Source organism: Haliotis rubra, unplaced genomic scaffold (assembly GCF_003918875.1).
Source record: "Haliotis rubra isolate DU_JTF1 unplaced genomic scaffold, ASM391887v1 Scf69, whole genome shotgun sequence".
In the NCBI taxonomy this organism is placed as follows: Eukaryota; Metazoa; Mollusca; class Gastropoda; order Lepetellida; family Haliotidae; genus Haliotis; species Haliotis rubra.
Window position 1 is genome coordinate 876044 of NW_025767401.1, and position 72089 is coordinate 948132.

Here is a 72089-nt window from a genome sequence, read left to right on the forward strand (position 1 = left end):
TGATGATTTGGGGTGGAATATCAGCACGCCAAAGAACACCTTTGGTGATTGTTCAGGTCAACTTAACTGGTGTGGGCTACAGGGATCAGATTCTTCGACCTGTGGCAATTCCTTTTCTGCATCGTCATGGCCCTGGGTTAACATTCCAACAGGACAATGCCCGCCCTCATACCGCAAGGGTTGCTATGGATTTCTTGCAACACCACAACGTTGACTTAGTGCCTTGGCCTGCAAATTCACCGGATCTCTCCCCGATAGAGCATGTTTGGGACGAGATGGATCGACTTCTACTCCGTCTTCCTCATCCGCCAGATAACGTCCTTGACCTTGCAACAGAAGTTGAGAGAATCTGGCGTGACATCCCACAAGCCTTCCTTGCACGTTTGATAGGCTCTATGCGTCGTCGATGCACTGCTGTTCTCAATGCCGATGGTGGACATACCCGTTATTGAGCTTGTGACATGGTCGTTTGACCCCTGTCCCGCTTGTGGACTCGTGACGTCATTGTGATTGACTTTTCAATTGAAATTCTCCCGACTTGTTATGGTCTCATGATCCCTCCATTAAAGTTTATATGTTCCTTTGACATTGTTATCGTACTTATCAACTGGGTTAATATTTTGACAATGCACAGTTTCTTTATGTAGCTAGTATACATTAATAGTGAACGTAGAGATCATGTACAGTATAGAATCGACTGTGTGACAAGTGTAGGACCAGCATGTAACGTTAATAAGATCACTATACTGAACCATACCTTATAGAAACGATGTACAGATCACAAGTATCTAAAGCCAGGCCACCACGCCAGGTACCATAGGGACTTACTTCTGTTGGGTGCGTTTTACCCTAACAGTATGTACACCGTCTATATAGCCGCTAGGGATGGCGAGGAAGTGGAGTAAAAATGTAAAATTGGAAATATGCATGTACGTTCTTCGATTAAAACAGCGGTAGCTGCAGGTCTTACACGCGGTGAAAAGTGCATTGCGGCATCATTGTATTGAAGCAACAGTGCATGACTACGTTCAATGAACAAAGTGAACTTCACACAAATAAAGTATTGGAACAGAAAACGTCAGTCAGAGTGACCTACTAAGGAGGCCGTTATTGCAACACAACGTCTCCTCATGGTCAGTAGAACGTGTTGAAACACGCTAACCGGAAGTCGTCGCCATTGGTCAACGAGTGGTTGCCCAAGCCGTTGCAAGGTCTGGGGTTGATTCATCTCCTGCCGCAATCATCTTCCCATCCCATCCCAAATGTGTTTGAATGACCGCTGGTACAAAATGCTCCCCCCAACCATGACCTTGTCTCCTCCAAAACGGAATGTGAAGCGTGACACATCCACTGCGTTTGGTCTAAGTTAGCGTGTCTCCTCACTCATCCTAAACGTTAAGCACAATGAAATGGAATCAGGATAGGTCCTGCTTATGGTTGTCTATCTCGGATATCTGCAATGCGCAGACGATTCCTGATGGTCTGTGCCAGCACTATAACTCTACTAGTGGAGATTACAGGCACAGATCTGTTGCTGAGATGACTTAATCTGATTCGTACGTCATCTTGGTGTGACATCACACGCGACGCCCCAGACCTTTGGCGATCTGCAACGGTGCCCTTCTGTTAAACGCGAATCCCCAGACTGTGTATTGTGGCACGAATTTAGTCCAGGGCGTTTGTAACTGTTGCAACTGAGCGTTCAGCATTTAGTCGACCCATGACATGCTCACGCTGCTGATTTGTGCAATACTCAATTCTTCATTAAACGTTAAATCGTTTTCTTGTTTATCAGTGTATGTGTGTTTGCATTCCAATGCACGCGCGATCGCTAAGGATCTCTGCACGTGATTGTTGTCAATACATGACACGCTTTATAAGGATAACAACTTCTTTTTATTCTTTATACGAGGCTTAAGAGCTAATTCTTGCTCCTTTATCGGGTGAATGCTGAGAATATATATGGATAAAACATGTTTACACAAGTAACACAACGAAAGGTGGGAGAATGTATGTAAATTCAAAAAATAAGAGAATAAATTCAACAAAAACACAACGGAAGGTGGGAGAATGTACAAAGTTAAGAATGTAATCAACAAAAACACAACGGAAGGTGGGAGAATGTACAAAGATAAGAATATAATCAACAAAAACACAACGGAAGGTGGGAGAATGTACAAAGTTAAAAATGTAATCAACAACAAAACACAACGGAAGGTGGGAGAATGTAAAAAATCACAAAAACACAACGGAAGGTGGGAGAAAGTACAAAGATAAGAATATAATCAACAAAAACACAACGGAAGGTGGGAGAATGTACAAAGATAAGAATGTAATCAACAAAAACATAACTGAAGGTGGGAGAATGTACAAAGATAAGAATGTAATCAACAAAAACACAACGGAAGGTGGGAGAATGTGTTTCAACAAAGACGTCGGTCAGAAAGAAAACGTTCAAAAGAAAACGTTCAAATAGACTACATGTCATTGCAGTTCCTATAACACCTGAACGTAACACACACCTTAAGAATTAGTTATTTGACTCCGTTGTTGCAACAATCACCAGATGTGAATGTGGTCAAGTTCCGATAAAAAGAGAACCATTTCACAGGACTAATGGTAGCAGATGTGACTCGAGTACTGCACGACATAGAAATACGATAGAGTCAATACAGTCGTTATACAAACGAAATGACAAGCACACGTACAGTGTTCCAGAAGACAAGGGGAGAGTTTCACAATAGTGATGTAATATGTCTCGCTTCACCTTTCGGGGTAAAACGTTTTTCATTCAAATTCCGCCAGACGAAAATATTTCTTCTGAAACATAGATGTACTCATCTTCCGTCCACCAAAGAGAGGGGGAAACGGAATTCTACGTGCTCTGCAAATCGATTGAAAATGTGACAAAGGATTCGAGAAGATGTCAGGAACTTGAACCCAAGACGACTGACAGTAATAAAGCTCGCAATATTATCCAAACAGGCAATTTTATCCAAGCAAGCAAACTTGACTCACCAATAATCCTGCCGTCGACTCCCTCTGCTCCCCACCATCCCGAGGGGTTTGCATCAAAGGCATTTTGGAGATATTCGAGGGACAGGTTCCATCCTTGTTTGTTGACCAGCTCAGCCACACGTTTCATTTCAAAGCGACCTATCAAACGTCTGATGAGATAGCCAGCCATCGCCTATGACCAAATAGGAGCGACCGAGTCTCTCGCCAGCAGGCAACTGCTTCACATCTGTGGATGTAATTGAGAATATTATGACCCACGTGATGAAGATACAGGTGATGACAGATCCGTACGCCACACTTGTGTTTGTTCACGTTTTAGTCGTTTTGATTGGATAACCGCAACCTTGATCACATCAAAACCACTTATATTATTATGTTTAAACAAAACAAAATTCACTTTTACCATTTGTTTACCACTACAAGGTCGAAAGGAGGAATCTTATGAACACGAGAGACATTTATATTTAATTAAAAAAAGAACTTCGTTTTAAGAAAAAATCACTTTGTATTATATACTAATGGGAAATGTAACATTTCTTCAATATAACATTCAGCAATGATCTGTAGTCACCGTGTAAAATGCTATGTGTAGATCATAGTTGTCTTTTCCTATTCTGATTGTGACCTTCCCCAAAGTACCCAGGGGCGGTTGGGTAGCCTAGTGGTTTAAGCGTTCGCTCGTCTCACCGAAGGTCCGGGTTCGATTCCCGACATGGGTACAATGCGTGAAGCCAATTTCTGGTGTCCCCTGCCTTGATATTGCTCGAATATTGCTTAAAAGCGGCGTAAAAGCCATACTCACTCACTCACAAAGTACCCTGATCTCTCTCCTCCAGAATATGGTAGCACCGTATGCAAATTCAACTAACAGATCAATGAAACCATTTTGACTGCACAGCGATGATGCTGGCGGTTGTATTGTCGGCCCGAGATTCAATTCATTGCCCTGCTTGCCCATAACCCTGTCTTTGAATTATCATTGGTTAAACATATTATGCAGAAAGATCTTCAGCGTTACTGCTGTCAGCTTTGCATACACATTAGAAGAAACAAGCAGCACCAACAATAAAAAACCTAATTCGCTTTTCGACCTTATTTTCCAATAATAGAGTGAGTGAGTGAGTTAATATTTATAGTCACATCGGCAATAGTTCAACCATATCGTGACGAGAACAGTTAATAATTATGTTAAAGATCAATAAGTTAGAAATTAAAAACCTGTTGACGAAGAACAATAAAACTACTAGGGTATCACAGATATCCATTGAAAACTAGTAATTAAATATAAAATATTGGAGTGAGTGAGTGACAATGCAATATAAAAACAGGCTATAGATTGCCAACGACTGATCCAATAATAGAACCCTTTATAAAAAAACAAAAACAAATTCAGCCTCGATTTAACTAAAACATGATACATGGGGTGCCTATGGAATGTTCAAATATACTCTGAAAAAAGTATGGGATCACGGAATATAAATAATATTCGGGACTGAACATAACTAGGCGCTGCAGAGGAGTGAAATAGACTCCCATATATCGACACTGCGAACTCCTAGGCAGGGTGCCTCGTTGAGTGGACGAATGTTCTTACTGTTACTTCATCCTCACCATGAGAAGGGTTGGGACTAACATGCAGTTCATGAAATCTTTTCTAACACACTGTTTTTGCTTTCATCTAAAATTAAAGAAATCCTGATGAGCTGGCTAGACTGACCTTCGTAAAAATCTAGATTTCGTGTTTGTTTTCATATTAAGCATATATTCCACAGTCTGGTGCAGGACAAGTATTATCTGAACACAACTCTAGCATTGCGTCGGCTAGAAACTAAAATGTATGAGATCTTTCCATTTATAGATTCTGTTTTCTAGTCTAAAAACCGCATTCATCAACTCTGAGTGTTTATTCGACCAATATCCACCTTTAATTTCACAAAAAGGTTCGTGTTTCAATAAGTATATGGACTTTTGGTTTGGCTGTTTTTTAACGTCGCACTCAGCAGTTTATAAATACTCCAGTCTGGACCAGGCAAATATATTGCCAATAACATAACCAGTATACACAAATAGATTTGTATTCACAATTATCTCCGTTATATTTCATTTAATGTTTGTAAATTTTACAACATGTAATAATCTATATTTGTCTCAAAATTCATTACGTTTGATAGTTTAGAAGCGCATGTAATATGCTGTTAATTATTAACATATTTACTTTCAGATATTAAACTGATGGTATAAACAGTCTACACGAATTAAACATTCAATGCGAGCAGTGACTCCTGGAGAAAACTGGTTCCGAACAACCTCTGCAATCTGCAACAACAGGGGTATGTGTAGACTAAGGCTTAGTCTCTGAATATATATAATTTTGATAGTAACAAACAAGCCCATTTAAATTGAAAACGAGCCCTAGGGAGACCAGAGATTCAGAACCTGAACGGTTATCTCCCAATTGACAGACACCCATTTGACAGACAGCCAGTTGACAGACACTGAACTAGAAGGTTAATTAGGGTTACACCTACGGGTATAATGGAACAGTCCACTGTCCAAGGAGTAGAGTAGGGTGAGCCTGAAAGAGGTTCGTTACTGAAAAGTATGATTGTGTGTAAATAGGACTTTGTTGTGATTAAATGATAATCTCTCTTCTATTCTCAAAATTATTTTTACTATCAATTATTATCGAATATAAAAACAGGTTTGTCACTGAGAGGTTTGATTGTGTTTATTGATTAAAACATTTTATGCATTCAAGAAAAAAGATTTGGGCACAACTTATCCAACTGAGAAAAACCCTCTCACAAAAATAGGATATGTTAAGTTAACTGAGGCACTTTTTGTTTGAGAGATATAGATAAATGGCAGAGAGATATGTACATATTTGAGAACATTCTGCTTTTCAGTTAATGGCACTACCATGAAAGATAAGATTAAGACCAGTCAATGTTCTAATTTTAACAATACTTTCTAAAGATTTTAATAGTTTACTTTGATTAGTAAACAATGGACATTCAAGGAAGTAATGAAAAACATTCTCGCAACCATGGCCACATTGTCATGATGCGTCACTTTTTATATTTATTCTAAATAAATCATAATTAACTGTACTCGTCATATATACCTTAATCCTGTGTGCAAAACATTTAACTTCTTTATTCCATATGAATAGTATTTAGGTGCACACTTTTCTTTCACGTGGATATTAGATTCAAATGATGCAACAGAGTTGCAATTCCTAATAGCTATGGGATTATTATTCCATATTTTAACTGCTGATGGAATAAAAGATGATAGTACCTCAGTCTTGTACATGGTTGGCTAAAATTATTGGAGTTTCTTAATTCATAACTTATCTGGTTGCCTACTACAGGTGGGAGTAAATCCTGAAGAAAAACTGGTGTTGTTCTGTTCAGTCGGAAATTTAATTTCTGAAATGCTCCAATCATTTTAGATGTCATTTTGACAATGTTTTTGTTTAAAAATCAAGTGGGGGTTTTTTTTGCAAACATTCAAAATTCAGACTCTTTCAAAGTAAATAATACTTCAGTTTAGGGCTTTATTATAAAGCACTACAGGGAAGGCTAGCCTGCTGTAGGGAGGAAACCTAATGTGGTTCAGGGACTGTGAGACAGACTAGGGACTGTGAGACAGACTAGGGTATGTGGCGCGAAAGGCGTTGGGCTCAGACAGTTTATCATGAATCAGTGCCGTAAGTCTGAGCTGCAAATGTCGGACAATGTCAGACAAATGCATGTAAACATTACAAGGCCAGGTTGAGGTGCAGCAGCAGGTGTCAGTCAGTACAGTCTTGCGGCAACACTAACTGAAATCTGTTGTTCTAGTCATCCACCATGACAGGTTTTCTTTTCGTTTCCAAAACTCTGAACATATAACCATTACCTGTGTCCGTGGAATCAAATGTATCCTTCTTAACTCACCTTGTGTGGCCCTCTCAACGAGTATTTATGTTATGTAAGAGTTCACGAAGAGACATATTTCATGAAAGCATTCCTCTCCTCTCTCATATATATATATTCATATATAGTGAGTGAGTGAGTATGGTTTTACGCCGCTTTAAGCAATATTCCAGCAATCTCACTGCGGGGGACACCAGTAATTGGCTTCACACATTGTACCCAAGTTGGTAATCGAACCCGGGTCTTCAGCGTGACGAGAAGGCGCTTTAACCACCGGTCAATTTCATATATAGGTAACAAGGGAAACAATTCGATGCGGAAAGAGAACTGAGATGTGCGTGACTGTTTCGTTCGTATGTCCTGATGCGTGGTTTTGGGAGATATCTTCTTGTGGCATTGCCTGATATGTAATGCTTAAAAATATAGAGACCTGGTTAATAAGCAATGGCTTTTGAAAACATGTCCGAGCGGGTGTTGCTTTTTTTCCAAGAGTCTCAGTTGATAAATATTCCATGACACGTACAATCCTTTATCCATTCATCCAATTTCAAGCATCTTGTGGTGGTCACCATGGTAACTCTTCAGGCAGGAGAACCAGGCTTTCGTGAAGTTGTAATCCACAGAACTCAACTTGATGTTATCTAGTGCATATGTACAATATATACTACCAAGAGCTGTGTGTGCTTAAATAGTAGATGCACGGATTTTCTATGGTCACCTTGGCCAGTTTGTTTAATATCCAGATTAGTATTAATCTGCTTTAGACAATTGTACAATTAATATCATGTAAAAACCCTGAAAATACCACAATACATATATAGTACTTACAAAAGTAAACGTATTACACGTTTATCGGGTATTCTGAAATACAGACTTAGCCTACCATTTGACTACCTGTGTGAGCATAATACACGCGTACATCCAGCTTCGATTTTGTTTCTCAACGCAAAGACGTTTTCCCGAGCACAGTTTTAAACAGGAAAGTGCATGTCAACAAATCCGTACTTGAGTACTGCTACAGCGGCATGCCATATATTTATGAACAAACATGGCTGACGTCACTGGGAGGACGCAGGTCAGCGGCAAATTCAAACTCGTGTAACAACCAAATTATTAAAGAACTGACCTTAATACAGTTAGCTCTCGTTAATCCGACACTCATTAATTCGACAATCACGTGGACTTGGTGATGTATCCCTTGGCAGCTATTATTTTCCTCAGACGACGTGGGATAGACAAATACAGGTTTCTGATATAGTTCACAGGTATGTTTTCCCCACGTGTCGGATCTCTCGCTCCAATCCTCACGGGTATTGATGTAAACAATACGTTGTCGCAGTCGGTTTTTCAGCAGAAGCCAGCAGTTCTCTATAATATTGGCATCTGGAGACTGTGCTGGCCACAAAATGCCATTTATGTCATTTCTTTGTTTATATTCTGCTACCATACGGGCTCTGTGCCCATGCGCCTTGTCGTCTTGAAAAATATCATTTTCATTTGGGAAATGCCGGACAATAACAGGCCACAACTCGGAATCAAGAATATCAATGTATTTCTGAGCATTTATGTTACCTTCTACAACAGTTTGCGTTCCAACACCATGACAAGTTATGCAGCCCCAGACCATCAAAGAAAGACGAGCATGACACCCGGGGCTCAAACATTGTGGGGTGTACTCTTCGCCCGGCCTTATCCACACATACACACAGTTGTTTTCTCCAATACCTATTTTACATTCATCACTGAAGATGACTCTGCTCCATTCTTCATTAATTCTCCATCGAAGTTTTCTTCTGGCCCAAGCGAGGCGATTTCTCACATTCACATCTCTGAACCGGATTTTCTTTCGAACGACACGTCTATGATAATTATTGTTTTTGACTTGTACGCTCGGAGACAGTTCTGATCCTATTCTGATTAAACCTTGAGGTGATTTCCGGCAAAGGAGAAATCCGGCTGTTTTTTTACTAACTTTAAAAGTTGACGAGTTTCCCGTGCAGTCAGCGTCCAGTTCTTGGGCGATTTTCTGTGCTTTCACGTTCCAGAAATCCCTTTACAACACTTTAAACTGTGTTCCGAGGTAAACCAAGATCCCCGGCAATTTCACTGTATTTTTGGTGCTGTTGAAACTTCGCAGTAATCAAATCTTTAACAGACTGTGACAATTCTCTTCTTTTCCCCACGCTACCGGAAGTCGCCTGCTTAACCAAGCAGACGACACAAAACGTCACGTGACTGTCACGTGCTGAAAGAGCAGGGTTAAATTTAGTATCCTGTTGAATTTCTGTTTTTGTGTTGGTCAGCGCTTGCAAAAAACAACATACCGTACACATGGTGCTTCACAACAAACCCATAACCCCTGCACCAAGATAGACCATGCCTATCATGCCTTACACTTTGGCGAGAACTCATGTCTTCAACTCAAAGCAACACTACGAGCATGGCCGGTGTCGTGATCAGGCGTTTGGCTGGCCGGTCTGACATGAAGCGTGTGGCTAAACTTGTCCAGCAAGAAGACTGGGATTTGTCTCTCTCGACTCTGATAAAGTTTAACGACATCGGCCTCTCGGATTGGTGGGTGGCAGAAAGCAGTGACGGCAGGGTCATTGGTGAGTAAAAACGTACTCTAGCGAAGTGGCTGCTTTGCATATCACTTGACTTGTTAAACCCGTGAAGATCCGGGTTAGAATTGGTCTTCGGCGATCAGGGGTGGGTCAGACTCGCTATCCCAATTGCGTAGATCGATCCTCGTGCTTTTGATCACTGGATTGTCTGGTCCAGATTCGATTACTTACAGACCGCCGCCATATAGATGGGATATTGCTGACTGCAGCGTTAAACAACAAAGAAAGAAACAAGTCGTGTTTGTAAACAAACGTGCAGGCGAAACCGGCCTTATGCGAGCCTTTTGGTTCGCTTTAGGAATTGTTTTGATTTGGTCGTACGTTCAGGTTCTAATGGTTTTTGATTGCCTTTGTAAAATATTTTGACGGGATTGGGTGATCAGGCTCGCTGATTTTTGGTTGACACATGTCATATGTTCTCAACTGCATACATCGATGTTCATGCTGTTGATTACTGGATTGTCTAGTCCAGACTCGATTTTTTTATTCACTATGGAAATCTCACCTGTTACAAATATTTATTCATTTGCAAACGAAAAACAGGCGATGTTTTTGACGGAATCAAACGTACAGCTTGTCATTGTCGTTCGGATTTCTCTCGTGTTTATCTTTTCGATTTTGAATGATTAGAACAAACATTCAGATTTCTGTCGTAAGTTCTGGGAAGGAGAGTTATTTCTGACGTGGCCTGTTATGAAATATCCTCTTATCTTTTTGTAACCATTAAAGATTTGATACCTTATTTCATGTCTGCAACTATTAATGTTTAAACTGTTATTTTATCACCGTTACCAACTGAGGACAAACATGTTCCCCAGTGAGGACTGAACCATATATTTCCGCAATGAACCGCAATCATCCTTTGTTAATTTCTGCGGCATTCTTGGAATTTCTTAAGCACGCATCCTCCGACAGACAAGGAAAGTTCATACTTCTCACCATGTCCAATCAACAAACAGGTGCTTTATCGGAAATATGTTTGATTATATTAAAAGATAATATTCGTCTATCAGTCTATCAGTAATGAATCTCGTCTCAGGAAGAAAAAGAATCATTTGTATCACACAGCCGACAAGAGAGTAAACAGGACGATTATGAAGAGACTGCTATTACAAATAAGACATTCACTACCATTCATAATCGGTCTCCTGAAGGAAGAGGCTGAAGCCTAGATTTTCGATGTATTTCATTCTCTCTACGGTTCTGCTGTACCATATTTTCGACAAATCATTTTGTTTCATGCATGAATGCGCGTGGAAATGACATCCAAAAATCTCGAAACGCTGAGATTCAGGATCAAATACATCTACTAGGAATGGACCTATCTTTTTCGTGTCCTGTATTCATTTTATGAATGTTTCAAATTCCCCTTCATAGACTCTCCCAGTCTAACCAGTCGAAGGACAAGGTATACCTCTCCGACTCCTTGCAAACAAGTTCCCCGAATTCTTTGCGGGTAACCAACGTACAAAATACCCTGTAGGCATTTCTTGACCCAAGCAATAGAAATATAAAGCATTGCAGTCCAAACCAATGCGTTTTTCACATATTTTATCAGTGTTTCCCCAAATGGAGGTTTCCCTGGCACAATGATAACGACAAACGACAATGGACGGCCTTCCACATATACCTTGTTTCACAGTTTTGCACAGGTTGCGGTCACCTATCGCGAATAGGAAAAACTTTGCTCTGATTTTCAGGGCTCTTTGGAAAATCAGAGCGCCCGCCAAGCCTGGTATGGAAACACATTGTTTGAATAAGTCAATTTGTTTATTTTAAACACTCAAACAAATTAAAAACGTTAATTGGTACGTGAATAAGCATCAGTGTACTGCACAAATAAAAGAACTGTTTGTTTTAAGTACAATTTTTGAATATATTATGTAACATTGAGATTTCAAAGTTATGTGCGTATCTATAACGCATTGGTGACATGAAACCAGTTCTAGATGGCACATGAAGTCTAACAGACACCTGCTAATATGCATACGTTCTGAAGTCAACACAAGTAAACAACAACAACAATTTTTTATTTTTAACACGGTTAAAGGAAAGATGTGAAGCTGTTTTTTTGGTTCTAGGTCATGTTTTTATGAAGTAACAGCTAAAAGGTATTAGATGGTGCGTGACTTAATGTTCTGAAACATGGTAAACATATATTTGTTACTATGATTTGATAAAATGATTAAGATAAATGACTGCTGTGATATAGAGTTGAAATGTAGTATAGTAATGTATGATTATCATACGCAGGGTAGATAAACATAATCTGTTAGGTAAGGGGGTGAATAGATACTCCGTGATTAATGGTTAGTGCTAACAGAATTTTACATTTATTAAAAATGATATTTATAAAAGTTTCTGAAGTGGGAAAGATTCATTATGCGAGAGAGACGTTATTGTCCAAGTTTTGGTGTTGAAATAATAAGTATATGTGCGCGTGATTTAATATAATTTTTGTCATACTGTGCGTACTTACTGAGGACTGTAAATGAAAATTTGATTCACCTTAATTGCGCTCTTGGGGGGTAGGGACATTTTTCTCTTTGACATTATAGATTAATGATGATTAGTGGGGTATTATAAAAACGGGACCTATGGTTACAAAAGCTACAGATGACATTTGGGTCATTGAGTTATGTACTCGCTTGTGTTCATTTCAGTCGGGTATCCTAATTTTCCTTTGAGTAACCAAGTAAATTGTACCCACCTCACTAGAACTCAATTGGGTATTTTGACATTTTCCATTCATTGCAAAAAATATAATAAAGTTTAAATGTTGGCTTACGTGTTTGTTATTTGTATCTTGATCTGTAATATAAGAATCGATAAGAAAGACTGCAAGTTCATGTGTTGAAATTGAACCTCTCAATTTCATCTATCCACCGGTGCGCAAGCTAAGATTTGACAGTTTTGTGTGTACGTTTGTAAGATCTATATTGAGTATTTACAAAAAATCAAGGGTACTTGTACGCAATAGACTTAATAGGAATTGTAAGTTTTCACATAAATATTTGCATAATTTACGCAGATACGCAGCTTATCTGTAACTCTGCGTTACAGTTGACATAATCATTGAAGAGGTACCAATAAGTAACACTTTTCCTGGAAATTTAGTTTCCACTTTCGAGGTTAAACTAAGCGATGTATCTGGTATCCATAGAGTGAGTGAGTGAGTTTAGTTTTACGCCGCACTCAGCATTATTCCAGCTATATGGAGGCGATCTTTAAATAATAAAGTCTGGACCAGACAATCCAGTAATCAACAGCATAAACATCGATCTGCGCAATTGGGAACAGATGACATATGTCAACCCAGTCAACGAGTCTGACCACCCGATCCCGTTAGTCGCCTCTTACGACAGGCATGGGTTACTGAAGGTACATTCTAACCCGGACCTTCACGGGTTGGTATCCATAGAAGGCATAATTGGCGCTGGAAGAGTGGTCGCTTGGAACGGTTAAGACAGCATTACCAGAAAGACGCACTACTAGAAATTAAGGCATAGTGTAAAGAAGTATGTTATGTTATATATATTGCAGATTTCTTCATGCGCCTTTTCCACGTCAGCAGATATGCTCAAGGCGCAACAATGACAGATTAAAAGAGTCTCCACCATTTATACAGCAATATGTACACGTCCAAATAGACGTCCTAATAATACATTGAAAACAGGTATGTTTTGAGTCCTGACTTGAATGTGGCAATACTATCAGAAACTTTCAGATTGTATGGGAGTGAGTTCCACAAAGTTGGGGCTGCATATGAAACAGTCCGGTTTCCAAAAGTTTTAAGCCTGAACTTTGGCATAAACAGAAGCTCTTGGTTGGATGATCGAAGACAGCGTTTGTTTGAGTAAGGAGTAAGCAGGTCAGAGAGATATGGGGAAGTAAGTCCGTGACGGGCCATGTAGGTCAAGCAGGGGATTTTGTAGTCGCTTCTTGCCTTGATGGGGAGCCAGTGTAACTTAAGAACAGGTGTGATATGGCCATGTTATGAAGGCTCCCGGTAAAATGTATGGATGCAGACGGCCTACGAAACTTACATTTTGAAAATATATTTCTCTTTTTTAAATTCAGATTTGAATTTCCCACTGTATCAGTCAGTGGCCACAGGAGGTGCGTTTCCATAGAAACAAACCTGTGAGTGGGTTAAATTGTTTCATTCAGGGTTTCATTCAGGTAGTGAAAGGGTTGTCGGACATTTACTATAAGGCAAATGTTTATTCTACAGTACTGTCGGAAATAGAAAAAAATGTTTTAAATTTGTTACTCTGTATCCCTAAAAATTATATAATTGCAAATAACATATCTCGAAATAACCCACATCGGCCTAACTGGGCGTTCAGTGGGATGCGTAATAGGATATCCAGAAAAGTATGTTTACTCGTAAAATCGGGCAAAACGTAGAAAAAATACGAATAGCTGCTAAAAACAATAGATCAGACTATAGATGGCAATTAGGTCGCTCAGCCAGGTATGATGACGGACCGTCGACTCACCTGGCATGAAATGAATGCGCTGCGTATAGACACAAGGGGTCATCTCAAAGATATTTTATGCTTTTTCATGTGTGTTGAATATGTCTCATCTATTGATTAACATCTTACGTGTCTTTCTTTCATAAGTTTCAGTTTAAGTTGAGCTATGTAAAAGTTTAGATATATATTTTAATAATTACTATTTTTTTAACTGTTGGTAAATTGGATATTACACCGAATGTCGTTTTGAGGAGGCGGATCTAGATATAGCTCAAATGAAGGGATGTCGTTTTCTGAATGTAAACAAACCCACGTGTACATTTGAATCTACCGGTGAAGATCTGGTTCAGAATTGATCTTCAGCAAACCATGTTTATCCAAAGAGGCGACTAGCGGGATCCGGTAGTCAGGCTCGCTGACTTGGGTGACATGTGTCATGTTTTTGTCGATGCTCAAGATGTTGATCACTTGAATGTCTGGTCCAGACTCGATTATTTACAGACCGCCATAGTATAGCTTGAATATTGCTGAGTGTGGCATTAAAACAGTGGAATATAACATAGCTCTTCATGTAATAACATCAATATATATAACATGAAGTTATCCCTTTACACTGCGGTAGGGAACTGACGATCTATACTTCATCCTACATTTTAAAATCAAATTTAGGTACCAAATTAACAAAATTATTAATTTATACCAGTAGATTTCTTTATGAATTGATCGATATATCCATTCGTGCATTCTCATAAACTTGCGCCCTTTCGACGCATGGCGGCCTTCGATTTGGGACGAACCTTCTTTTAAGTTACGGAAAAATGCGAGGGGTGACAAATCAACCAAAGGCACACGTGATCTTCCCAACTGATAACCACAGGGGTTCGAATCACTGTTTGGACAATAATTTTTAAAAATAAAATCTAGATTTTTGCAACCGTATATTGTTTTTATATGTTATGAGTAACTTATATTTCAAATTTGAACGAAATCGGTGAAGAAATGGATTTTTTAGAAAATTCTTCCGCTATCACATTACATACGTGTATTTGAAATAAAAATATATAAAAACAATATACGTTTGCAAAAATCTAGATTTTGATTTTTAAAAATTATTGTCCAAACAGTGATAAGAACCCCTGTGCTGATAACGCGGTCGGGACGAAACAATTTCACAGTGCTTACACATTTATCTCCCTTAGGGACATCCGATTTGAAAAGAACTGTTGTCTTGACTTGAGACTGATAAAACAGTGAGGTACTTCGATCAGTTGTCTGCATACTCTTGATTCTGAGGTAAGTTGGGTAGAGTAGACTTAAGTATCCAGCAACATTGAAGCCAGAGTCTACAGACACATACTGACTTTGTATTTCGTCCATTATTCCAGATACCACGTCCACACGACTCGACAGGAGCTCTGTCGTTTAGCCCAGCGACTGTATTCTGTAACAGCATTTGTCAACTGCTTATATCGTTACTGTGTGATTAATGTATTTGGTATGTTTATCAATTGGTTTTGATATAACGGAAAGGCACAGACTAACAGAAAGGCACATAGACTTACGCACACACGCGCACACCCTGGTCTGTCTGATAATTGGGACATCTGACAAATGGCACGTCTGACAAATGGTGTCCTCTCACTCAGTCAGATTCTGTCAAAACAGGTCTCTCACATAGCCAGAGTCGGATTTGGCTGACTAGGGTTAGTGTTTTGATAACACTTCGTCCAGATGAGCCATAGTTTGTTTCAACAAAATGCTCAATTAGTGAGGTTAGGGAAATTTGTTTTAAAAAGAGATACAAGTACATTGATATGGTATTATTTGAATTTTTTGGGATAAATTGAGGAAATGTTCAATTGGTGACATAAGTGAAAGTTGTATTTAATTGAGATATATTGGTATTGTACTATTTGAATTCTCTTGTGGGTTTCAGGAAATGCTCAATTAGTGATATTAGTGAAATGATTTTAACTAGTCCAAGATTATTTATGCAAAATACCAGTAGATTTCTTTATGAATTGATCGATATATCCATTCGTGCATTCTCATAAACTTGCGCCCTTTCGACGCATGGCGGCCTTCGATTTGGGACGAACCTTCTTTTAAGTTACGGAAAAAAATGCGAGGGGTGACAAATCAACCAAAGGCACACGTGATCTTCCCAACTGATAACCACAGGGTTCGAATCACTGTTTGGACAATAATTTTTAAAAATAAAATCTAGATTTTGCAACCGTATATTGTTTTATATGTTATGAGTAACTTATATTTCAAATTTGAACGAAATCGGTGAAGAAATGGATTTTTAGAAAATTCTTCCGCTTTACACTCATTACATACGTGTATTTGAAATAAAAATATAAAAAACAATATACGTCCAAAAATCTAGATTTTGATTTTTAAAAATTATTGTCCAAACAGTGATAAGAACCCCTGTGCTGATAACGCGGTCGGGACGAAACAATTTCACAGTGCTTACACATTTATCTCCCTTAGGGACATCCGCTTTGAAAAGAACTGTTGTCTTGACTTGAGACTGATAAAACAGTGAGGTACTTCGATCAGTTGTCTGCATACTCTTGATTCTGAGGTAAGTTGGGTAGAGTAGACTTAAGTATCCAGCAACATGGAAGCCAGAGTGTACAAACACATACTGACTTTGTATTTAGTCCATTATTCCAGATACCACGTCCACACGACTCGGCAGGAGCTCTGTGAGTCTGTCGTTTAGCCCAGCGACTGTATTCTGTAACAGCATTTGTCAACTGCTTATATCGTTACTGTGTGATTAATGTATTTGGTATGTTTATCAATTGGTTTTGATATAACGGAAAGGCACAGACTAACAGAAAGGCACATAGACTTACGCACACACGCGCACACCCTGGTCTGTCTGATAATTGGGACATCTGGCAAATGGCACGTCTGACAAATGGTGTCCTCTCACTCAGTCAGATTCTGTCAAAACAGGTCTCTCACATAGCCAGAGTCGGATTTGGCTGACTAGGGTTAGTGTTTTGATAACACTTCGTCCAGATGAGCCATAGTTTGTTTCAACAAAATGCTCAATTAGTGAGGTTAGGGAAATTTGTTTTAAAACGAGATACAAGTACATTGATATGGTATTATTTGAATTTTTTGGGATAAATTGAGGAAATGTTCAATTGGTGACATAAGTGAAAGTTGTATTTAATTGAGATATATTGGTATTGTACTATTTGAATTCTCTTGTGGGTTTCAGGAAATGCTCAATTAGTGATATTAGTGAAATGATTTTAACTAGTCCAAGATTATTTATGCAAAAATATATATTCGTTATGTATAAATCCATTATTCTGCCATTATTTGATTATTATCCCGAAATATAGTATTAGGCTCCGTCCGTCCGTACGTACGAATTGGAATATCGTAAGAACCGATCACTAGATTCTTTTCATATTTGGTACCTAGGTTCATCACATTATAACAAAGGTCCAAGTCAGGTTTGGTGATCTTGACCTTCATTTCAAGGTCACAAGGGGACTTTCACGTTTTACCTGCATGTTAAGCTATCTCAAGAACCGTTTCCTGGATTTTCTTCATATTCAACCCTAAGCTTTATCCAGGGAAGGCGCAGGGCCCAGTCAATTTTGGTGACCTTCACTTAATTTTCAAGGTCACAGAGACACTTTGAAGATTTCAGCATGTTAAATTGCTTGTTAAGATAGTCAGCAAGATATCGCAAAGGATATTCAATGGATTTTCTTCATATTTGACACCAAGCTTCATCTAGGGAAGGCCCAGGGCCCAGTCAGTTTTGGTGAGCTTCACATAATTTGTAGGGTCACGACGACACTATGAAGATTTTAGAATGTTAACCTGAATTGTCAGCAAGATATTTTAAGAACGGTTCACTGGATTTTCTTCATAGACTTTCAAGACCTCCCATGAATGTTTTTCAATAAGCAATTTCTTTAGTACTAGTTTTGCATATTTCATACACTATGACATTCATGTCAAGGTCAAAGTCAGTCTTGAAAATATGTGTGTGTTTGAACAACTAAAGAGCAAGATAATGTTTTTGTTGACATTTAACTTCATCTTAAACTTTCATTACTTTATAAGTTTGATTTGACAATTTGCGGCGGGGGATTATGTCACCTTAGTGACAATGCTTGTTGTAGTTGTATATGGGATAATTATACAGTTAGCCAGGTATCAATGCTTGAAAAATTACAGTTTGGTGCACTTAGAACAATATGTTGGGCTACAAGGGGAACAAGTCATAATATATCAGAAATAAATATGTTTAAACCGAATTTTCATATTACAAACAAACGCACACACACTTGCATACTTCTTAAATCGTGTCGCATTGTAGATATAGACTATAGCCCTTAAACAAAGGCTCACGCTTCAGTGGCTAATGCTAATTACCTGGCAGGCATCTCTCACCTAGCCATAGTGCAATGTTGTCTAAACAAGACCCTTTTGGTTAGATTCTGGTTAAGTGAGAGTGAACCTGACAAATGGGAGTGAACCTGTGCAACAGTTGCTTGACGGGCATTTAGAAGTTGGATGGTGACTACTGTCGGGGTTTCCTTATGTGTCAAATCGTGTTTCGCAAAAGAAACTTAACAACAAGTATTTATCCGAAATAGATTTCCATTTGCACGATAAGAACGGAAATTAAATGTTAGACGTACGAAGGTATTTATGTGCGTACACGATACGCTTGAAATCTTACATTATGTCGTACTTAATTGATTTTGAGGCGTACATTACGCCAGTACGCCCCTTATCTGTAGCCCTGAGTCCCGATACTTTACAATTTCTAAAAACAGAACAGATATGATAGATAAAATGACTGAAAGTTTATCTGTTATACAGCAGAACTTGTGTTACATTCACACACACTTAAAAGCTGTTGATCTAATAAAATTTCATCATTTAATGCTTAAGAAAGTACAGTCAAACATTCAGTATATCTTGATCTAATTTAAATAAATTTGAAACTGAACTTTCTCTTGGGAAGTTGTGTTTCTACACCAATGCTTTCACAAACAATTCAATGTAATCTATATCAGAATTCAGAATAACTGAAAAAAACTCTTAACTCTGCTTTCTAAATTTTATGTTATCTTTGTTCACTTTCTTAACAAACCTGAGACATCGTTCATAGTTGTTAATAAATGGTGTTATTTGTCAAACAACTAAAACATATTTCAATTACTTGACGTATTCTACAGTTCACAGAGTTTGAAAAATTTTCACACTCTTTCGCACCAACTCCTTTGTTCATATCACAAAGATAACAGATTCAAATTCCTATACGGTTCAATTTGTTTTTAAAATTCAGAAGAATTTCAATGAGACTCCAATCCTATTCCTAATGCAATACTCCTTACAACTTTAAGTAGTACTTAATCGGGATATATCGTCTCTTGTGGCGATACATCGATGTATCATGGACCCTCGCGATATAAATCTGACGATATGTAAGTACAAATTTAGAAGTATCAATATTTAATGTTTTAATGTACTTACCGAGAGATTTCATCTCATGCTGATAATCATAATGGGTCACCGATTCTTACGAGATGCCGCATCTGTTTCAGGCTTACAATGGACTCCAGAATTTCTGTGGAAGACCTCATCTGTCCGATTTGCAGCAGTGTATTTGATGAACCCAAGCTGCTCCCCTGCGCGCACAGATTCTGCAGGAAGTGCCTCCTCGACTATGTGGGGTCCCGCTCTTCAAATCACTGCCCCTGCCCACTTTGCAAGGCATCGTTTAGAGGAGATCGGTCTTACCCAACTGATAGCATCCTTCAGAACTTAATACAGGACAGAAAGGATGAATGCAGAGTTCATGGTTTACGTAGAACACGCTATTGTATCAGCTGTTGCCTTCTTGCCTGTGCAGAGTGCGTAATGGTAAAACACAAGACCTGCAAATCGGTGGTGTCTGTGGCACGAGCTGGCAATGCTATGAGGCAACAATTGTTTAAGACAAGGGAAGACATAGATGATCTTTTAAGTGGTTTGGAATCCGCTGAAGAAAATGCTGATTTGAAGAGGAAACAAACAGTAAATGCTTATTGTGACATGTCTCATCAGCTGGATCAAATGCAGGAAGCTCTCATGTCACCGATTTCGGATATGCACAACGCCCTAAACGAGGACTTGAAGTCAAATGTGGCCATGCTAAAGACATATACTGAGGAAAATGCAAGAATGACATCACGATTACGGGAGGTTTTCACTTCTTTGGAGGACTACGCGGACATCGATTCATTAGATGATGAAAGTCTGTTCCAGGCGACTAGTGATTTGGAAAAGAAACGTGGTTTGCTACGCGGAACACGGGATCACTTGAAACAGAGCCTGGACATTAAGGTGCCGTCTCTCAAGCTGGCATACAAAGTACCGACTGCAAACTTGGTTGTCAAAATTGAGAAGTTCTCCATCTTGACACCCGAGTGTGTCCCTCAAGGTGCCTTTCAGAATTCAGTTGTAAGGCGACTTAAGAATTTTTTGACATGTGCATTGGACACTTTTTTTTTCACAGTTTGCTTTTTCGGGCTGTTGACGGCACTAATGCAGGCACTTTTTGCAGTGATTTTTCTTGAAAAGTAAAACAGGTCTTGTTGACCTAACTGCCTAAGTTCTTTGTTGTTATTGTATAATAATGACAGTAGTGCAGGTCATTGTTTATAAGGTTTAAAGGTTTAAAGGTTTATCATTTTCCCACTGCAGTTAACAGTTTCGTAGACTAACAACTAGTCTCTGAAATGAACATATTTTACTGAAAAAAACGTTCATAGTAAAAAAATATATATATATAATGAAAGGAGCCCTGAGACTTTCTTCATTTTCTGAAGCTGAGGAAATCTAGCTTGCATGGTTTCAGGGTCACGAGAGACTAACAGTTTCGCACAGTGACCTACTGCGGTTATTATGGGCCTTGCCGGTTACATTAAGCGACCAGTGGTGACGAACTTGTTGAGTGGCTGAGACGACCGCCATTTTGACGATTTTTATCCATCACTTCTATGTAGCCTAGCGGTGAAAGCGTTGGCTTGTCACGTCAAAGATCGGGTTCAGTTGTCCACATTGTTATAATGAAGTCCGACTTTTCCAAGCCAGCTCTTCTGAGAAGAATGGATACTGGTGACGATTTAGTCGAAAGGACATGCAATCTACCGTTATTTACCCATGTAATTTGAATTCATTTAATGTGTACGTCAATACACCACGGTCGTTTGGTCCTGGATACGTCTTTGTTTTTACTTCAGTCACTAACTATTATATTATAAACTTTGGGTTGGCTTAAATAGATTCATAAACAGAATTGGTATAGTTCACTTAAAAATGGCAGCAAATCTAGGTCGTATTCTTACTTCAAAATATCATTTTCCAGGAAATTGTATTTACATGTAATTAACAGGTCTTTAACTCAATTTCACCCAGTTCATATACCCAGTTTATATCATTTTAGCCTCGTATCAAGGACGTTAGCTATTATTATGATGCTTACGTATTTCCACTAGGCCTACATAGAAAGAATGAGTACGATGGGCAAAGCTAATCGCGTCCTAATATTGTCGTAACTGGACATTATGCGTCAGTAGACCCTACAACAGTTACCTATTAATGTGACCGTTCCACATTGTCAGGGGGAGATGTCAGCTCAAGCTTGACTCTCGCTTGGTCCGTCAAGTCCGAGAGTGAGGGGTCGGACGGCAGGGAGTCCTAGCCAAGATTGAATTCATGTACTGGCGCACATTCATACAACGTTCTGCTGACTTTGAACCTAGCACCACTTTGCTAGTGCTGACGATGTCTTTCTGGTGGTGTTTGAGCCTGCTCTGCTCCGCCCTTATCATATGTACCGATACAATATTTCTGATTCGTTCAAAGTTACATCATTCCATGGTTCTATGTCGTACCTCGTGACTACCCATTGGTGATTCCCCAGTAACTAATCCTTTAAGAGTCTTTTGGATTCTGTTACTCCCAGTTGACTTATTACCAAGCAATGATAGCATCCATTCTGTCAAGAAATGCCTGCAATTCTCAGTTATGGGTTTGTTATACCTTTCTTGTTTAGAAGATGCATTTTTACCCTTTTAACAATATTACAGCTAGCGGTATAATAATAATTGACAACGTTGTGCCGAACCTTTACAATAACTCTAAGTAAAAGCCTGGCCTCTGTGTATTTTTCAGGTATCATTTTGCTGTTGTGCCGAACCTGTGATAACTCGATGTATTTACGTAGGTGCCTTCAGCTTCGGCATATAGCAGTGATTGAAGCTGACATCGTTGAGTCGAACGTACGGTTATCTCGAAGCAAAGCCTGGTCCCTGCATATTCCTTAAGTATCATTTTGCTGTTGTGTATATTTAGGTAGGTGCCTTCAACTTCGACACAAGAGATTTCGACTGTAGTAGACAACGCTGATACACCTTGACCTTGACCCGAGTTTATTAGAAATGTAGTGAGTGAGTGAGTTTAGTATTACGCCGCTTTTAGCAATATTCCAGCTAAATCAAGGCGGGGGACGCTAGAAATGGGCTTCACACATTGTACCCATGTAGAGAATCGAACCCGGGTCTTCGGCGTGACGGGCGAACGCTTTAACCACTAGGCTACCCCACCGACCCTATTAGAAATGGAAGGTAGCAAGGATACAAACGTTTGCAAAATAGCTCAGCCAATTTTTCGTCCTATATTCATGCACAGGTGTATCATTTGAAAATAAATTATAAGCATTATTTATTTAGTTTTTTCTTCACGAGGGCGCCTTCACGAGGGTCTTGTCCATACTCTAATTGAAACCAGTTACAGTCTTGTCCATGTCGTCACTTAATGTATCTCATACGTCGGCAATGATAATCTTTCCGATAAGACTTACACAAGGCATATATTGTTCTGTTTGTAAACATTTTGGTGAAGGCAGATCTCTTTACAATGAACTTATCCCGTAGCTATTCCAGATCACGGTAACTGCATTGCAAGCAACCCATCATACTGTAATAGAATAGAGGTTCTCAACATAACACCTTGGCAAGTCTAGATAAGTTTATGTGGGCTCTTTTCTATTACATATGAAAAGGCATTTAAACCCAAAACATTTCATTTCAGAGTTTAATGTTACACTATACCTTGTAGACACGAAGTATGATCTCCCAGACCTGATGCAATTAAAATCATGTCATGACGATATCACCTTTTATCAATGAATATCAACGATATAAATCATTTTGCGTGACCCAATAGAGACGGTCATATGACGTGTGTGTGCGTGCGTGTGCGTGTGCGTGTGCGTGATGTTACAACCAGACACGTATTACATCCGTACCCGAACTCATATGGCCTTTCAATGCATGTTGAATAATTGATCGATATCAGCCCGGGTCATAAGAAACTGGAATAACCTCCCTTTGTCTACTCCGTTAGCTTTCACATGATCTAGTGTTTTCCAAACAATTTCATTCCCTATATTAACTCTCGACTCCACTATTAGCCCTCTTTCCACCGTTCCTCGGTGTGATACACCTTATAAAATGAACACTGCCGTTGGCGGGCGAGAGTGAAGCAGGCGACTTTTTGGCAACTTTTAATCGCTTTAATTAACCACAAGTTTTTAAAGAATGAATTTGGTGTTCCGCATAAGACTAACCACAAATCTTTCATATGTAATGGTTAAAAGAGTACAAATAACAACAAAGTTCATTTGTTCATTAAATAAGGTCCATACATCACGCTAAGAAAGGAAATGAGGGGAACGTTGCGTTGCTGTAAATATCGCGGGACAGTCAAAATGTTAATTTTCCTCCTCATGTTAAGCTGACTCTGTTGGTCTTATTCAGTGTTGGCCGAGTTGCGCATGTTGGTATTCTTGGCGCAACTGTTGCATAAAAATGTCTCTCCCCCATTTAAAAAAGGTACAAAATGTCTAAATTCGATCCTCACTTAAAAGAAAACGTCCACGAGACAAAGATATATTTATACTGCTTTCGTTTTGAACATGTCCATTCTTATCGCCTACTTGATCACTAAAGTTAAAGTATTGATCTGTCGATTGAGATTATGTATTTTTTGACAAATTAAGACGGGTTATGGTGCACAATTCACCATAACAAGTTCCCTTCCATCCATGCAGCCCTTCCTGTTACGCCAAAGCTCTGAATAGAGCAAGTCTAGAGATTTCCCCGGGTTCCCACACCTCACTGGGGCTCCTTTGAGTTTAAATAGAGTTTATGTTTGTATCAAACTTATATAATTTCTAAAACAAAGCGTTAGCCTATGGCGCACTGTGCACTAACCCAAGACATTAAACCTTAGATTTCTTCTTTTGTCTCAGTGAAACATTATAAACACAACATAAATATGCTTCCATTTTAGAACAGAATCTCACCAACATTTAATTCTATCCACTAGGTTTCCCGTGATCTGATTTTTAAAATCACCAACACACGGCCCAGTTATTACCAGTGAATGGAATAAGTTTGAAAAATAGCCAGCCCGAATGTGATAATTTGTCTATTTAAATGGCAAAATTAAACAAAACTTCCAAAATTTGCCAACCCAGACAAAAGTTACTAGGTTAGGGGCTGTCGGACAGGTCGTATTTCATACACTGTTATTACATTTACAGATATATTTCAATGATGATTCGAAAAATTTCAGATATAATCGAATATATTTTATGTCATAATTTCAGGAACTATCTTAAGATCAAATGCGATTGTAAACATTTATGTTTACAAATGTTGTGTGTGAGTGAGTGGTAGTTAATGGGAGACTGCAAGTTGTGGACGAAAAAGCACCTAAAACAACTCTTTTGCCCCAGCATTTACATGGATCCAAATGCCACATATTCCGATTGTCCCATTCACTCCCATATTCCGAAAGCCCCATGCACTCCCTTATTCCGATTCTGGTGTCCCCCGCCGTGATATTGCTGGTATATTGCTAAAAGCGGCGTAAAACCATTCTTACTCATTCACTCACCTATATTCCGAAAGCACCATTCGACAGAATAGTCTACTGCGCAAATACCTTGTGTGGCGTCATGTACTATATTTAGAAAACGTGGCACGAGAGCTTCTCTTCGATAACGCTGCATGGAGCTTGAAACTCAGTCTCATCAACATGGATGTGAACGACGCTGAAACCTGGAATCTATTGCATATTTTCATTTCAAGTTAAAGATCTGCAGAGTGTGTCAGCAGACGAAAGGTATTGTGACAAGCGGTTGATAATGGAGGCACGAGTAGGACCAATGCTACTTCCCTGTCTGCTATTCGTAATCATTAACATGGGGTGTGTTCAGTTGAATGTTCGCTCTCCATTTCCGCACTTCAACGCCTGGTCCCACGGGGTAAAAGACAAGCTACAGGATCTGTAGAGCCACCCAGAATAACGGATTTCTATGTCCGCTCTTTTGTGCAGTCCAGATTTGCTACTGTCAAAATATCCAGTGCCATTATGAATCCAAAGACTAGCAGCAGAGAAGCAACTTTCTCTGTGCAGATACCCGAATCGGCCTTTATATCAAATTTCACCATGCTTATTGATAACAAACTTTATGAATCGAAGGTATATGACAAGGAAGAGGCCCAGACAAAGTATGACGAGGCTAAAGCGAAGGGGGTGTCAGCTGGACGCATAAGGCACGATTATACAGATTTAGCTCGTGGGATGGACATATTTTCCACTTCCGTCAACGTCGCTGGCGAGACAAAGGTCCACGTAGAGCTGACGTACCAGCAGTTACTAGAGCGGCGCCTGGGTCTATATGAGCAGAGGATAATGGTCCAACCCAGGCAGGTTGTCGAAAACTTGACTGTAAATCTGATATACGAAGAGGATCCTCAGTATTTTGACAGGTTTACATACCGGCTCCCACACAGTAAAGACGCCATGGATGCATCATCACAATATGCTACTCTTAAAGCGACGATGTCCAGTCGACATGTCATGTACAAGCCTCCTGTGTCCAAACAGAAACGAGTGAATGCTGACAGAGGTATTGACGGCGAGTTGGTTGTATCCTATGATCTGATGCATGGATTTGACGGAGGTAACATCATCTCAGCTATTAATAATGATTTTTTTGTTCACTATTTCGCTGTTGACAAATCTGACGATTTGCCACCTGTCCCTAAAAATATTATATTTGTTATTGATGTGAGTGGATCTATGAGTGGCCGAAAAATTCAGCAAACACGTGATGCAATGAAACAGATTCTCCCTCAGTTGAATGGTCTAGATTATTTCAACATATTGCTGTTTAGTAGTGGAACAGTCGTATGGCAGTCGGAGCCTCTTCAAGCAACCCCAAACAATGTTCAACATGCCAGTAGCTATGTTGATGCTAAAGTTATAGCCTTGGGAAGCACAAATATAAATTCTGCTTTGGTTGATTCCATGGAAATCCTTTCAAGGAACACAAGAAATATGAACCAAGCTTCCATGGTGGTATTTCTGACGGATGGCCAGCCAACCTCGGGGGAGACGGTAGAATCCGCAATTCGTGTTAATGTGCAACGTAATAACGTTGACAACAGAGTAGCCTTATTCTCACTAGGATTTGGTTCAGGTGTGAATTACAATTTCCTGCAGGAGATATCTTGGGAGAATGGAGGCTTCGCCAGGCGCATTTATGAAGAGGATGACGCAGCGGAACAACTGACGGATTTCTTTAAAGAAGTGAACATCCCTTTGCTCCTCAATGTAAAGTTTCAGTATAACTCCAACCAAGTAGACTTCTCACAACTGACCCAAACGACATACAATCAGTTCTTTTCTGGAACAGAAGTGGTGGTTGTTGGAAAGAGACTCGGTGACGAGGTAGATGGCACTGTGCAAGGTTCTACGGCCACTGCTAAAACTGTTCATCTTGTAGTTCCTGAGGCTTCAAAGAAACGTCTGCATGGACCATCTGGAATGTACACCGAGAAGCTGTGGGCGTATCTGACCATCAAGGACTTGTTGAAGAAGAAGGCAATATCCACCTCTAAGGAGGAGGCTGGGGTTTTGGAAGCTCGTGCACTGAACATGTCATTGACTTATGGGTTTGTCACTCCTCTCACCTCGTTCGTAGTTGCGAAGGAGCAGCCATCTGCAAAACAGGCTGACTACTTGGACAGCATGTATGATTCTTACCCAACGAATGGTCACAATCTATTTCATAACGTAAGATATTACGGACCAATAAAACGCAGGCCTGCATCTACTCAGACACATACACCACTCCCAGAAGCGTCGTTGGCGGAATCCATGACTATTCACGTAATAATGATGATTTTTAGTTGTCTTTCCTCTCTACAATTTATCAATGCGTGAAACGGAATTCTTGCGCCAACGTATTGGCGCGACGTGTAAGCCAATCTTTAAACTGTGTTGCAACGGTCAATAATTATACTTTTATTGTGTAGAATTCTGACAATGAATGCAGTAGCACTTCCTGTTATGCCAGAGATTGTCAAAGGACACTGGAGAAAGTCCGAAATAATGCAGACTGCAACCGCTCAAGGTAAACTGTCTTGCTATCAAACCAAGGATCCTAACCTATATAATCTTGATTGTTTACATCTTGTTTGATGTGGGCCATTTTCGGTGACCTTGTCGACAAATCCAAGTGCACATCTGTCACGAAGGTTTTGTGAGTTGTCTGTGAACATCACCTCTATTTGTGTACTTGGCCAGGCATGTTTTCACCGATGATGTTAGGACATTTGACACGGTTCTCATAGCCGATAGCTTTTCCTGACCAGTACTATTATAGTGGTTGGGGGATTAGAGACTTACTTCGCCGCAGCCCCATCTGCGGGTAGGATTGGACGGTGTCTCACTGACCAGTGTTTCTGCCGAATGAGTACGCCATCTGGTCGGCTTCCTACCCGGATATTCCTACACAAAATCCATTTAATTTTACCATGGGAGCCTTAGTAGTTTACAACAGTACGTGTTCCAGACTGTCAGCTGTTCGAATTTCATTTTTCGGAAAACTTCGTCGGCTGATTGTGTTTGATCCCTGACTTGGTGTGCTGGATTACGTGCCTATCTTTCAAACTGTGGCTTCGAATCCCTAACTGGAAAACAAACCCAAAGAACAGTCAAATTTGCACGCAGAGATTGTAATCCGAAATATGTGATGTATCCTACAAGATGCATTGAGCATGTTCTCTCTGTATCCACTGTGAAATTCATACAAATGTCCACAGTCATATTGAAAATCCGGTATCACTGGACAGTTCCATTCTTTGGCAACCATGCCTTCATGGACTATTTGTAATAGTTATTTGGAACGCCCGTGAGACTTACGGGTAACGAAGTGGGAAGTACTGCCATTTGTAACCGTGAAGATCTGGGTTAATTTATCGTAAACTTGTCGTCAAAGCCTTTTCCCAGATCATATTACTCCCGAAAGATATACTTAGATACAGGCTATTGTGGTGTTAACTTTGTATTTGAATTTTAGACTTTGAGATAAATTTGCATTACGCTGGGAAAAGTGTCAAAAGGTAAATGTTTTAACTCTTGAACAAGAGAGTACGGTTCATTTTTACATCTTTCTTGTTTCATTGCTCAACAATCTATAAAAAGGCGTTTGTAAGTTTTTTAAAGTTGTGTCAATGGGTCTACTATTTACTGTATCCTGTAAAGATCTAAATGCTAACAATACTTGTGTAATGAGAAATGTGACATCTGAAAAATATATGTCAGCTTTGTAATTACCTTTTTGTATGTTAAATCGGTGGAAACTAGTTTTATAATTGTTTGATCGACATTTTAGAAGTTGGTGAGTCAATAATCCCTCCTGTTTATTGGCTTCATCACACCGAGCTGTTTGTTGTGGCCCCACCTGGCCCTATCCAAGTACTAGTATGTGCTACTTGTAAGTTGTTACCAACTACATGCAGTTAAACTTAATCTGCTGTATGTCATAACATTCCATGCACATATACTTCTCATCACGTGGTTTATAGTCACTTTTAAATCGATAACGGTGTAAGAACCTTCACCGAAACGTCGCTCTGTGCAATAAATGTTGTATGCGTCATTATGGAGTTTTATAGTCAGTTAACTTCCTGACATCGATACACGTGAAGATCAAGGTTAGAATTCAGAAACCCATGGTTGTCGCAAAAGGCGATTAACTGGATCCATTTGCTCGCTGACTTGATCGACACATGCTCATGCGTAGATGATCTCATGCTGATCCCTCTGGTCTGCGGACTCGATTATTTACTGACCGCCGCCATATAGCTGGAATATTGCTGAGTGCGGCGTAAAACTAAATTCACTCACTCACCCCTGACATCGGGAGGATGTGATGATCACTAAGCGTTGAAAGTACCAGGGAAACGTGAGGCAGGGGTGGACACAGCTTTTTGAGAAAGGGGGATAGGGGGTGGTCACAGTTCATTTTCACACCTTTTCACTAGAGTTTCAATGGTCATTTTATAAACTTTCATGACAAGAGGCGGGGATGTCGCACCCCTCTGGATCCTCCTGTGTGAGGGCGTTCATTCTTCACTGTTGATGTTTTGCCGTCAGGATTGACTTTCTCACTGAGTACTTCGCACAGATGACGCAGGTGTATAAACGTACAGACGTAGAGAGCTGATAGGCTGGACAAAATGATGAGCAACGATATCGGAGATAATGCCAGACAATCACTAGATCCACCTCGCCTTACACGAGCAGCATTGGATTCTACTACTTCTACTTTGGGATTTGCTGGACTAAATGAAGAATGCATTCAACGCTATACATCGAATGGCTCATTACAAGCCTAGGTAACCCTCATTGGGGTTTGTTCCAAACCAAACCCATGACCTGCTTACGAGCCGAACCTCATTATAACCTATGTACGTGTCACGTGTGAGTCTCTCTATGACCTATGTACGATCGTCATACGAACCTTTCTATGACCTATGTACGTGCTACGTGTGAACCTCTCTATAACCTATGTACGCGCCACGTGTGAACCTCACTGTGACCTATGCGTGCTACGTGTGAACCTCGCTATGACCTATATACGCGTCACATGTGAAACTCACTTTGACCTATGTACGTGCCACGTGTGAACCTCACTATGAGCTATGTACGTGCTACGTGTGAACCTCGCTATGACCTATGTACGTGTCATGTGTGAGGTGAGGTGGGGTGAAATTGGGTTTTAACGTCGTGCTTGAGAATATTTCGCTCATATGACGACGTGCATGCGTGTGTATGTGTATGTGCGGCTGCTTGTACTAGCCCAGACTTAAGCTGGTTTTATAGTGCTAGCCCACTGAGATACCATGCCGCAGTGAAACATGATTACCCCACTCAGACACATTAAACTGACTCCGAGCCGACCAGTCCTTGTTCTACCCATTAATGCCGAGCGCCAGGCAGGGACCAACAAGTACCATATTTTAACGTGTTTTGGTATGACGCGGTCGGGGATCGAACCCGCGACCTTCCGCTCTCCGGGCGGACGCTCTAACCACTACACCACGGAGGCGGTTGTCATGTGTGAACCTCACTCTGACCTATGTACGTGCCAGGTGTGAACCTCACTATGACCTATGTACAATCGCCATGTTAACGTGCTACGTCTAAACTTCTTTATGACCTATCTACCTCACTATGAGCTATGTACGCGCTACGTGTGAACCTCGCTATGACCTATGTACGTGCCACGTGTGAACCTCACTATGACCTATGTAATTGCTACGTGTGAACCTCACTATGACCTATATACATGCCACGTGTTAACCTTATTATGACCTATGTACGCGCCATGTGTGAACCTCACTATGAAATATATACGTGTTACGTGTGAACCTCACTATGACCACGTGTGAACCCCACTATGACCTATGTACATGCCACGTTTGAACCTCACTATGAAATATATACGTGCCACGTGTGAACCTCACTATGACCTATGTACGCGCCATGTGTGAACCTCACTATGAAATATATACGTGCCACGTGTGAACCTCACTATGATCTATATACGCGCCACGTGTGAACCTCACTATGACCTATGTACAATCGCCATGTTAACGTGCTACGTGTAAACTTCTTTATGACCTATGTACCTCACTATGACCTATGTACAATCGCCATGTTAACGTGCTACGTGTAAACGTCTTTATGACCTATGTACCTCACTATGACCTATGTACGCGCTACGTGTGAACCTCGCTATGACCTATTTAAGCGCTACGTGTGAACCTCGCTATGACCTATGTACGTGCCACGTGTGAACCTCACTATAACCTATATACATGCCACGTGTGAACCTTATTATGACCTATGTACGCGCCATGTATGAACCTCACTATGACCTATATACGTGCCACGTGTGAACCTCATTACGACCTATATTCGTGCTACGTGTGAACCTCATTGTGACCTATTTAAGCGCCTCGTGTGAACCTCATTATGACCTATGTACGTGCCACGTGTGAACCTCACTATGAAATATATACGTGCTACGTGTGAACCTCACTATGACCTATATACGTGCTACGTGTGAACCTCACTATGACCTATGTACGTGCGTGTGCACGTGTGAACCTCAACCTCACTATGCCATGAAATATATACGCGACCATGCACGTGTGAACCTCACTATGACCTATGTACGCGCCATGTGTGAACCTCACTATGACCTATGTACGTGCTACGTGTGAACCTCACTATGACCCTATGTATGTACGCCATATGTGAACCTCACTATGACCTATGTACGTGCCACGTGTGAACCTCACTATGACCTATATGTATACGTGCTACGTGTGAACCTCACTATGACCTATGTACGTGCTACGTGTGAACCTCACTATGACCTATATACGTGCCGTACGTGTGAACCTCACTATGACCTATATGCGTGTGCGTGCGTGTGTGAACCTCATATGACTATGCCATAGTGTGAACCTCACTATGACCTATGTACGTGCCACGTGTGAACCTCACTATGACCTATGTACGTGCCATGTGTGAACCTCACTGTACGTGCCATGTACGTGCCACGTGTGAACCTCACTATGACCTATGTACGTGCTACGTGTGAACCTCACTATGACCTATGTACGTGCTACGTGTGAACCTCACTATGACCTATGTACGTGCCATGTGTGAACCTCACTATGACCTATGTACGTGCCACGTGTGAACCTCACTATGACCTATGTACGCGCTATGTGTGAACCTCACTATGACCTATATACGTGCCACGTGTGAACCTCACTATGACCTATGTACGTGCTACGTGTGAACCTCATTATGACCTATATGTACGTGCTACGTGTGAACCTCACTATGACCTATGTACGTGCTACGTGTGTGAACCTCACTATGACCTATGTACGTGCTACGTGTGAACCTCACTATGACCTATATACGTGCGTTACACGTGTGAACCTCACTATGACCTATGTACGCGCCATGTGTGAACCTCACTATGACCTATGTACGTGCTAAACCTCACTATGACCTATGTACGTGCCACGTGTGAACCTCACTATGACCTATATACGCGCCACGTGTGAACCTCACTATGACCTATGTACAATCGCTGCGTGCTACGTGTGAACCTCACTATGACCTACTGACCTATATGACGTGCTATGTGAACCTCACTATGACCTATGTACGCGCTACGTGTGAACCTCTCACTATGACCTATGTACGCGCTGCTACGTGTGAACCTCATGACCTATGACCTATGTATGTGCTACGTGTGAACCTCACTATGACCTATGAACCTCACTATGACCTATGCGCGCTACGTGTGAACCTCATTATGACCTATGTATGTGAACCTATATAACCTATATACGCGCCACGTGTGAACCTCACTATGTACGCTATGAACCTCACGTGTGCCACGTGTGAACCTCATTATGACCTATATTCGTGCTACGTGTGAACCTCATTGTGACCTATTTAAGCGCCTCGTGTGAACCTCATTATGACCTATGTACGTGCCACGTGTGAACCTCACTATGAAATATATACGTGCTACGTGTGAACCTCACTATCACCTATGGACGTGCCACGTGTGAACCTCACTATGAAATATATACGTGCTACGTGTGAACCTCACTATCACCTATGGACGTGCCACGTGTGAACCTCACTATGAAATATATACGCGCTACGTGTGAACCTCGCTATGACCTATGTACGTGCCATGTGTTAACCTCACTATGAGCTATGTACGTGCCATGTGTGAACCTCATTATGAAATATATACGTGCTACGTGTGAACCTCATTATGACCTATATATGTGCTACGTGTGAACCTCATTATGACTTATGTACGTGCTCCGTGTGAACCTCATTATGACCCGTGTACGCGCCATGTGTGAACCTCACTGTGAAATATATACGTGCTACGTGTGAACCTCATTATGACCTATATACGTGCTCCGTGTGAACCTCTGTATGACCTATATACGTGCTCCGTGTGAACCTCATTATGACCTATGTACGTGCCCCGTGTGAAGCTCATTATGACTTATGTACGATCGTCATGTGGTGAACCTTATTATGATTTATGTACGCAGCTCATGTGAACCTCACTATGACCTATGTACATACATATATTTAGCCACAGTTGAAACTGTGTAACTTGGCTCCCAGTTGTCTTTTATATGAAGAGGAACCAATCCTGTTTGACTCACAGTACATTTTCGTAACACCCGTGAACGGTGTATTTTGGGACTTAGGCCTGAAGAAAAGATATTTCCTGATTCCCTCACTAAACGCAGAGTATCCTAAACTTTAGCACATAACGTGAAACACTATTTGGCTCTGGGTAGGTCTCCTTTCTTTGCATGGTTGTACAACTTCATGTGCTGTCATCAAGTTTGTGATATTTCATGGAATGTATTTGTATACTGCATTGCTTTGCATCGTAAGACAGCTTTGACAAGGCAAGGAGGCCACATGCCATCTGTGTATTGGTTTGAACCCCGTCCTTTAACCCTGAAAAGCTGCAGGCCCTAAAGACCTAACCTTAAAAATATGTGGGCCCTGATCAGAATGCGTAGGCCCTATATATAAATATGATCCGAATAGTTAAGGTAATAAGGACCGACGTAAAGTTCAAACGCTGTCTACATAACTGTGGCAATCAATATCCAACGCGCATAGAAAGTCAACCTGTTCCGATTTCAGAATAACCTGTCACGTGATATGCAAATTAGCCCAGGGCAGAGATTACCATGGTCGTGTGTACGTGGCGGTCATGAACATAAACATGCTAGATATTGATTTGATATTGCATCACTATAGAGGTCTCAGGAAAGTACTTGTCTGTGTTTAGCCCGTTCATGCTCACGCAGGACTGACAGACCGTCTCAACTCGTTCCATCACAAACAAGGAAGTGGGATCACAGCGGTATTTCAAGTAGGTCGGGTGTGTTCCTGTTTACGCTTGTTGTACTGTAGCCATCGACACAAAGGCCCTTTACGTTCCGTGTTAACTGCGTGAAGGTATTCGCTTCAGACAAATACATATCTTCACATACTTCATTGCGAGGCATTGGAAATATCGGTAAACATGAAATATATCCGGTCGCCGAGGTGACAACATACCCGTATTGAAACCTAAGCTTGGCCCCGTCTCGCATATCGCAATATGGCGCAAGTTAGAGGAGTCGGGAACCAGCTACATTCAAGTTAGAATTGCTAGTTGAAACTATGAACACAAGTATATCCCTAATAGCTAGTTATTGAACGTTATGAAGACTTCTGTCGTTCTGAAATGTAAATGTCAAAATATTGAATATTGTTAACTATTCACATGTCATTTTTAATTTGTTGGGTGTTTGGCTGTGTTAAAGGGGCACTGATCTAGAGCAATTCCCCAGGACTGGTTGTCGCTTTTGTTATTGTTTTTCCCCTGCGACAATCCGAATGATATGATCCCAGAATTCTTGATTGGATTGCGATGTCTGCTGCGCCATCCGCAAGCACAATTGGTAGTATAAGCATAATATATATCCTTACATTGATCAACAAACATAAAATATAGTTTCGTTTTGGAATCAGTATGAAAACGTAGTCATCTTTCTTATGTAAGCATTTTCTGTGTAAAATCTGTATAAACCTATTGATCTAAGTAAAGTGGGGTTGATTTAGTTTACGGATTCAAACACTGCCGGGATACTTTATTACAAGCAGACCAGAAATACCAGTGATATTTTCGAATAACGGCATATGATGGGCATCCGAACAGTGTGCTCTGACAAACGGAAATCTGGAAATCATGGAAATCTCAAAACGAGGCTTGGCCGCTAGAAAAGTTTGGCGGTATATTACGGACTTGATATTATATCAATCACATTGTGCGTTACAAACATACACTTAATAAGCGCAAAGAACAGACAACAGGTGTAACCAGTGAGCCAGATGAATTGTGAGTCATTTTACGACCTCTTCATACATGGGCAGTCTGTGACGTCTTAGTTAACGACTAAGACTGCTGCCTAGACCTCAACATAAAATATAGAAATAGGATTTTTTTAAACTTGAAAATTAAAATTTATTTGTAAATACCATGTTCGTATAAAACAAGGAATTGGACTTTAGTGTAACCATCGTTGTTTGTAGTGTCTCTTTTCACTTTCACAAGGGAAAATTCGGATCGGCTGAAAAGTAGGTCATTGTCTGAATTGGTTAATGAGACTCATGTTTCGGTTTAGAGGTGGGACTTGCGACCTGGCAGCGTGGCGACGTGCGTAGACTGTTGGCGCGAAACATTACTCGCTCTGAATCAATGCCCCTTTAAGTCATAATTACACATTGTACAAAGTGGAAAATCGAAACCGAGCCTTCAAACCGAGCTTCCATGAGTGAATGAGCGAGTATGGTTTTAAGCCGATTTTTATCAATATTCAACCATTATTACGGTGGTGGACACCAGAAATGTTCCAAATTAAACATGTCATTAAACACAGTATAACGCGCAGTGCGTTTCAATATGTGAGTATTTCTGGTGTACCCCGCCGTGATATTGCTTGAATATTGCTAAAAGCGGCGTAAAACCAAACTCACTCTCTCAATATGTGAGTATCAACATACAGAGGATCACCGTAACTGCCACGATCTTTTGTGACGGCACAAAGCACGCATATTTTATTGGCGCTTCAACCAATAACATATTTTTTGAAAACCATCCTGTCGTCATTGTTCATATAGTTACAACAAATAGAGTGAGTGAGTGAGTTTAGTTTTACGCCACACTCAGCAATATTCCAGCTATATGGCGGCGGTGAGTAAATAATCGAGTCTGGACCCTACAATCCAGTGATCAACAACATGAACATCAATCTACGCAATTGGGAACCGATGACACATGTGTCCACCAAGCCAGCGAGCCTGACCACCCGATCCCGTTAGTCGCCTCTTACGACAAGCATGGGTTGCTCAAGGTACATTCTAACCCGGACCTTCACGGGTCTACAACAAATAGAAGAATGCAGATGTTACAAACTGGATGAAGATGGTGAACGTAATCAGGTGTCTGATATTAGGGATGCATCAGTTTTTGTATACAGCTTTCAGTTTATGAGTATTACGCACGCAGTGTTTGTAGGACATCTCAACATTATCATTGCAATAATAGAAAATTCAAAACACACTCATCTGGTTTGTTATTTCTGAGTCTTCAACTGCGATGTGGTATGAATATAAATTCTTATGTATAGATTAGTCTTCGATGAAAAACTCACAGACTGTGTATTTGATAATTAATACAATACACGTTGTGGACCACAATAAAAAGAGCAGTGTCATTGTTCTGTACATTAATGCACCACAATCCCACTCATTCTGTCATTAGGTGTTGTTTAGTTTATGGAAACATAACCACAAAACAATTTGCTTGTTTAGCCAATGAAATATGACGAAATCACGAGCAATGTCTTCATATAGAAAAAAGGTCAACTTTGTAAAAGCTGATACGAAATATTGCCTTCTAGATACGTCAAAACAGGTAAACTAAACTAAAGTTAGTTCCTGAGCATTTAATGATGACGCGAAACGAACTGTATTTAACAAACCTATGTTTCAGATGAAATGGCACATTCAGGTGTGGCTCAAGAAGACTTACAGTGCCCTATATGTACGGAGTTCTTTGATAAGCCCAAGCTGCTTCCGTGTGGACACAGAATTTGTTCAGCATGCCTCAACAATTACGTGCAGTCTTTAAATATGCAAGGCTGTACATGTCCATTATGTAAGAAGCCTTTCACGGGAAATCAAGAACTGCCAATTGATCACATCCTCCAGGATCTGATCAAGGGCAGAAAAAGCCTTTCGTACGACAAGTGCCAGGTCCATGGCTTACACCAAAGTCGCTACTGCTGCACCTGCTCTATGCCTGCTTGCGCTGAGTGTGTCATCGAAACCCACCGACATTGTAAACAGGTGATGCCTATGGAACGTGCTCTAAGTTCAATGGAAGCACACATGCGAAGAGTCTCAAAAGAACTGGATAAAATCATCGTGGATATAAAATCATCGGAAAATATGGCTTCCTCCAAGATGAAAGACTTATTGCAGGAGAATGCTGAGGCAGTGGAACAACTGGAAAAGGTCAAGGTCGATTTCATGACCCATATGACAAATATGCAGGCATCCCTAAATCAGGCAAATCAGTGCAATGTGACACAGCTCCAGGAATATATAGGAAGGCTTAAGCTCCTCGTGTCAAAGGCCGAGGAAATGAACAGTGATTTGAAGGCAAGTCTGAAGAGCGGATCGAGTGAAAGAATATCACGATCAATAGTAACACTTGAAGGAAAGCAGGGGTTCCTGCGCACAATACCCCAACGCTTGAAGGAGAAGTTGAAGCTTAAAAGGCAGCTGACAGAGATGCCATCAGTAGAAATGGGACATACCACTTTCAGGAATGAGAACTTCCAGACTGTCAAATCAAATACTTGTCTTACATACAGTATATTCATAGTGAAATTATTCATAATCTTAATATATTTATTAGTGTTTGCAATGATAGTGGTTATCTCCTACGACCGTTTTACTAACTGCTATGAGTTTTATCATGCTCCAAACTGGAACACATATGGACTTTGCCGTTTTATATATTCTGCATAGAAAAGATTTCGTCAGATGAGAGACACAGAACTGACGAGTGAACTACTTCTATCTACAGCTCTTTAAAAATTTGAAAAAGGAGATTTTTAATGTTTCTCAGGTGAAAGTTGGCAGATTGACATATCTTGGTTATATGATGTTTTATGCTGAGCTGCTGGTCTAAAGTGCCTCCAAGATTTCTCACCTTGACAGAGGCTGTGATAGGATACCCTGCAACATCGAGTTGGTGAATTGCGTTGCAGAGTGAAATGTTCTTCTTAGAGCGAGTATGATTAGTTCAGTCGTCTCCTCGTTCAGCTTGAGTAGCAGTGGTGTCATCCAAGATTTTATGTCTGTACAGCACTTTTCAAAGGATGCTCTTTTCACTAAAGATCCTGAAGTTGGAAAACCAGAATATAACTGGTTGTCGTCTGCATACTGATGCTGACCGAGATCATGATAGTCTGCGATAGAATTGAGGGAGTTGAAGGCGTAGTGGGCCCAGTACTGAGCCTTGGTGAACACATCTTTTAAGCCTGGACTCTGGAGACTCGATTGATATCAACGCACTGGGATCTGTCAGAGAGATAGGACATGAACCAATCCAGGACACTGGAGTTTAAGCCAAACTGTGAGAGGAGACATGTGGTGAGAATACTATGGTCGACGGTATCGAATGCTGCAGACAGATTCAGTAATACCAGAGCTGTAACATTGCCTCTGTCCAAGGATTTAAGTTCGTCATTAATAACTTTGATAAGCAGTTTCGGTACTATGACCCGTTCTGTACGCTGATTGATGTTTCTCATAAAGGTCATTGTTGACGAGATACTCTTTAAGGCGGGTGGCAACTGCCATCTCTATTACCTTCGATAGGAATGCCAGGTTAGACATTGGTCTATAGGTCTATTGTTCTTGTGCATGCCACCTTTCTTTAGCAACGGTGTGATAATGGCTCTCTTATTCCATTAAAATGCATAGCTTCTCTAATATCTAATGACATTTTGATGCACTATTTTTAAGTAACATGCATCTGGCAAAATATGCACTGTTTGTATGCTTCTGTGTTCTGAAGTATTCAGTTTCGTTATAGTCGTGATATGGATTAAGTTTCAACTAGCATGTATACAATTGTCACTGTAACATTTCATGTTCCAAAAGTGGAATGGGACTGTCACGAGGTTTTCCACCCTTGTTGGTGCGCATGTTTTCTGCGCAGCTACGTATGTGCTACCGCCATCGTTCTGATACATCTTACATGTAAGTGTACAGTTGTGCAGTATACTACATTCGTGTAGTATAGGTCATTCTTTAGTATACATATATCATAATTTACTGTACATAGTCCTGTAACGAAACTTTTGCCTATGTTGTACGGCAAACGAGCACAAATTATGTCAGCGGCCAGGTTTAGTTAGGAGGCAGTTGTTTTCTCTGGCCGGGCCTTGAATTTTCATAAAGACGGAATGAGTTGGAATCAGGACATCCAGTGACTGCGAGGCCGAAGTGCTACTGTTTGTCTCCTGATGATTACCGCTGAAGTCTCGACCTGGAACCTTGGGTTCAGTATGTGAAAGATAGTCCTGTTTATGTACTGTTGGAGTTACAGTTATGTACTGTTGGGGTACAATTTGTCTTTAATCTTAGATTAGTGCCTGTGTTTTTCTTTGTAAAGTGCAGGGGCGTAGGAACGGTTTTCAGAGCAGGGGGCTAATTTATGAAAAGTTTTGAAAATCAAAATGAAATTGTAGTTATGGTAAGGTAGATATGGTTTCGTCTTGAAAAAAAGGGGGAGGGCCTAAGCCTCCCCGAAGCCCCCCCCCCCCTTGTTCCTACGCCCCTAAAGTGGGCTAATTTATTAGCGTTGTTCCTTGATTAATTAACTATTGGGGGTGTCTTAATAAATTGAGTTAGCCACACCACTTTGACTTTGCATTATAGTTTTATTGTACATTTATTAACTTCCGGCGTGATATCTTAGTTGAACTTCCGAAATCAGATTCATCCTTTTTCGCTATAACGCCAAATGTAACAGTTTGAAGCTTAGTCCTTTAAATTTAAAATAAATACTGACAAATAAAAAATCTCTTTGATATATATATTGGATTAAGATTATCACCTGTGACGAAAACCGATATATACGCATTATATATAGGGCTCTAGTCGACAACGCTTGGCAGAATCCAACATATACGACATGGGTTACTCTGATTAGAGACTTGTTGTTTCATTATGGATATGGTTTTATTTGGTTACAACAGAAATTTACTCTAAATCGTACAGGATTCATAAGTGCTTTTAGACAAAGAGTTATTGATATACATTCACAAATGTGGAAAAATAGTTTAAGTTCACTTAGTGAAACAAGAATATATTTGCTTATCAAATCATCACTTACCATGGAAAAGTATTTATCTCAAATTGATATTATAAACTATAGGGTAGCCTTGACACGCTTACGATTATCTTCTCATTCACTTAAGATTGAGAAAAGAAGATGGGCTCGACCAACACTAGCTTTAGAAAACCGATTATGTCCTTTTTGCAAAAATGATATAGAGGATGAATATATTTTCATGGCTTGTCCTAAGTATTTGACATTTAGACGTCGCTATTTAGCTCTGGACGTATACAAGTCTCCAAACATGATAAAGTTTATAAATCTTGTACAACCTAAAGTTGAAGTATTAACCTTCAACTTAGCCAAATTTGTTTATCTAATATATCAGATAAAACAAAACTATACTCTGAATTTTCCATGAATGTTTATTTTCATTTTAGTGCTATCTTTTGTCACGAAAGGCTTTTGTAAGTGTGTGTGGGTGGGTGTGGGTGGGGTGGGGTGGTTATGGGTTATGTTGTCAGTGCGCTTCTGAAAGTATGTACAATGTATCTTTCATGTTGGCCGTTGGCCTATTAAAGAAATAAACAAACATATATTTCTGTAATACACACACGAGAAAAAGAGAAAGAGAGGGGGGGGGGGGGAGAAAGAGAGAGTCGACATAAAAAAAACCTCCACACATTAAAACAATGTAACCAGCTATACATGTATAGATACATGTACACGAATATTTAGCTAATCGATTAGCAATCGTTAGTAACATACATTTACAGAGCAAGACATGCAATCAGAGTAGAGAATGGAATTCGGACCAGCGGTCTTCTGCTCCTACCACGACTAAGAGACGCAACTCTGCACAGATCGGCTCAATACCGGAATGGCAAAACACTTGTCACGAATAACATTAATACAGGATAAGCAAGCATTCCTCACAAATCAGGTGAAGTTTAGTTCGTAACGCTGGTCGGTTGCCCGTTTTCAGCAGGTTGAGCCTGGGGTTTCCATAAATGTAACACACATGATGTACCCCTTGGGCGAGTGTCTTTGTTCGGAGGGGCGGTGGCGTAGGCTAATGCTTAATGCGTTCCCGTTCACGCCGAAGACCCGGGTTCGATTCCCCATATGAATCAATATGTGAAGCCCATTTCTGGTGTCCACCGCCGTGATATAGCAGGACTAATGCTAAGTTGTTCACTGGTCACGAGGGAACATACATAAACCCATGGGCCCAGTGAACAACGTATTTATCTTACCGAACACCCCAATGTTAATTTTGAACACTTTGAAGCACGGATATTGGATCATAACAAGGAGCACACTCCGGCACAGCGATGACTTAACATCACTGCCACAGGCTAATTTGCATATCACGTGACCGGACTTTTCTCTTGTTTGTAATCAAACGCGCATATTCATAATAAGAAGAGACTGGTCTTACGAAAGCTTTTCGGCGCTCTCTTCATAATGTTTTACATTGTTACATATATATTCTTCCACAACTCCGACAGTTAGGTCTATGACAGTACATATTTAGATATCAAACTGGCTGCATCGTTTGCTCTCCGTCGGCTTCGATGACAGCACGTGAAGCCGTACAACCTATGTAACAAAGGATCGCTACGCAAATCGAAATAGTGTTACATTTTTTGGATATTTTCTCAGTGAAACTAGTTCATTCTATTAAAGATGTTTAGTTAGCTGTGTAGACTCGTCAAAAATAAAAGAGTAAAAGAAATCTGTACATTATATTGAATGGACAGTGCAAGATGTGAGGAATCGTCACATTTTTCTGGCCTGTGGCAGAGGTACTATGCTGGCTTGCCGCATGGAACTCTGGGTAGGAGAGTGAAAAAGGAGTACCAGAGTTGGGCAATTGGCCAATACCGACAACGACGGACGACAAGAAAAACACATTTAGAGTTATCTCCCTTCCACAGATTTGCATTCGCAAAACATCGGTAATTTCCGTTCATCATACGTGACTCAATTATTCGAGATAAAGAATTACTAACACGAAGTACCAAATGAATTCCCACAGTTCGGCAATCTCGGAGGGTAACACAGAAAATGTTACTCGCTTGTAGGCGGGGTACACTGAAAATAATAGAAGAGCACTCAACCAATCAGAAAACGACACTTATGCGTGAGGGTAAGATAAATATAGTAGGACCGGACATCAATGCTTCAGAAACAATGAGTTTCATCTGTGCTGAATTGTCAAAGGCGTGAATTAGTACCAGCCTCACAATATGTTTCGTTCACAGGCACGTGCAAAGGTTTCCTTTACTATATCAACGTGAATTTAGTTTGGTAAGCAAACCCAATTTGCTGCAAAAGGTTAATGGCCGAACGGTTTTACGCATAGGGAATCATCGTAATCATATCTCCATCAAGGACTTTGTCAAGAAGCGTTCTCATTAGTTCGTATGCTACGTCACCATTTTCTGCGTACATTGCCGAGAATTCCCAGCCATTGTTAGCACGTCGAAGAACTGCGTATCCCAGCGCCACAAAGACAGAGGACGCATCACCTATGATAACCTTTCGGAAATATGCTTTCCTCTTGTTAGGATGTATACTGGCCACATAAAGAAACTGTGCACACAGAAAATATAAAGATAGGCAGACAGCGTTTTTATACATAAATAAAGGTGTGAACATAGCAAGTATTGGAGACAATCAAATGCAGGTGCCAGGCGATTGACGTCATTGAGACAATCAAACGCTCACTGCACGTCAGCCTGTGCAACTTGATCTTTGTTCATTCAAACGTTCACAAATTCACATGAGAAGTCACATGCACATCATGCCAAGATTAACATCTGCTCAACGTCATGAAGCCATTGGAATGGTTCGAGCAGGCATGAGCCAACAACAGGTGGCAGCACATTTCCAATGTCATCGTAACACGATATCTGCACTGGTCAGGCGTTATGGAAACAGTAATGATTTGCCGACCACCCACGTTCTGGGGGTCCCCGAGTAACGACGCCAAGACAGGACAGATGGATTCGGGTGACTCATCTCAGACACAGGTTCCAGACGGCAGTGATCACGTCCCAAACCATTCCACAGGCCTTCAATGCTCATTTGGTAGCGTCTATGCGTTGTCGATGCACTACTGTGCTTCACGCGCATGATGGTCATATCCGTTATTGACTTTGTGACTTCGACGTGTGACGCCCTACTCAATATTGAACTTCTGACGTCATCGTTACGGATATTGTTCATGTTCTGATGACATGTTGTTGTGGCCCGATACTTCAGCTTATAAAGTGTCCACATCATTTCGTCTTCTCTGTGTTGTATTCCAATTCTGAAGGAATTTTCTGTGTGCCGAGTTTCTTTATGTGGCTAGCATATATTTCCATCATAGTGTTCAACACATGGCAATGTTGCTGCATTTACAGGCGCTATAGTGAAGGTGCTATTCGGGGAAATAATGTGCTGTGCCTTGATTGTTAGCGCTATGAGCATACCTAGTGTGGAGTTTGGCGCTAAATAAATGGACACATTATTATGTTTTACAGATTAAAGATAGTATGCAGCAGAGAGGGTTCGGGTGATCCTGGCACAGTCAGGCTGGTAAGGCTCATCATCAGCTCAGGGCCCTTGCCCCCTCTACACGCAGCCCAGACAGCGAATGGGACTTCTCCCAGGAAACGCTGCCTAGTCGAACCCACCAAGAACTTTCCGGAGAATATGAAGGCTCCCCAACACTGCAGCCTTCTGCATTACCCAGAGTTTTTTATTATTATTATTATTCACTGGGGCTAACGTCATTCGGTGTTTCTGAAGTGTCCAGAGCTGCATTTACAGGCGCTATAGAGAAGGTGCTATTCATCACTGGGGATAACGTAATTCGGTGTTTCTGAAGTGTCCAGAGCTGCATTTCATGTAATGGTTGGAAGGACAATTTTATAGCATTCTCGATATTTATGACAGCTCCCAAGAATTTTTTACACCCCAGATGAGACATCGCCGACGACATAAGTTTTTCTTCAATTCCCTTGTGCCTGTATGACTTGTCGACTACGTGGTTGCAACCAAACACTGTTTCGTTAACTCCATAGCTTTTATGTTGAAATGCATCCTAAAACAAAGCATGGGCAACACGTCAGTCTGTTATATCAATGATTACAGAAGCGACTTCAGCAGTGTTTCAGGTATACTGCGACAGTGTGAGGAAACTAGTGCTTGAAAGCATGAGCAACTATTTGAACCCCATCAGTCGATGTACAATATTCTGTACTCAATCAATCAATATTTTATTCCGACAAACCACTATGAGTGCTACAGGAACAATACAAATAAAGTTATAATATAAATGATAAATTGTCATGATCACTTAGTAACAGTGAATAATGTTAGTGATTATAGATATAAGAACTATAATTTACTTTTGAATGTTGCCAAACGTTTTACAGTAGTGTTTATGGTTGTGATAAAAAAAGCAAAAGAACCAGACAGGTAATTCTGTAAAGTTAACGAATCATTTGTCTCGTTGGCAATGTGGCCAATTCTACAAATAAACGCGTTGTATCTTGTATCTTGTACCTAGATAAGGACTGGTCTTGTTATGTTGGACTGATCCTTTATAGTACAGAAAGGAATGTTAAAGGGATCAGCTACAGATAAGGGATCGTTTTCAGTAAACTGAATATAAAATGTTTTGTGCCATGTTTACACATCGGTGGGTAACACGGTTTATGCCACGTGACCGCTGACTAACACCTGAAACTCTATTTATATATTTTGGGGCAGTGGGCTGCCATGTCAGCTCTTCTTACATGTACTCTCTCAAATGCAGAACATATATACTGCGGCAGAATATGGACAATACCGGGTGTAGATGGGGAAGAGAAGAATGGTTGCATCATAGGTAAGGTTGGGTTCATTGCACCCTGATGACCAAACTCGATAAGAATTATACTTATGACCCGTTGCAACTCAGGTCAATTATTTGCACCTACTGTGACAATGTGTTCCGGACGTTTGACCAATGTGTGATGAGTGGCTCCCACTCGTGTGAAACAATGCTTCAATGGAGCTTGTCCGAACTTTCTCTCAAGACGCCAGATACGAAAAGTATATAAGCTTATGTTGCTTATGTTGGTAATAGTTTGTTGTTTTCTTCAAAATTTGGTTACCATTTATAGGTTTTCTGGGGAAAAAAATCCTGCAAGGTTATTCACACAGAACATGTTAATCAATGTTCTAAGATTTCTTACTTTCCATTTCGACATTGTTCGTCAGTCCAAATGAATGCTGACATTTCCTAAATAAGGATATTTTTCACTACACACACTTACTGTGCAGGGTTCAGTTTGTTTTAACGAAAGTTTTACTGGGGTTTTAATATCCAGTTTTTCAACCCCTGAAGTCGAAAATGAAACAAAAATATCCTAAAATATCCTATATTTACTTGTATCGGATGCACGAAGAAAATCGCGATGTACAACTGTCCCGCCTTTCAGCAAGTGTTATGGCATAAAGTACTAAAATGTGGTGTTAAGAGTAACTTTTTCCAGTTAGTTTGAAATATGTATGCACATATAAGATTATGTGTAACTATAAATGGTGCTGTATCAGAGAATATCCTGTGTTAAACAGGATCAGGCGTGCAGCATGGAAAAAATGATCTTGAAACACTCCTATTGAAAGACAGACGGATGCACGACTGTTAGAACTGGCGATATGAACAAACTGTGCAATTTGCATATGCAATTTTGTATTTGTTTCTTGAGGCTTCAGTCACTATGCGATCGACACAGTCCTCCTAGCTGATTCTGCAACCGAACTCCAGAATATATTAGATTCTTGTAAAAGAATATTGTAATATTTGGAAATTGGACATAAAGCGGGCCGACCCAAAACAATAGGTTATCTTTTTATTTGGAAAATACCGAAATTGTGATCGTAACCAATTATACATATTTAGGTGTTCTATTCAGTAGAAACAGAAACCTGAGGTCAGCAATCAGATGTTCATCAGAGAGTGCATCTAAAGTCATGTTCTTTTGTTTAAAATAAAGATCTAGAAAGATTATAATGTCCCCTTGAACTGTTTACTTCAGGCTTTTGACTTAATGATATCACCGATATTGAGCAATCTATGCCTACGAAAATAGGAACATAATTGATAAGATTCATATGAAATTCCTTAAACTAGCCATTCAACCCAAACCTTTATGGTTTATTGGGAATTGGGTAGAATACCCTTATCGATTTATGCAGCTAAAAAGTTAGTTAGATTCTGGCATAAACTGGCGTAAACCTTGACCTTCCTCGAAATTATCGCACATTATCTATCAGTTTGCTGATTTGCCATCTGTATCTAATAATGAACACAATGCCTGGACAAGGAATGGAAGGCAAATACTTTACCTCTGTGGTTATCCTATATGTTTTATGATCTAAAAGATCAGTTTCATCAAAATTGGAGATCAGGCGTCGAGAGAAACCCGAACGGACATTATTATAAATAGGTGTATTTGAAAGGTACTCGTTCATTTGAAAACTTTCTCCTTCTGTCTGAACAAATATATTATCCTAACCTGAAATATGGAACTTGTAAGCCTAATCTGCCCGACGAAGTTGGCCGTTGGCTTGGTCTAGACAGAGAATTTAGGACATGGAAACTGTGAATGTCGCCAGCTATAGCCGATGAACTCTGCCACCTGTTTTTCCATGAATCCAGAAAGATAAATATTATACACAGTTCTCTAACATAATAACATACAAAACAATGATTGAGTACTAGAACTGTACACGAAATCAAGAACCTTGCACAATTCATGTGTATAATATATACGTGCCTTTGAGTGTGATTGTATACTGTGTACCAAATTTCTCCACTGTCTTTTATATTTATCAGTTTATGTTTAAATGTCAATAATTGTTTTCAAACAAAATGTCTTAATTTCGCCAAATATTTGTACAATATAACCGACATCTTGTAAAGTACTAATTATTTTCATGTTAAAAACAGCTTTCTCCTGTATGGCTAGTGTTGTTACGAGTACCTCCAACAGGAGAACATAACCACCTTGGCCAGCACTGAGACCAGATTTGTCACCTATCGAACATGTCTGGGATGTCCATCGTCAACAACCACAGCCAACATGGCGCTGCACTGCAGGAAGAATGGGATGGAATGAACTAAGTTGACCATGTATGTTGGATTTTGAGTATGCCTCGGCATCGTCTTGAGAACAAAGGCTCATTCAGGCGATTTTATTGCGCAGGTATTTTGGGCCACGCCCTAAAATTAAAAACGGTTTGCAATCAGATTGTGGAGCGTGTGATTTCAGCACTTTCACCTGGATATGTAACTACTTCTGACCAATGTTACGACTTTTTCTCTTACGGAAATAGACTTCGTCCATCAAGGGACATAGATATTTGCAAGAAGATGAATCAATATCTTCACTTTACTTAAAGAAAGAATAGTAAGATTCCTTTCGACAGTCTGCAAATACAGTTTAATCTACTGAATGGGCTACCTTTACACACATACTTTGCAATCATCAAGACCTTAAGGACGACCTTGAACTTGTTACTTCATTGGTGTAAAGGTGGGTCCAGCAGCAGAATACACATTTCCGACTGGAATATTCAGAGGAGTCTTTGAGTACAGCAAAGTGAAGGTATGTTGATAGGTAAATCCAATTTCTCTATATAAGGCAATCGCGGAGTGATTCTCTGCGTATGGATACACCACCATGACGTCTCCTTCCGGGACTTCATCATAAAGCGTTCTGAAGAGTTCGTATCCTACATCATCATTATCAGCGTACGTTGGACCCAGTTTCCATCCCTCATTGGCTCGTTGAAGAACACCATAACCAATGACGTCGTTAGAACTGTATTCTAAGGCTACAAAGACAGACGTCGCTTTGGCAATGATGCACTTGTAGAAGAAAGTAGTTCTCTTGTCTGCATGTATCTTTGCATCGTATTCCTCCACACGATCCAGGGAAATGTAATTTAATGGAAGTATACAAAGCCGAGTGCTCAGTAAAGGAGGAAAGATCATACTGGTTTTCCGAGTTCTCAACATCAGAATTTCATAAAAAGGTTTGAAACGTTTAAGGTTGTTATGAAATGTAAATATTAAAACGTTTCTCTGTGGAAGTTTTGATAATGCTGTTCTCACCAACGTCATGTCTATCCTCTGATGGCAACACAGCTTCTCTACCACGCCAAACCCAGCTTGAGAACAAGTCTCGCTGTCGTCGACATCAAACACGGCAAAACAACCTAAACATGGAAAAATGTCAACAGATCATTTTGTGTAATAGTATGTGATTGTTCAGATATGAACGGAGAAAAGAATATCACATATCCGAGGAGATGTAAAATGGGTTTTAACGCAACGTCACGTTATTTCACAATTAGTGACGTGAGTGCCCATGTGTGTAGCTTCTTGTACTCGCATTGACTTTAACCGGTTTTAGTGTGCTCGCCCAGGTTAACATTTAGATGAGCATCCTCTGAAACACAAGGTCTGTCTTCATGAAGGACAATTCCAGGCCACACCCTGCACCTGTTGGTGATTCCATACGTCAAGAGACGACAGCAACTCTACTTTAGCCCACAAGGAGTCTTCGTATCAATCCTATACTGGGGTCGGAGAATACGCCAGACAGATCCTCCAGCATAGAATATTATTGTATTGGAACACGCCTTTCAGCCCAAATGGAACGTAATATCTCAACGTCAAATTGTACGTCTAATCGAGTCAATGAGGAATTGGGTCAGGGATGTTAGTGCAGTTGGTTACACGAGATATTGACATTATGATCAGTTATTGATACTTATGTGATTTCTTGAGACTTGTACGCCAGAATTTTGTATATAACCGCACTTGTTAACGTCGTAATGGATCCGTTCCTTTACTATGTAGAATGGTAACATTGATACTATGAAATGAAAAATATCGGGTGCGTATGCATTTACTCTCAATCTGAACTTTGATCTGTTAAATTATTAATTTTGCTCACCAATAATCCTGCCGTCGACTCCTTCAGCTCCCCACCATCCTGAGGGGTTGGCATCAAAGGCATTTTGGAGATATTTGAGGGACAGGTTCCACCCTTCTTTGTTGACCAGCTCAGCCACACGTTTCAATTCAGACCGGAGTACCAACCGTCTGATGAGGTACCCAGCCATCGTCCGTGAGTGGTACATCCGAGAACGTTACGACTAGCTCTCTTGATGACAGGTAACAGGTGTAACAGCTTTACACTGTGATGGCATATATAACCATGGCATATATGGCATATATAGCGTAACATCTGCCAGGTTTAACAATACACATGAACATACAGATACTATGATCAATTCCGTTCTGGTCTTTCACCTTTTAGTATATTTATTAGTTTATTATTTTGCTGCTGACAAGAAATATAGGTTCAATTATAAAAAGACTCAAGGTGTTCTGCATTAACGGAAAGACTGAAATGTAAACGCTGTGTGGCTTACCATTACTAACGTATGCAGGTACTGCATCCTGGATGTAATATAATTATGATGGTAGGATGCACACTTATATTCATTGCGGTACATATCAGCAGCTGTGCTCGGTAAGTCGGGTAAATTCGTTTTTGTAACAAATTAATTACATTTGATAAACACATTTCCCTATATCATATTATAGCTATATGGTGGTGTCGTATATTAAAGTATCAAAAATGTGAATGTACGTTTACAAAGTACGTCAGTTACCTCACTTCATCATCAGGTTTAACCTTTGTCTGTTAATAATTTTGCTTTTGAATTAGTGATGATTTTACAAATTATCTGTCCATTAAGATTAAAATGATTTGATTTAGATTTGTCTAATATATTTACACGTTGATTTTAAACTTATGTTGTTTTGTACCCCATTGGAACTTCGAGGGCAATATTATAGTTCAACAGCATTCTCTTCTTGTACGTGACGACTATATGAATTGTATGGTCAGACTCGGTGACTGGCCACGTACCCCAGGGTACTATGTAAGTTTGGTCCTACAACTAGAATACTTTTGCCTGCGGCGTCAAACAGAAAACACTACAAAACAAACTATCCCTGCACATCCATGGATAATATCTTGCAGCTATTATGATAGAAGAGTCAAAGAACTTTGTGAATCCAGTACTAAGCTGGTTCCCGGCTGCGTTTGCGCGCACCAGCTTGCGATATGCGAGATGGGGACCAGCTAACTTCCAGTACCACATTTCCGGTGAGGTTCCAAACTGCGCGACCGCCAAATATGACTTTACTAAACCGGACCATGTGTACGTTGTTTGTCACCGGTCTCTTTGATCAGAATTTAGAGACTTGGTTCAAAGTTGGCATTCAGATACAATCTATGCTATGTTGGAATAGTCCTTCTATTGGTCAAAATGTATCCATTAACATATATCTTTCAAACTGAAATATATGAGTCCTCTGATTGGCCGAAGTTGTTATAATTAACCACACTCAAGACTATTTTTCCACAAACCCATGATGTCCACGATGCTAATGATTTCTCCAAGAGCTAATTCCAGTGTTAACATATGCGTCGCCGACATTGAAACAAGTTATGCACCAGTCATTAGATAGTCATGAGGTATTAAACTGACCATTTAACACGAAGTAGACGAGCTCGTACAAAATACGTTGAGGAAAAATCAGAGAGAACTGAATATTTTCATAAAATAATATACAATTATGAAATACAACATATCATAATATAGTCCGCTTTCGAATTCCAAATTGAATATTTTCTGAACACCAGCAGCTGACTAACAAGCTATCGCTACTTTATGTCTGAAACATGACACTTACTGTAGTGATCAACTCTGGATAATTAGTTTGTGAATAAAGAACCTTCAGTTATAGTGTGCTATCTCATCATAATTAATGACTCAGTCGTTTGTCCTTGACTATGAACTCCTACAAGTGCAAACATTATTTTTTGTTATCAATAAGCCTCATGTTAGACATGATCAGTGTTTTTTATAATTTATAATAAATAATATAACTGGAATACATACGAGATTTACTCACAGATAGATATGCATCTAAATACATGTTTTTATTCAAAGGGTACTTCTCAATGGTAACGGGTCATTTCTCCCCACATATGTTCACCTCAGCACAGTTTCATCCCAAGTCGTTTCACCCGGGTTGTTGGACCCCATACAATTTCACCCCATTTAGAGTTTGTTTCACCCCCCAAAAAATAAATAATTATGATCAACTATAAAATTGTTTCAATATTTTATTCATCTACGTATAGTGGAAACAGCATATTCAGATTGTTTGCATATAATTATATCAGTTCATATTGGCTGTGTTGGATCAGTGATGATAGTAAGAAGCTGCATTGGACAGGAATGAACTTGTGGGGAGTTCCTTGTCTTTGTACATTGTCCAGAGGATCATCTTGAATTTCTGTCTATTGTCTCTTCATAGAAGACCATTCTGAACCAGGCGCACTTGGGTTTTCACTTGGCCCAGACTGCATGCTGAAACACAGAGAGGGTGTGTACATGTCTGATGTCATCCACGTTGTCTCCAGGTACGTCACAAACTCTCGCAATTGCTCTGTGTAGGCACGGGTCTTCAGAGATGTGAAGGCTGGAACAATGTGGTCTGCAGGGAGAAACGGCAGTGCCATGAGTCGACGGAGGTAATTGTAAATGACTTGTCGCTGGTCATATGTCTGTAGGAGGCAAAGACTGTATTTCCCGCCACAGGCACTTACTCAAGTGAAACATGCAGCCCCGGATTCTAACGTCTGGCAAAGGGTCCTCAAGGCTTGCCACAGACCTCTCTCGAAATTGTAACAGCTGTTTCTACACTCCATTCCGGAACCCGTGGCAGTTAGTTTAAAGCCGTATAAAAAGTATGCATATTTTATTTTAAAAAATAATTCTCCATACGGGCTTGCGAACACGCATCACAAGACCAGCTGTCATTTTCTTCACGACGCATTACCCGGTAATCAGTTCTTGATATTCCTGTTAGTTGAAAGTAGAATTATAACAATTAACCGATTAAATTTACTCATTGGATTTATAAAAGGTATCAGTTCAATTAAACATTATTTATCAAGCGCTGTGTACTAACAAGCATGCAACATTCTAATCAACAGTTGTTATGACTAAGTATTACCTGTGTCACATATTCTGTATTCTGACAAGTTTCACACTGCAGTCCATCTTGACGCGGTCCTACTCTCTACTTGCAGCTGAGGCAGATCTCCAAACATGCAGTCACCCATCACACAAATGCAAGTGTAATGTCTAACTCAATGTCGATTTATATAAATGACATTCAAGTTTTAAGGGTGATGAAATGAGATGAGATTAGATTAGATGAGATAAAAGCTTAAGTCCGATGTGCCATCTCAACACAGACACAGTAGCATTTACCTGATTGTTGTAAAAACATTGCCTAATTAGGATTAACAAATTTAAGAATTAATACCATTCTCCATGTATATTCAATTAGTTGGGTTGAAACAACTCAAGATTAGGGGTGAAACGACCCCTCGTGTGGGATGAATTGACTTAGTTTGGAATTGGGATGAAACAACGGGGGTGAAACGACCCGGAACCCTTACCAATATGTACTCCTAAGCTACTACCGAGCAGGATATTTTAAATTATTCAGCTATATTTGACATTGTAATTGTATTAAGTTTTTTTGGCCTGTCAATTTTTAAGAAAAGGTCGTAGCCTACAATCAGCCCACCTTATATTAAGTAGTGTAGTCGATTGTCTGTGGACAAAATGAACTACAGTCGAGACAGGTCCCGTCTTTACCCTCTATGTCAACTAAATATTCACCCACACTTCAAATGGTGTTACAATTGATAAATTCAAATCAAAGACAAGACTATAATTTTACGCCGCTTTTAGCAATATTCTAGCAATATTATGGCGGGCGACACCGGAATGAGCTCCACACATTGTACCCATGTAGGGAACCGAACCAGGGTCTTCGGCGTGACGAGCGAACGCTTTAACCACTAGGCTACCCCGCCGCCCTATCATTAGATATATTTGTTATGTTTCCACTAAATGCTCTGAAATGTAGAGTTCTTCAAACAGTACTATTTGACAGTCAAGGTGAATACATTATATCGCGAGCTTGAACGTACATGTTGACAAGGTGCGTGCAACACATACAGTGACATTTACAGCATACAGCTACGGAATGTTTCGTTGTGGTCTCAAGGTTCTGAGTGTGTTATTACGTTAGAACCGTAATGTACAAATACCATACTAGTATAACATTGTGGCTATGAGTGTAACAGAATGTATCATGAAATAATATCTGCTCATTATAAATGTTTTACTGTACAGATGCCATTACCGTGTAGCATGAATAATTATCACGGCGGGGGAACCACAAATGGGCTTCACACATTGTATCGGTGTTGGGAACCGAACCCGGGTCTTCAGTGTGACGAGCAAACGCTTTAAACACAGGGCTACCCCACCGCCCCTATAGCAGTAGTGGAAAAGTCTAACCAACCGGTCTTTGTTGGTCTCCATGAATACCGAAAAAATCAGATATATAAACTATTTCTGTGAACTTTATGTTATTAAGGGTACATTTGGTATTGTAAAATGCAGTTTACACAAATAGGAGATTTATTTTATTGACCATATTATTATTAGGAAAGTAGTAATAGTTTTAACACTTGTTCATGTAACAACTCCCTATGATCGCCCTTTACGACAAGCATGGGTTGCTGCAGATCAGTTCTTACCCGGATCTTCACGGGTCAGATTACGTGCAGACGCTTCAGCGGCGAATGTGTCAACGGAAGTAAAAGTACATTGGAGTGCATTTTTTTAGGTTACGATCTTCAGGTGTATAAGGCAAAGATAATCGAGACTTGTTATTCTCTGGTGTTGACGTTTAATATTTGTAAGTAAATCAGGAAAAACCCACTGCAAACTGGTAAATGTGATCTTGAGAAACACTCGGAAACAGCACGTGTGATATTATTATAGAGAGGGTCAGGTTACAGATTCAAGTACAATGACATCGTGAAGAACGTATGTAGGTTATGTTACGAGTGGATCCACAATACGGTCTCCATACATAATAAAGAGAGATCGCATTACAATTTAAGAACAGTTTCATTCTGGCAGACCGACTATACTTTACATGAAGTACAATAATAAACAGCAAGTATCATTGAGAACAGTTAAAAAGTCACTGCTTTCCTGTCCCAACAAGATCCACTGCATATCAACACACGAATCCATCGTACGAAATGTGAAACACAAAGTACTTCATTCACGTAAAGCTGACGTGGCATATTCAATTTAGTGAGTGGGTGAGTTTAGTTATACGCCTCACCCAGCTATAAACGTATTCATTTTAAGCAATAGCCCTTCTATAACACTTCCGACCTTGGAACTTACCACTTTGGGTTCACCTGGCTTGAAAAAGACACATAGCCAAACTACAATTCGGTAACCGCTCTATGTTGTCAGTTTACCACAGCCCAAATACAGACAATGGAAAGTGTGCCACTTGTAAACGGTGTTAATCACTGACAATCTCAACACATAATTTACATATAGTGAGGATGAATAATTAGTTTTTTAGGAAATATGGATTGTATATATTATATATGAATGTATTAATATTTTTATAAGAATTAAATATTTGTGTATGTACTATGATCTAATAATCTGGGGTTGAGGGCATGTGGTCTAGGGCTATTTCGATACCACCACGCCATACCAATAATTCCATTGACAATGCTAACATCAAAAGAATACTCTAAAGATCATCCCAGTTAGAAAAGTAAATGGGTGTGGTTTACACAAACAGTAAATTGTTCACGAAAGGTTGCAACAATGCTTTAATGGTTGGCCTGTTGGTGACGCCCACACTGAAACCGAGTTACTTTGACATATGTCAGTGAAACTTATCGTAATCCGGCATTGTCATGTGTAACCTGTGTGTTAGGTCATGATCACAGCTAAGACCATCTTCATTCAGTGGTCTGCTCGGAATTAGTAAACTGTGACTGAGAGGTGTATTCACGTACAAACTGCGATATGGTATCTAAGCGGCAGGCAACAAAACAGCGGCAGAACTCCATTACGACCATCGAAATACGCGTTATGTCGGAAAGAGCACGTTAAATCTCCAAATCATCATCATCACCATCATCATCAACACAGCCAGCAACCACGGACATGTACTAACACGAACGCCATCAAAATGCAGTAATCTTGTCTCCAGTTCAACTCACCTCAGAAAATGGGGGCCTATTTTGTACAAACTGACTGACTGAGTTTTAGTTTTACGCCGCTTTTAGCAATATTCCAGCAATATCACGGCGGGGGACACCAGAAATGGGCTTAACACATTGTGCCCATGTGGGGAATCGATTGTACAAACCGAAAGCGAATGGCATGTGAAGTATATTTAGAAAAATATTTGTACAATACTTGGTTTCCTGCATGATAACATCTAATTAAACGTTTGGAGATTTTTTTTATTTATTTATTTTTTTTAGATGGCATGAAGACGAGAAGTTGGCATCCTTATTCACACATTCCCAGTGCTCTGTTTCTTCATCAGTATGAATCCAAACTACTGAAAGATTGCCCTAAACAAACCAAGAGTAAAGTAGAGCTTTCGGTATAACGTGTATCTGATATCAAATCACCGATTCCCTTCATATCATTATTCACTTACCTCCGGTGAGACCGTTTTCTCTGTCTATTTAGAACGTTGCATAAAGACTGACACACCTTTCGAACAGTCAACTTTACTTGCTTGACAATCATTTCAGAAGACACGGTCGCCCTATGTGCGGTGTGAAAACATTACGCGGGACCATCAATAACCCAAGTTTCTACGTTTTGACGACTTTTCACGGGCGGCGCAACACCTGGCCTTCGAGCATGGAGATGGTTTCTTATCGTCCGTAACTCGTATTCAAGTAGTTTGCAGCAATATGAACCGACGCTGGAGCACGATTCCGTGGAACCGGGTTTCGGATCAATCGATCCTGTATTCTCGTCGTTGGGCTGGGACGCTCTGAAAGGGTGTCGTCAATATTTGGGGTTCGTGGGTACCTGATCCACCTGCTAAATACAGACTCACAGTTTGTGACCTTGTTCTACCATTACATACACAACCATACCTTGGCTCAGTAGATGACAGCATTATGACTGATTATTGGGTTTCGTCTAATTATCCTTCTATCCATCCATTCTTTAAAGGCCAAGGCAATAACTAAAGACAGAATATTCAAAATTGATTTGTGTTATTTTTTCAATTTTCCCAATCTGGTATGCGATGCTGGTATCGGAAGCCTAGACTACCAACTAGTGCCTGAAATGAACATATTTTACAGAAAAAATGCTCATAGTGAAAAAAACCCAAAATATAATCAAAATGAGCCCTGAGACTTTCTTCATTTGAAGCTATGGAAATCTAGACTTGCCACACTTTCTAGACTTGCGTGGGATTTCCTGGATATATTTGCTTTAGGGTCTGTACGACAGACTATCGTAAGCCCATCAGTTTCGTCTATGGTCCCATGCCACTTTGTGGTTTTGGTCAGGCACTCTGATCGCATTTTTAACAATAATTATCTGACAAAACCTTCTTCTCTGAACCTATACATGACCAAAGGTTTAAAAATTTCACACTCGTTTGCGACCATATTTTATTCTACTCATTTCTATTTAACTACCTTTACAAAAGGTATGTGTTAAGCGTCTTCCTTGAAAACACTGAAGTTTGGCAAGACGAACCACCTTGAGACTATTCATGTTCTTAGCCTCGTCTGGCGGCCGTACTGGCTTGACGACTGTTCGAGTGAATATATATATAAGGAAACCCAGCAGATTTCATTGTGGGGTATGTAACACGGTAATAAAATACTGATGAAGTTGGGCTGACCGTGCCAAGGTGCTATTTCAACTGTTTGGCGTATTTCAACCACAATGCATATAAGATGTCAGGTTTTACAATTCTTAAAAACGATAGTAATGATAATGGTAATAAAGTTGCGTTAGTGGGTGCATGCGTTTGTGCGTACGTGCATGCGTGTGAAGACCCACGTGTTGGAACGTTTCTACCATGTCTACAAGGTGAGCTAAGGCAATCAAGAAATTCCAATACCCTGAATATCATGTTTCATCAAATCAACAACACATAACACAAATACAAACTAAGAAAGGTGGGAGGAGCATATTGTTCACCTCTGAACTCCAGATGTTCACACGTTTTGCCGTGTTTTCCTGAAATTCGTCCTTTAAATGAGCATTCTGGAGTTTGTCTCTAACCTGTATCCCTAAGTACGAATATACATAATCTTCAAAGAGATAGTCAATAACTCATCCTCAGGGCTATATGAATGATCTTCCCTTTTCTATTTTACCACGTTTCAGAGAAAGGAAGATCCATGTGTCGCGCCCAAAGGACGTATCAATGTCACTGTAGACAGGACTCGACAAGTAAAGCAGGTGAATAAGAGGTACTGGGCTTCTGATCTGAGGTGGTCCTGAATGATTACCTTCCTCTTTGTTGTCACGACCCCAGCACAAGATCGTCACGTCGTTCTCATTTGGTCAAGGAACATTTTCAAGCCAAGGTCGAAAACATCCAATACCAATCGTAGAAATAGGATTCATCAGCCCCATGACGCAACAACGGCGATTACGTCAGCTGGGACTGCGTCCGAGTTGAGCCCATATTGGTACAGTGCAGGAATTGAGAACAGCACATTCCCCACACGACGGCAGATCAACGTCTCCATATTTTGCAGCAGAACAGTGCACGAACCCTCTTTAGAAAACAAACATTCCTTCTTGCTGTTACAGTCTCCGGATCTGTGGGACGAGATGGGGAAAAGACTTTCCGTTGGAGGTAACCAAATAACGTCCATGAGCTGGAACTCGTTCTGCAACGAACATGATGTCAGATACCGCCAGCTTCCATGGGGAAGGTCATCTTATCGATGAGACGAAGATGTGTAGCTGTGCTCGAGACAAACGGTGGCCACACCCGTTACTGACATTGTCTGTGGGAAAGTCTTGAGCGCGTGTGAAATTTCAATTAGACCCCCGTCTTTGTTATCGTTAACTTATGACAAGTTCTTTTTTATATTTATCAAGGAATTAAACGGGTTTTCCAGTGTTGCGTTTCTAATGAATTTTAGCACATAATCATTTTTAGCTGATATGTGTTATGTAAGTATCAAATGTTGCATATACTCATGTGAACACACTTATTTCCTAAATTATACAAAATTTAACACAGTTGCGTCTTTGTGCACAGATGTACACGTACAATATTAAATAACGTGTTTCACCAGATACTTAGCACATTTGTGTAATATTGTACAAAATGAGGACTATTAAATATCAAGGAAATCAAAGTTTTAATAAGTTACTCTATATAGATCGTCCATAATTGAAGAGACAACAAACCAGTTTACCACACGCGGTTTTAATGCCATACTCATCTGAATATTTGATTTAACATACACCCGTTGAACAGTATAATGTTTTGACATCTCGATTACGAATAATAACATCTGTGAAACCGAGTCGCCCTAGTACAACTTACAAAGTGTGCACTTTCATCCACGTAATTATTTTTCACCTGGTGAACGAAGTATATGTACATGTATACTGGATAGAGGAACACCTCTGGACTGTGAGGCGGTTGGGTAGCCTAGTTGTTTAAGCGTTCGCTCGTCACGCCAAAGATCCTGGTTCGATTCCCCACATGGGTACAATGTGCAAAGCCCATTTCAGGAATAATGCTAAATGTTGCGTAAAATCATATTCACTCACTCACTCACTCACTCACTCACATTGGTGTGAAGGAAGAACCAACTGCAGAATACACCTTTTCGACTGGAATACTCAGAGGATTCTTTGAGTACATCAAGGTAAAGGTGCGTTGATAGGTAAATCCAATTTCTCCATATAAGGCAATCGCCGAGTGGTTCTCTGCGTATGGATACACCACCACGACGTCTCCTTCCGGGACTTCATCATAAAGCGTTCTGAAGAGTTCGTATCCTACATCATCATTATCGGCGTACGTTGGACCCAGTTTCCATCCCTCATTGGCTCGTTGAAGAACACCATAACCAATGACGTCATTAGAAAATGTATCCACAGCTGTGAACACAGAGGTTGCACTTGCAATGATGCATTTATGAAAGAAAGTAGTTCTCTTGACGGGGTGTGTCCGTGCATCGTACTCCTCGACACGTCCAATAAAGGCGCCAGTTACCGGAAGTATGCGAAACTTTGCACCCAGTAAAGGTGGAATCTTGACATTTTTCTTTTCCTTTGCCAACAATCGTATTTCATGTAAGGATTTGAAACCTTGGAAGTTAGGATTCAGCGTCAGGATTGAGACGTTTTTCTCTATATATGTTGATATTACTGTTGTTATCAATTTCTTCCCGATCTTTTGATTTCGATAATCTTCATCTACGACGAAACACCCTCCGTGAGAAGCATTGTCCTCGAAATCAAACACGCTACAGCAACCTAGACGTATGAAGAAAAAACACGTGATTGAATGGCTGATTTAACATTAAGTAACATCTGTAATAGGTTCAGCCATAAAGAGACGAGAACACATTATATACTAGGCACATAAAGAAACTGTGCATACAAAAAAATAAAATCTAAATTTGTCAAACCTGTGTAGACACATAAGGATTTACACTCAGAGATTAGTGACATGTATCCAACATGCATGCACGTGCCACGTTCCGTGACGTCAGTGGGTTCGTCCTTGAGACGTGCAATACGTTGTTGCACGTGCATTCCGGGAATGAGAAACAGAGCAAATGAATGCCACACAATACCGTCACTTTGGAAAGCTCAACCCCTGCCCTTGCGATCGTTCAAAAAATTAAACGGCTATTAAAACGCATAGCATGCCAAGGCTCACGTCTGCACAACGTCATGAGGCCATTGGGATGGTCCGTGGGGGAATGTCTCAACGACAAGTGGCTGCACATTTCCACTGCCACCGGAACACCATTTCTGCACTGGTGAGACGCTACCAGAACACAAATGACGTCATCGATCGGCCACGTTCTGGACGTCCACGTGTAACAACGCCAAGACAGGACAGATGGATAAGGGTGACCCATCTTCGCCACAGGTTTCAGACTGCAGTGATGACTGCCCGAACCATCCCAGGACTTCGCCGTATGCACCCCAACACAGTTCTACAACGTTTACGTCATCACGGGATCAGACCACGACGTCCCGCCATACGGCCTATCCTGACACAACGTCATCGACAAGCTCGCCGAATGTGGTGCCGAAATCATGTCCGCAGACCCTTGTTTTGGTGGAGAAATGTTGTTACAGATGAGTCCAGGTTTAACATTTCCCATAGTGATGGACGTCAACGTGCCTATAGACGCATGGGAGAACGTTATGCACAGGTCTCTGTCTTGGAGAGGAATCGCTTTGGTGGTGGTTCCGTGATGATTTGAGGTGGCATATCAGCACGCCAAAGAACCCCTTTGGTGATTGTTCAGGTCAACTTAACTGGTGTGGGCTACAGGGATCAGATTCTTCGACCTGTGGCAATTCCTTTTCTGGAAAGTCATGGCCCTGGGTTAACATTCCAACAGGACAATGCCCGCCCTCATACCGCAAGGGTTGCTATGGATTTCTTGCAACACCACAACGTTGACTTACTGCCTTGGCCTGCAAATTCACCGGATCTCTCCCCGATAGAGCATGTTTGGGACGAGATGGATCGACTTCTACTCCGTCTTCCTCATCAGCCAGATAACGTCCTTGACCTTGCAACAGAAGTTGAGAGAATCTGGCGTGACATCCCACAAGCCTTCCTTGCACGTTTGATAGGCTCTATGCGTCGTCGATGCACTGCTGTTCTCAATGCCGATGGTGGACATACCCGTTATTGAGCTTGTGACATGGTCGTTTGACCCCTGTCCCGCTTGTGAACTCGTGACGTCATTGTGATTGACTTTTCAATTGAAATTCTCCCGACTTGTTATGGTCTCATGATCCCTCCATTACAGTTTATATGTTCCTTTGACATTGTTATCGTACTTATCAACTGGGATAATATGCACAGTTTCTTTATGTGGCTAATATACATTAATAGTGAACGTAGAGATCATGTACAGTATAGAATCGACTGTGTGACAAGTGTAGGACCAGCATGTAACGTTAATAAGATCACTATACTGAACCATACCTTATAGAAACGATGTACAGATCACAAGTATCTAAAGCCAGGCCACCACGCCAGGTACCATAGGGACTTACTTCTGTTGGGTGCGTTTTACCCTAACAGTATGTACACCGTCTATATAGCCGCTAGGGATGGCGAGGAAGTGGAGTAAAAAATGTAAAATTGGAAATATGCATGTACGTTCTTCGATTAAAACAGCGGTAGATGCAGGTCTTACACGCGGTGAAAAGTGCATTGCGGCATCATTGTATTGAAGCAACAGTGCATGACTACGTTCAATAAACAAAGTGAACTTCACACAAATAAAGTATAGGAACAGAAAACGTCAGTCTGAGTGACCTACTAAGGAGGCCGTTATTGCAACACAACGTCTCCTCATGGTCAGTAGAACGTGTTGAAACACGCTAACCGGAAGTCGTCGCCATTGGTCAACGAGTGGTTGCCCAAGCCCTTGCAAGGTCTGGGGTTGATTCATCTCCTGCCGCAATCGTCTTCCCATCCCATCCCAAATGTGTTTGAATGACCGCTGGTACAAAATGCTCCCCCCAACCATGACCTTGTCTCCTCCAAAACGGAATGTGAAGCGTGACACATCCACTGCGTTTGGTCTAAGTTAGCGTGTCTCCTCACTCATCCTAAACGTTAAGCACAATGAAATGGAATCAGGATAGGTCCTGCTTATGGTTGTCTATCTCGGATATCTGCAATGCGCAGACGATTCCTGATGGTCTGTGCCAGCACTATAACTCTACTAGTGGAGATTACAGGCACAGATCTGTTGCGGAGATGACTTAATCTGATTCGTACGTCATCTTGGTGTGACATCACACGCGACGCCCCAGACCTTTGGCGATCTGCAACGGTGCCCTTCTGTTAAACGCGAATCCCAGACTGTGTATTGTGGCACGAATTTAGTCCAGGGCGTTTGTAACTGTTGCAACTGAGCGTTCAGCATTTAGTCGACCCATGACATGCTCACGCTGCTGATTTGTGCAATACTCAATCCTTCATTAAACGTTAAATCGTTTTCTTGTTTATCAGTGTATGTGTGTTTGCATTCCAATGCACGCGCGATCGCTAAGGATCTCTGCACGTGATTGTTGTCAATACATGACACGCTTTATAAGGATAACAACTTCTTTTTATTCTTTATACGAGGCTTAAGAGCTAATTCTTGCTCCTTTATCGGGTGAATGCTGAGAATATATATGGATAAAACATGTTTACACAAGTAACACAACGAAAGGTGGGAGAATGTACAAAGATAAGAATAAATTCAACAAAAACACAACGGAAGGTGGGAGAATGTACAAAGATAAGAATATAATCAACAAAAACACAACGGAAGGTGGGAGAATGTACAAAGATAAGAATATAATCAACAAAAACACAACTGAAGGTGGGAGAATGTACAAAGATAAGAATGTAATCAACAAAAAATGTGTTTCAACAAAGACGTCGGTCAGAAAGAAAACGTTCAAATAGACTACATGTCATTGCAGTTCCTATAGCACCTGAACGTAACACACACCTTAAGAATTAGTTATTTGACCACGTTGTTGCAACAATCACCAGATGTGAATGTGGTCAAGTTCCGATAAAAAGAGAACCATTTCACAGAACTAATGGTAGCAGATGTGACTCGAGTACTGCACGAAATAGAAATACGATAGAGTCAATACAGTCGTTATACAAACGAAATGACAAGCACACGTACAGTGTTCCAGAAGACAATGGGAGAGTTTCACAATAGTGATGTAATATGTCTCGCTTCACCTTTCGGGGTAAAACGTTTTTCATTCAAATTCCGCCAGACGAAAATATTTCTTCTGAAACATAGATGTACTCATCTTCCGTCCACCAAAGAGAGGGGGAAAGGGAATTCTACGTGCTCTGCAAATCGATTGAAAATATGACAAAGGATTCGAGAAGATGCCAGGAACTTGAACCCAAGACGACTGACAGTAATAAAGCTCGCAATATTATCCAAACAGGCAATTTTATCCAAGCAAGCAAACTTGACTCACCAATAATCCTGCCGTCGACTCCCTCTGCTCCCCACCATCCCGAGGGGTTTGCATCAAAGGCATTTTGGAGATATTCGAGGGACAGGTTCCACCCTTCTTTGTTGACCAGCTCAGCCACACGTTTCATTTCAAAGCGACCTATCAAACGTCTGATGAGATAGCCAGCCATCGCCTTTGACCAAATAGGAGGGACCGAGTCTCTCGCCAGCAGGCAACTGCTTCACATCTGTGGATGTAATTGAGAATATTATGACCCACGTGATGAAGATACAGGTGATGACAGATCCGTACGCCACACTTGTGTTTGTTCACGTTTTAGTCGTTTTGATTGGATAACCGCAACCTTGATCACATCAAAACCACTTATATTATTATGTTTAAACAAAACAAAATTCACTTTTACCATTTGTTTACCACTACAAGGTCGAAAGGAGGAATCTTATGAACACGAGAGACATTTATATTTAATTAAAAAATGAACTTCGTTTTAAGAAAAAATCGCTTTGTATTATATACTAACGGGAAATGTAACATTTCTTCAATATAACATTCAGCAATGATCTGTAGTCACCGTGTAAAATGCTATGTGTAGATCATAGTTGTCTTTTCCTATTCTGATTGTGACCTTCCCCAAAGTACCCAGGGGCGGTTGGGTAGCCTAGTGGTTTAAGCGTTCGCTCGTCTCACCGAAGGTCCGGGTTCGATTCCCGACATGGGTACAATGCGTGAAGCCAATTTCTGGTGTCCCCCGCCTTGATATTGCTCGAATATTGCTAAAAGCGGCGTAAAAGCCATACTCACTCACTCACAAAGTACCCTGATTTCTCTCCTCCAGAATATGGTAGCACCGTATGCAAATTCAACTAACAGATCAATGAAACCATTTTGACTGCACAGCGATGATGCTGGCGGTTGTATTGTCGGCCCGAGATTCAATTCATTGCCCTGCTTGCCCATAACCCTGTCTTTGAATTATCATTGGTTAAACATATTATGCAGAAAGATCTTCAGCGTTACTGCTGTCAGATTTGCATACACATTAGAAGAAACAAGCAGCACCAACAATAAAAACCTAATTCGCTTTTCGACCTTATTTTCCAATAATAGAGTGAGTGAGTGAGTGAGTTAATATTTATCGTAACATCGGCAATAGTTCAGCCATATCGTGACGAGAACAGTTTATAATTATGTTAACGATCAATAAAGTTAGAAATTAAAAACCTGTTGACGAAGAACAATAAAACTACTAGGGTATCACAGATATCCATTGAAAACTAGTAATTAAATATAAAATATTGGAGTGAGTGAGTGACAATGCAATATAAAAACAGGCTACAGATTGCCAACGACTGATCCAATAATAGAACCCTTTATAAAAACCCAAACAAATTCAGCCTCGGTTTAACTAAAACATGATACATGGAGTGCCTATGGAATGTTCAAATATACTCTGAAAAAAGTATGGGATCACGGAATATAAATAATATTCGGGACTGAACATAACTAGGCGCTGCAGAGGAGTGAAATAGACTCCCATATATCGACACTGCGAACTCCTAGGCAGGGTGCCTCGTTGAGTGGACGAATGTGCTTACTGTTACTTCATCCTCACCATGAGAAGGGTTGGGACTAACACGCAGTTTATGAAATCTTTTCTAACACACTGTTTTTGCTTTCATCTAAAATTAAAGAAATCCTGATGAGCTGGCTAGACTGACCTTCGTATAAATCCAGATTTCGTGTTTGTTTTCATATTAAGCATATATTCCACAGTCTGGTGCAGGACAAGTATTATCTGAACACAACTTTAGCATTGCTAGAAACTAAAATGTATGAGATCTTTCCATTTATAGATTCTGTTTTCTAGTCTAAAAAACGCATTCATCAACTCTGAGTGTTTATTCGACCAATATCCACCTTTAATTTCACAAAAAGGTTCGTGTTTCAATAAGTATATGGACTTTTGGTTTGTCTGTTTTTTAACGTTGCACTCAGCAGTTTATAATCCAGTCTGGACCAGGCAAATATATTGCCAATAACATAACCAGTATACACAAATAGATTTGTATTCACAATTATCTCCGTTATATTTCATTTAATGTTTGTAAATTTTACAACATGTAATAATCTATATTTGTCTAAAAATTCATTACGTTTGATAGTTTAGAAGCGCATGTAATATGCTGTTAATTATTCACATATTTACTTTCAGATATTAAACTGATGGTATAAACAGTCTACACGAATTAAACATTCAATGCGAGCAGTGACTCCTGGAGAAAACTGGTTCCGAACAACCTCTGCAATCTGCAACAACAGGGGTATGTGTAGACTAAGGCTTAGTCTCTGAATATATATAATTTTGATAGTAACAAACAAGCCAATTTAAATTGAAAAGGAGCCCTAGGGAGACCAGAGATTCAGAACCTGAACCTGGGGAAATCTAGACTTGCTTCGTTTAGGGCTTTAGCACTACAGGGAAGGCTAGGCTGTAGGGAAAATAATGTGGTTCAGGGACTGTGAGACAGACTAGGGTATGTGGTGCGAAAGGCGTTGGGCTCAGACAGTTTATCATGAATCAGTGCCGTAAGTCTGAGCTGCAAATGTCGGACAATGTCAGACAAATGCATGTAAACATTACAAGGCCAGGTTGAGGTGCAGCAGCAGGTGTCAGTCAGTACAGTCTTGCGGCAACACTAACTGAAATCTGTTGTTCTAGTCATCCACCATGACAGGTTTTCTTTTCGTTTCCAAAACTCTGAACATATAACCATTACCTGTGTCCGTGGAATCAAATGCATACCTTCTTAACTCACCTTGTGTGGCCCTCTCAACGAGTATTTATGTTATGTAAGAGTTCACGAAGAGACATATTTCATGAAAGCATTCCTCTCCTCTCTCATATATATATATTCATATATAGTGAGTGAGTGAGTATGGTTTTACGCCGATTTAAGCAATATTCCAGCAATCTCACGGCGGGGGACACCAGAAATGGGCTTCACACATTGTACCCAAGTGGGGAATCGAACCCGGGTCTTCAGCGTGACGAAAAGACGCTTTAACCACCGGTCAATTTCATATATAGGTAGCAAGGGAAACAATTCGATGCGGAAAGAGAACTGAGATATGCGTGACTGTTTCGTTCGTATGTCCTGATGCGTGGTTTTGGGAGATATCTTCTTGTGGCATTGCCTGATATGTAATGCTTAAAAATATGGAGACCTGGTTAATAAGCAATGGCTTTTGAAAACATGTCCGAGCGGGTGTCCTTTTTCCAAGAGTCTCAGTTGATAAATATTCCATGACATGTACAATCCTTTATCCATTCATCCAATTTCAAGCATCTTGTGGTGGTCACGATGGTAACTCTTCAGGCAGGAGAACCAGGCTTTCGTGAAGTTGTAATCCACAGAACGCAACTTGATGTTATCCAGTGCATATGTACAATATATACTACCAAGTGAGTGAGTGAGTGAGTTGAGTTTTACGCCGCACTCAGCAATATTCCAGCTATATGGCGGCGGTCTGTAAATAATCGAGTTTGGACCAGACAATCCAGTGATCAACAGCATGAGCATCGATATGCGCAATGGGGAACCGATGACATGTGTCAACCAAGTCAGCGAGCCTGACCACCCGATCCCGTTAGTCGCCTTTTACGACAAGCATAGTCGCCTTTTACAGCAAGCATGGGTTGCTGAAGGGCTATTCTAATAGACCCGGACCTTCACGGGTCTATACTACCAAGAGCTGTGTGTGCTTAAATAGTAGATGCACGGATTTTCTATGGTCACCTCTGCCAGTTTGTTTAATATCCAGATTAGTAAACTCTGTCAAAAAAGAAACGCAACCCCTGTCCTCAGATATGAAAAATTCGTTTGAATGAAGTTATTGCTTCCAAACTAAATTTTATTCGAATGTATTGAAATTATACACGTAATTAATGAAGATTACCATCCAAACAACTGCATTTGTACGCATAAGTGTATTTTATTGCTTATTCCGTCACAACGCATGAAATAACCCTCATGGTGACTTCGCACAAAAAAACCACATGCAAATCATGAAAATGGCAGTTAATGTAGGGGTGTATAAAAGCCCATGTGCTTTCGTATTATATTCATTCATTTGTCGCCGAAAAGCTGTGTTAAAAATGCCACGATTGAGTGCTGCCGACCGAAATATCGCCATTGGTCGTGTTCAAGCCGGAGAAAGTTTTGGAACTGTTGCACGGCACCTAAATGTTCACAAAACAACGATATCCCGACTTTGGAGCCGCTACAACAACTTCAATTTGACCAACGATCGCCCGAGAAGTGGAAGGCCAAGAATCACGACCCCCCTTCAAGATCGGTACATCCGGGTCCATCACCTGCGTAATCGGCATGCCCTACCAACCGTGACTGCCACACAAATACCAGGTTTGAGGAGAGTGTCAGCTCAAACGATTAGGAACCGTCTGAAAGAAGCGGGTTTACGTGCCTGTAGACCAGTTGTTGGACCTGTACTACGCCCCTACATCGACGCCGACGACTCAGGTGGTGCAACAACGTAAGGATACGGACTTTACAAAGCTGGAGGCGCATCTGGTTTTCTGATGAATCACGTTTTCTTTGCAACGTCACGACGGAAGACAGGGTCTGTATAGGAGACGTCATAAACGTTTTGCGCCCATCTGCGTCCGACAGGTGGACAGATTTGGCGGAGAAAGCGTCATGGTTTGGGGAACCATCTCATACAACCAGAAATCAGACTTGGTGATCGTTCCAGGGAACCTGACAGCCCAACGTTACACCAACCACGTGTTAAAGCTTCACCTTCTCCCGATTATTGACCAACAGACACAGATTTTCAACGGGACAACGCCCGGCCTCATACTGCACGTGCAACAATGAACTTTCTGCAGAATTCCAACGTCAATGTCTTGCCATGGCCCTCTAAATCACCAGACCTCAACCCTATTGAACACCTGTGGGATACTCTGGATCGACGCGTACGTCAACGTCAGCCGCCGCCACAGACGCTGCAACAGCTCGCCGTTGCACTGCAGGAGGAGTGGAGAGCCATTCCCCAGGAAAGAATCCGGCGTCTTATCCGTTCTTGTCCAAGGAGATGCCGTGCAGTGATTGCAGCTCGTGGTGCTCATACGAGATACTGAGAAAGACGCCCCCCTGGTGACAAACTGGTGTCTGTGAGATGACTTTTGAAATAACAATTTTAAACATTACCATCTTGGTTATTATTCTGCCAAATTTCAGACTTCTGTCTTAAATAATAAAAATGCCGTGTCGTCCTAAAACTTCAGATCAAAATCTCTAAAATACAGGGGTTGCGTTTCTTTTTTGACAGAGTTTATTAATCTGCTTTAGACAATTGTACAATTAATATCATGTAAAAACCCTGAAAATACCACAATACATAAATAGTACTTACAAAAGTAAACGTATTACACGTTTATCGGGTATTCTGAAATACAGACTTAGCCTACCATTTGACTACCCGTGTGAGCATAATACACGCGTACATCCAGCTTCGATTTTGTTTATCAACGCAAAGACGTTTTCCCGAGCACAGTTTTAAACAGGAAAGTGCATGTCAACAAATCCGTACTTGAGTACTGCTACAGCGGCATGCCATATATTTATGAACAAACATGGCTGACGTCACTGGGAGGACGCAGGTCAGCGGCAAATTCAAACTCGTGTAACAACCGAATTATTAAAGAACTGACCTTAATACAGTTAGCTCTCGTTAATCCGACACTCATTAATCCGACAATCACGTGTACTTGGTGATGTATCCCTTGGCAGCTATTATTTTCCTCAGACGACGTGGGATAGACAAATACAGGTTTCTGATATAGTTCACAGGTATGTTTTCCCACACGTGTCGGATCTCTCGCTTCAAATCCTCACGGGTATTGATGTAAACAATACGTTGTCGCAGTCGGTTTTTCAGCAGAAGCCAGCAGTTCTCTATAATATTGGCATCTGGAGACTGTGCTGGCCACAAAATGCCATTTATGTCATTTCTTTGTTTATATTCTGCTACCATACGGGCTCTGTGCACATGCACCTTGTCGTCTTGAAAAATATCATTTTCATTTGGGAAATGCCGGACAATAACAGGCCACAACTCGGAATCAAGAATATCAATGTATTTCTGAGCATTTTTATTATACCTTCTACAACAGTTTGCGTTCCAACACCATGACAAGTTATGCAGCCCCAGACCATCAAAGAAAGACGAGTATGACACCCGGGGCTCAAACATTGTGGAATGTACTCTTCGCCCGGCCTTATCCACACATACACACAGTTGTTTTCTCCAATACCTATTTTACATTCATCACTGAAGATGACTCTGCTCCATTCTTCATTAATTCTCCATTGAAGTTTTCTTCTGGCCCAAGCGAGGCGATTTCTCATATTCACATCTCTGAACCGGATTTTCTTTCGAACGACACGTCTATGATAATTATTGTTTTGAATTGTACGCTCAGAGACAGTTCTGATCCTATTCTGATTAAACCTTGAGGTGATTTCCGGCAAAGGAGAAATCCGGCTGTTTTTTTACTAACTTTAAAAGTTGACGAGTTTCCCGTGCAGTCAGCGTCCAGTTCTTGGGCGATTTTCTGTGCTTTCACGTTCCAGAAATCCCTTTACAACACTTTAAACTGTGTTCCGAGGTAAACCAAGATCCCCGGCAATTTCACTGTATTTTTGGTGCTGTTGAAACTTCGGAGTAATCAAATCTTTAACAGACTGTGACAATTCTCTTCTTTTCCCAATGCTACAGGAAGTCGCCTGCTTAACCAAGCAGACGACACAAAACGTCACGTGACTGTCACGTGCTGAAAGAGCAGGGTTAAATTTAGTATCCTGTTGAATTTCTGTTTTTTGTGTTGGTCAGCGCTTGCAAAAACCAACATACCGTACACATGGTGCTTCACAACAAACCCATAACCCCTGCACCAAGATAGACCATGCCTATCATGCCTTACACTTTGGCGAGAACTCATGTCTTCAACTCAAAACAACACTACGAGCATGGCCGGTGTCGTGATCAGGCGTCTGGCTGGCCGGTCTGACTTGAAGCGTGTGGCTAAACTGGTCCAGCAAGAAGACTGGGATTTGTCTCTCTCGACTCTGATAAAGTTTAACGACATCGGCCTCTCGGATTGGTGGGTGGCAGAAAGCAGTGACGGCAGGGTCATTGGTGAGTCAAAACGTACTCTAGCGAATTGGCTGCTTTGCATATCACTTGACTTCTTATACCCGTGAAGATCCGGGTTAGAATTGGTCTTCGGCGATCAGGGGTGGGTCAGACTCGCTATCCCAATTGCGTAGATCGATCCTCGTGCTTTTGATCACTGGATTGTCTGGTCCAGATTCGATTACTTACAGACCGCCGCCATATAGATGGGATATTGCTGAGCGCAGCGTTAAACAACAAAGAAAGAAACAAGTCGTGTTTGTAAACAAACGTGCAGGCGAAACCGGCCTTATGCTAGCCTTTTGGTTCGCTCTAGGTATTGTTTTGATTTGGTCGTACGTTCAGGTTCTAATGGTTTTAGCTTCAATAATCAGCCGGAATGGCCTGGAGGCAGAAGGTTCGAGTTCAATTCTGTATATGGATACCATATTGTGCACCAATAGTCATCTTGAAGTGTGGTATCCCAGAGGTTGGAGTGTAAAATACTTTGGCGAATCCATCTGGCACTTCCTAACTAAGGTTCTTTCGTAATTCAGGCCAAAGTACAGTTGAAAGATAAAGTATATTAAGGTCATATATCCAGAGTGTTTGAATAACTTGCATAAATATATAAAGCTATTGTGTGCAGTACATTAATATCACAGGAGTTTAATAACACAATTCTACTATTATATTTCTGTAACGAAATAGGAAAACTGTTTCGTAAGTGTGTATAGTTTTACACATAAAAAGACAGGGCATTTATCTTCTGTCAAATGAATGTCAGAGTTTTTACATACACATTCTGTATGTGGCATATTTAACGATGTCATTGACCTTTTACGGATAATGTTGACCCGAGAGTTGTGAAGTGATATTCGAAATTTACACATTGCTCTAACCAATTGTTTGTCTCGGAATACAATTATATATAATTCAGGTTGCAGGATTTACATGAGCATAATGCACTAAAAAGAAACGACTGTGATACCATGTTTGGAAATTCTGAATGCAGACAAAACATGTTCATATCACCAACATCTTGGTATATCCACACATATGTAAATCCGCTATTAAATAACATTTGTCTCATATACGATGCCAAAATGACTTGACTATTTTCGTCTTAAAA

The 72089-nt window shown here is 40.5% G+C and overlaps 2 protein-coding genes across 6 annotated transcripts; both read left to right on the forward strand.

Annotated features, from left to right (window-relative positions):
* Nucleotides 1-15246: 15246 nt before the first annotated feature.
* Nucleotides 15247-39138, forward strand: LOC124258290 (tripartite motif-containing 13-like). Of its 5 annotated transcripts, none has more exons than XM_046692360.1 (2): nucleotides 15247-15336; nucleotides 19644-20689. In XM_046692360.1, the coding sequence occupies exon 2, from the start codon at nucleotides 19651-19653 to the stop codon at nucleotides 20662-20664; it is 1014 nt and encodes a 337-aa protein (XP_046548316.1). In that variant the 5' UTR covers nucleotides 15247-15336; nucleotides 19644-19650; the 3' UTR covers nucleotides 20665-20689. The 5 variants fall into 5 exon arrangements, with proteins under 5 accessions (XP_046548316.1, XP_046548314.1, XP_046548315.1 ...); XM_046692358.1 differs by lacking the exon at nucleotides 19644-20689 and adding an exon at nucleotides 37130-39138 and having other exon boundaries at nucleotides 15296-15336; XM_046692359.1 differs by lacking the exon at nucleotides 15247-15336 and adding an exon at nucleotides 16543-16636.
* LOC124258289 (inter-alpha-trypsin inhibitor heavy chain H4-like) lies at nucleotides 25129-28808 on the forward strand. Its single transcript, XM_046692354.1, has one exon. The coding sequence runs from the start codon at nucleotides 25525-25527 to the stop codon at nucleotides 27382-27384; it is 1860 nt and encodes a 619-aa protein (XP_046548310.1). The 5' UTR covers nucleotides 25129-25524; the 3' UTR covers nucleotides 27385-28808.
* Nucleotides 39139-72089: the final 32951 nt, after the last annotated feature.

Excerpts from the sequence above, each read along its gene's own strand:
- LOC124258289 (XM_046692354.1), top strand. The coding sequence starts at position 25,525 with ATGAATCCAAAGACTAGCAGCAGAGAAGCAACTTTCTCTGTGCAGATA.
- LOC124258290 (XM_046692358.1), top strand. The coding sequence starts at position 37,135 with ATGGCACATTCAGGTGTGGCTCAAGAAGACTTACAGTGCCCTATATGT.